At 48.3% G+C, this 72,089-nt stretch overlaps 1 protein-coding gene, 1 long non-coding RNA gene and 1 pseudogene across 2 annotated transcripts in view; 1 reads left to right on the top strand and 2 right to left on the bottom strand.

Moving 5' to 3' along the window:
• Positions 1–9,703: 9,703 nt before the first annotated feature.
• On the top strand, positions 9,704–27,384 carry LOC146209617 (uncharacterized). The gene is made up of 3 exons (XR_014701125.1): positions 9,704–9,958; positions 25,710–25,779; positions 27,370–27,384. It is a non-coding gene; the product is annotated as an uncharacterized LOC146209617 (long non-coding RNA).
• A 105-nt stretch (positions 27,385–27,489) lies between these two features.
• Positions 27,490–58,540, bottom strand: LOC146209618 (uncharacterized; annotated as a pseudogene).
• A 13,489-nt stretch (positions 58,541–72,029) lies between these two features.
• The window catches only part of LOC146209619 (uncharacterized), a 705-nt gene continuing 645 nt past the window's right edge, over positions 72,030–72,089 (bottom strand). Inside the window, exon 1 of the mRNA XM_084587430.1 lies at positions 72,030–72,089. This exon is cut by the window's right edge and continues 645 nt beyond it. Coding sequence (XP_084443556.1) covers positions 72,030–72,089 — 60 coding nt within the window.

The following is a 72,089-nucleotide window of genomic DNA, read 5'->3' on the forward strand; positions in this document are numbered from 1 at the left end:
GTAAGGGAAGGGATAAGGTGGGAGTGAAAGGGAAAAGAGAGAAAGAGGAGCCGTATTGGAGGGCTACGTAGTAATTTCAATCACCTGGGGATCTTTATAGAGAAGAAAGCAAAGGAAGATGGAGAGAAACACGCGCGCCACAAGCCGTTGTCCACCACCAAAACGGTGGCGGGTGCAATGAAGGGCTACAACAGATAAAAAGTCTGTGGCAGGCGTATTGTATCGTCTGTTGTGTATCGTAAATTGTATCGTCTGTTGTCGGTGCGCTGTTGGTCCTTAATACGCAGCGTGCGAGTCGTCGGGCTACCTCTGCACGCTGCAGGTAGGCGGCGACGTCAAGGTTGTCCTCGTTGGTTACGTGCGGCAGCATTGCGTCGAGCGTCGTCGTGGGCTCCCTGCCGTACACAAGCTTAAACGGGGTCGCTCTGGTCGTCTCCTTGACTGCCGTGTTATACGCGAAGATCACGTACGGCAAGATGGCGTCCCAGGTCTTGTGTTCAGCGTCGACGTACATAGCGATCATGTCCGCGATCGTTTTGTTCAGGCGCTCCGTAAGGCCATTGGTCTGGGGATGGTACGCAGTTGTTCGTCGATGGCTTGTGTGACTGTATTCCAGGATGGCTTTCGTCAACTCTGCCGTAAACGCCGTTCCCCTGTCCGTGATGAGCACTTCTGCGTGCCGTGTCGCAAGAGAATTTGTTCGACAAAAAATTTGGCGACTTCTGCCGCGGAACCATTTGGTAGTGCTCTTGCTTCGGCGTAACGGGTAAGGTAGTCAGTGGCCAAGATGATCCACTTGTTACCCATGGACGAAGATGGAAAGGGGCCGAGGAGATCCATCCCAATTTGTTGAAAGGGCAGGATTGGGGGCGGAATCGGGTTTAGTAGTCCTGTTGGTCTGATCGGCGGCGTCTTGCGTCGTTGGCACTCACGACACGTCTTCACGTAGTGGAAAACTTCGGCAGGCAGTCGCGGCCAGAAATACTTCTCCTGAATTCGACGCAACGTGCGCGCAAATCCGAGGTGGCCTGCTGTGGGCTCGTCGTGCAACGCCTGCAGAATTTCTTTCCGAAGGGTTTTAGGCACTACGAGAAGCTGCGCGGTCTTGTTGGGTGCAAAGTTCTTCACGAGGAGGCCATTGCTTAACGTGAAGGATGATAAATGTCGCCTGAACACACCAGGAGGGGAAGCGGTCTTTCCTTCCAAGTATTCGGCTAGCGCTTTCAGCTCAGGGTCTGATCGCTGTTGTTCTGCGAAACTGCTGGCGCTTACCGGTCCCAAAAAGGCGTCATCGTCATCGTCCTTCGGGGGAGAATCGACGGGAGCGCGGGATAAGCAGTCTGCGTCGGAATGCTTCCGGCCCGACTTATAGACTACATTCATGTCAAATTCTTGAAGTCGTAGGCTCCATCTGGCAAGGCGGCCGGAAGGATCTTTCAAATTAGCCAGCCAGCAGAGCGCGTGATGGTTGCTTACCACCTTGAATGGTCGGCCGTATAGGTATGGACGAAACTTAGAAGTAGCCCAGATGATCGCAAGGCACTCCTTCTCGGTCGTCGAGTAATTTACTTCGGCTTTTGTGAGAGACCTGCTAGCGTAGGCGATTACTTTTTCCTGTCCGGCAGTCTTCTGGACGAGAATGGCTCCTAGGCCTACACTGCTCGCGTCGCTGTGAATTTCGGTTTCGGCGTTTTCATCAAAGTGGCCAAGTACAGGAGGGCATTGCAGGCGGCGCTTAAGTTCGTCGAAGGCTTCTCCTTGCGGCGCTTCCCATTTAAAAGGTACGTCAGCCTTTGTAAGCTGCGTCAACGGTTCGGCGATCCGCGAAAAGTTGCTGACAAATCGTCGATAATAGGCGCACAGCCCAAGGAATCGGCGCACGGCTTTCTTGTCGGCAGGCGGTGGGAATTGTGCGATTGCAGCTCTTTTCTCCGGGTCTGGGCGAATACCGTCCTTGCTAACGATGTGACCTAGGAATCGGAGTTCTTCGTAGGCGAAATGACACTTCTCTGCTTTTAGCGTTAGCCCCGATGACTTGATGGCTTCCAGCACTGTCTGTAGTCGTTTTAGGTGGTCTTCAAAGTTTGACGAGAAGACAACAACGTCGTCCAAGTATACCAAACAAATTTGCCACTTCAAGCCTGCCAGGACTGTGTCCATTACTCGTTGAAACGTGGCTGGTGCGGAGCATAGGCCAAATGGCATCACCTTAAATTCATAAAGGCAGTCCGGTCTGATGAATGCGGTCTTCTCGCGATCTCTTTGGTCGACCTCAATTTGCCAATATCCGCTCTTCAGGTCCATCGATGAGAAGTACCTTGCATTGCAGAGCCGGTCGAGAGTGTCGTCGATGCGGGGAAGCGGGTAGACATCCTTCTTCGTTATGCTATTCAAGCGGCGGTAATCAACGCAGAAGCGAAGTGTACTGTCTTTCTTCTTGACCAAAACGACTGGTGCCGCCCAGGGGCTGTTCGATGGCTGGATTACGTCATCACGCAGCATTTCCTCAACTTGATCGCGAATGGCCTGGCGTTCTCGCGGCGATACACGATAAGGGCTTTGGCGCAGAGGTCGGGCGTGTTCGTCCGTTATTATGCGATGCTTGGCCAGTGGTGTTTGTCGTACCTTCGATGACGATGAGAAGCACTCCCCGTAGCTTCGAAGCAGACTGAGAATCTGGTCTTTCCTGTTGTGGGTCAATGCCGGGTTGATGTCAAATGTGGGCTGACGGAATAGGTCCGGTGCGTCTTCCAGCGTTTGGTCGTGGAGGGAGAATACATAAGGCGATCGTCGTGCCCTTGTTGAGATGCCGGTATTCTTCAGTGAAGTTTGTTACCAGAACCTGAGCTTGACCTCTCCGGAATTTCGTGATGCCTCTTGCGATGCCGACACCTCGTTCTAAGAGCAATTGGATATTTCCTTCGACGATGCCTTCAGCGGTTTCGATGTTGGCGCTACCTACGCAGACTGCGATACTTGATCGGGGCGGGACGTTCAATTCTTCGTCGAGGACGTTTAGAGGGATGTGTTGCATCGACGTCGTCGTAGCAGGAATGGCTTTGTCTGCAGAGAGCTTGATGAGCTTGGATCGCAGGTCGATGATAGCCCTATGTTCATTTAGGAAGTCCATGCCTAAAATCACGTCGCGGGAGCACTGCTGCAAGACCAGAAAGCTGGTGGGGTAAGTACGCCCATTTACGGTTATTCTTGCAGTGCATCGTCCCGATGGGGTAATCAGGTTGCCACCTGCTGTGCGAATCAGCGGGCCATCCCAAGCGGTGGTAACTTTTCTTAGCTGAGAGGCTAACGGTCCACTAATGATTGAATAGTCAGCTCCGGTGTCTACTAGGGCAGTGACTCTGCGACCGTCGACATCAACTTCAAGGTCACTTGTTCGCGTCCTCGCATTGCACGTGGGCCTTAGTGTCCGATCTCGGCTCCATCGTTTCTTCAGGTCATGGCCGGGGCATACCGTTGTTACTTCGCTGGGCGGCGGTTCTGCTTGCACTCTGGTCGTGTTGTCGTCGATGTCGTCGTGTGGAGCGGCGATGAAATGGTTGCGTCGTCGTTAGTGGTCATCGGCGGCGGAGGAGGATCTTCGTATTTTCGCTTTTGAGCAACCTCACCTCCAAAGGTTGTTGCCTTTAGTTTCCCCTACGGGGGCTCGGGCACCTTCCGCGCACACTACCATCATAGTTACGTCCTGGCGACGCAAAGCGGGCTCTGTACTGCGATGGAGACCTGAATCGACGGCTTTGTGGCGCAATCTGACCGCTACGCAGATAGTTGTCGATTTCTTGCGGTCGTTCACCTGGGCGTAGTCGTGGAGCGTCGACTGCAAATCCGCGGAGACCGATTCGTCGGTACGGGTAGTGCCACAGAATGTGGCCGGCCTCACCGCAGTGGAAGCATAATGGCCGGTTGTTCGCTGTCCTCCATGCGTCGCACTTCCTGGGGCTTGTTGGTCGTTGGTAGGCTTGGCGGGCGGGAGCCAAGGGGCGGTTTTCAGGAACAGGCCGGTAGCGGCGAGGGCTCGGAAAGTCATCACGTCGGAGCGGAGGGCGACGTAATGCACCAGCGTAGTTCATCGCTGTTGCCTCTTGTGCTGGAACAGTCGCAGCCATCGCTTCAGGAACGCCCAGCGCCTGCTGGACTTCTTCACGGACGACGTCCGCGAGCGTCGCCACCTGGGGTTGTTGCGATGATGGCTGCAATCAGCGGAGCTCCTCTCGCATGATCTCCCGGATGAGGTCACGAAGGTTCTCTCCACTTGCAGATGCGCTGGGGTAGTGGCTTGAGTAGTCTGGCTGAAGTGGCCGCTCGTAGTGGCGCATCCGGGTGTACAACGTCTTCTCGATGGCAGACGCTTCAGTTTCAAATTCCGCCACTGTTTTTGGCGGATTTCGGACAAGATTTCCAAAAAGCGATTCTTTGACGCCTCGCATTAAAAGTTTGACTCTCCCACCTTCAGTCATGTTAGGGTCGGCGCGGCGAAAGAGGCGCTTCATCTCCTCAACGTACGCCAGGACAAATTCGTTAGGAAGTTGCAGTCTTGACTGAAGAAGGGCCTGGGCTTTTTCCTTTCGGACGATGCTTGAAAAGGCAGTCAGCAACGCTTCCTTGAAGGTCTCCCAATCCTTCATAGTTGCCTCATGATTTTCGAACCAAACTCGGGCATGTCCTTGAAGAACAAAGTAGACTCGCCTAAGTTTCGCGGCGTCATTCCAGCCGTTGAAATCTGCCACACGGTCGAAAAGGTCCATCCAATCTCCCGCATCTTCATCCGGTAGTCCATGGAAGCAGGGGGGCTCCCGGGGTTGGACGAAAATAACCGGCGCTGTAGGCTGGGCCATTGTCAGCGTCGATGCCTTCCGAGATCGAACGGGGTCAAGCAGCAGACCGTGTTCGGGTTGTAGGCCTTGAAGTCGGCGGTTGGCTCGGTGACCTGTAGGCTGGCCTTCCAGGGCGACAGGAACACGGCTTGGGTCTTCGCTTGAAGGATCAAAGGCAGCACCTCCACCAGATGTCACGTAGTGGTGACGAGGTCGACGGCACAATTGAAGGGTCGATGATTGCACTAAAGAAACTGTTTATTTGGGCTGACTTGCGCCCGCAAAAGAATTAAGCAACTCGGCGGCGGCGATAGAAACAAACGTGCTCGTCGATCGTCGAACAAAGAATGCCTGTCACACTCGTCAACGCTCAATTTAAAGGCTGCACAGAACAATCTAGATAACGTCGCAAACAGCTACCAGCACGGGCTGGAACATTGTGGAAAGACACCCAAGTGGCCGGAACTTTCGAGACAGATCTCGGTGCATCTTGCGCGAAATAAAACTGATAAAGGTGTGACTCGTGACATCGAGCATTAACCAACAAAGGTTACGGAACTGATACGCGGTCCAGAATAAGAGTGATAAGCCTGTATGCCGGCGGCTGTTAAAAAACAACAAATACTGTTTTGAAGGTTTCGCGGCAATATAGTAATTAAGCTAATTTTAGATCTGACGTGTTACATACAGTCATTGTCAGAAGTCCTGAAGCAAAATTTATTTTTGTCTCATCCGCAAAATGAAACCATCACAGAACCATTAGGAATGAATTGAAGTGAAAAGCTTTCGGTAAGTTTCTGGCTGCGGTAATAAATCATTTCGATGCATTTTAAATGCCTTTCTGCCTTTAGTGATGGCGAGAATGGTTCATTTTGCGGCTGAGCCGAAAGCCCTTTCACTTCTGGACTTCTGACCACTGTTGCTCTGATAACTGGCGAGGTGTGATACGCATGCAAGCACTTGGCCAAATGAGCGTCGCCAGGCGAGCTTTGTCGCCGGCGAATTACAGTTTTATTTAAGAATGTATTAAAAAATTGGCAGAGGCTTAGCTTGGTTAAGCCCAGTAGATTACGAAAACAATACTCATGGCTACGTCCAGATTCAGCTAATTTATTTATTTATTATTTATTATCAATACCTCAAATGCCCCAGGAAAGGGGTATTACATGAGGGATGGGCTGCTATTTTATATGAAAATAGATTCGATGGCTGCCTTGAATTGAGATGGATTGGAGTGGTGCACGAAGTCGACTGGTAGATTGTTCCAGTCCCGAGCAGTTTTACGAAGAACGAGCGAAGATGAGCTGTAGTCTGCGCTGGTGGAGGGTAGACAACTTTGGGATGGCTGGTGCGGTTTGAGAAGCGATGAGCTGGTAATATCACTGAAACATTAAGTGGCGTGTGATAAAATTTATGAAAAAGGCAAAGCCTAAAGATGCAACGCCTCAAATTGAGATTAGTAAGGTGAGCCTTAGATTTAAGAGCAGTTACGCTGGATTGATAAGAATAGTCTGAAAAGATAAATCTTGCTGCGCGATTTTGAACTGATTCGAGGATATTACAAAGGTTAGCTTGATGAGGGTCCCAGATTGAGCATGCATATTCTAGCTTAAATCGAACGAACGTGAGGTAAGTTAGTGCTTTAATCGAGGCAGGGGCGAGGCGCAAATTTCGACGGAGGTAACCAAGAGTGCGATTGGCTTCGTTAGCAATGTTCGTTACATGTGCAGACCAATTAAGTGTGTTCGAAATTGTGATTCCAAGGTATTTGTATGATTGGACAGATGAAATTTCGGAGCCACAGATGACATACCTGGAGGGTTGATAGTGCTGTCGTCGATGAGAACAGAGTAATGACGTTTTATTAGTGTTTAAAGACATTAATCATTTGTCGCACCAGGCTTCAACGCGTTTAAAGTCATCTTGAAGAATGCGAGAATCGGAACTGTTATGGATGGGACGGTAGATGACGCAATCGTCTGCAAATAGGCGGATGTTAGAAACAATGCTACTAGGCATATCATTAATGTGGATTAGGAAGAGCAAGGGTCCAAGTACAGTGCCTTGGGGAACGCCGGAGAGGACTGGGGAGCAAGTCGATGAGAGTTTGTTAGCGTACACAAATTGCTTCCGGTTAGTCAGAAAATTACGTATCCATTCCAATACAAGAGGGTTAATGCGTAGTCGTGAAAGTTTAAGTAAAAGTCGCTGATGGGGAACTTTGTAAAATGCTTTTTCAAAATCTGAAAAAAGAGCCTCTACAGGCACGTTTAAATCCAGGTTAGAACTTATGTCATTGATGAATAAAGCTAGTTGAGTTTCACATGACAGTCCTTTACGAAAACCATGTTGATTAGGATGAAAAAAGGCTATAGAAATTAGAAATTTTACCATGTGAGAGTAAAGCACATGCTCCATTAGTTTTGAAGAGACGCTTGTTAGTGAAATAGGACGATAACTAGAACATGAAGATGAAGGACCTTTTTTCGGAACTTGAACAACCTTGCCTATTTTCCAGTCTTCCGGCACCACTCCTGATGACAACGATTGCTGAAAAATATGACATAAAATGACGCTGACAACAGTTTTGGTGTGTTTTAGTACTTTTGAGTTGATGCCATCGACACCTGATGAAGATGTAAGTTTTAGTGAGTCAATAATTTTCGCGATACCGAAAGGATTGAAAATGACATCAGGCATGACTGCGTGATCATAGCTAAGGAAATCTGGTAAAGTGTTGGCGGGTTCTTGCGTAAATACAGATGTGAATGCGTGGTTAAGTTCTTCAGCTATTTTATGGTCAGGGATTGGACGGTTCTGCTGATCGCATAGTTGTAACGGTTGCGAGTGTTTGGGGCAAATCGTATTCCAAAACTTTTTACGGTTATTTTTTATCATTGTTGGCAAGACTGATGAATAAAAAGAGCGTTTAGTTTTGCTGGCAAGTGATTCAAACTCCTTTTCCGCTGCGTAATACTTTTGCCATGAACATTGGTTGTTAGTTTTTTTAGCTGAGCGGAATAGCCTTTTCGTTTTGTTATTAAGAGGTTTCAACGTGATGTTCAACCATGGTGATGACTGTTTTTCTCTTATAGTAGTAGTTGGTATGCGCGTTAGTATCAACTCATGCATTTTGTTCTTAAAAAGTAACCAGTTAGTTTCTACGGAGCGTTTTGAAAAATCGTGGAGAAGCCAGATGCAAAATTCTTCGAGTGCTGCATTAATTATGAAATAATTCCCTCTGTCGTATAGTGTTATTGTTTTCGTTATTTTAGACGTGTGCGGCAGATGACAATGAAAGGAACCGTGCAAAATTGAATGGTCACTAAGCCCTGGCAAATATGTGAGCGGAGAGAGCATATCGGGCTCGGAAGCTAAAATTAGGTCGAGTGTGTTTGAGGATTTGCTACCGCGACGCGTCGGCTCTGTGACTGTTTGCGTTAGTCCAAACGTTAGGAAACTGTTTACGAAGTCACTTTCGCTGTTGTTTTGTGATAGAACTGAGGCAAGATTTGACCAAGTTATCGCAGGGAAATTGAAGTCTCCGAAAAGCAGGATAGGCGATAGACGGTATGCGCTGGTTACTGATAAAAGGACCTCGTGGAACTCGGCAACAAAAGAAATATCAGTATCAGGAGGGCGATAGCAGACGCCAATTACTATAGGTGGATAAGAGGCGTTACTAATAACAAATGTAATTTCTAAGGGGGAGGATGTCCTAAATTCAGTGCACTGAAGGCTGCGGTGGGCGGCTATCAGTACACCACCACCACGTTTATTATTTCGATCACGCCGGAAAATATTGAAGTCTGAAGAAAGCGAGAGTACTTCGGAGTCTGCGATTGATGAATTGAGCCACGTCTCGGTAAGAATGACCAGGTTAGATTCTGCTGTGTGAATTATATTACGGAGTGCATCAAGCTTTGGCAAAAGGCTTCGAATATTAGTATATAAAAAAGAAATGTATGAAAGGTTAGGACGCGAATGATTTCCTTCTACGAGTTTAAAGGGTGGGGGATAACATGCTCAATGCTGTGGTCAAATATGTAGGTTTTGTTTCCGATGATTAGTTTGTTGTGTCCATGTTTATATTTCTCTTTCTGTGATTTACCGAATTCCAGGAGAAGCTTTCTAGCGGTAAGCTTGTGCGGACAGTAATCTTCAGAAATGCTGTAACCTGTATCTTTTAGTTTTTTGGCACATGAAAGTAGCTTTTCTTTTACCTTAAAGTGGGCGAGTTTAACGATGATTGGTCGGTCACGGTCCGCCCTGAACTTTCCCAGCCTGTGAGCTCTTTCAATATCAACAGGAACGAGGGTAGTATCTAATAGCGTACTACAATGGTGTATTGCGAGGTCTTCCGATTGCGCCCATGTTTCGCGTTCGACATCTTTATGGCCAAAAAACAAAAGGTTTGATCTGCGTGATCTGTCGTCCGAATCATCCAGTCTGTTTTCAATGCTGGCAATTTGCACAGCATTTTGTTCGGAGATTTCTCGTAAGTGATTCATCTGTTCTTTAACTGCTATCATTGATGAACAGTCAGCTTGTCCGGATCGAATTTCGTTTAGTGCTTCAAGTATTTCGGTGGAAGATTGGGTATCACCGGAACGAGTGTTGGGTTTAGCTCAACGTCGCCAGCGAGGCTCAGTAACTGCTTGATAACATAGTCAATCTGGATGCAGCACAGTGGGCTCGGCAACACCAGTGAGCCAGCATAGCGCGTGCGTCGCGCGAATAAAGTATATTTTGCATTTGCCTGCAAGACGAACAAGCGTCGCAGGTGAGTTGCAGTGGTCATAGCTGAAGGCGGTGTTGGGTGGCGTCTTGTTTATAAAGCGGTCAGGTGGCAAGGAGGTTGATTGTTGGCGATTGACTATCGTCGATGAGAATGCATGTGGCGATAATCGCGGGGCATAATCCTGCGGCGGCGCTGGCAGGCAGTGGGGCAGCGGTGCTGTTGACGTGCGCGTGGTCGGTGGGATGCTGTGGGGCAGGACGGGCTCAGGGCCGCGATGTGCTGGCGGCCAGGCTGGCATCCGTGTGACCACCCGGGCATCACTCGTGGACCAGCTGCCGCATCGCAGGAGGCAGACGGAAACCTGCAAGACGAACAAGCGTCGCAGGTAAGTTGAAGAGGCCATAGCTGTGGTGCGGTCGAGCCTAATGTTCAGCTGGTGGTGGTGCTTATGGATATGCTTGTTATGGTTAGACTGTGGTTATACAATGATTCACTCTGGATACGATATGGCGTTTCAAATTCCCCGACTCTTCTTTCGTAGTCCTCACGACGCTCTTCAGTAACGTCTCCATCGGTTTGGGTCAGGCCAGGCTTGGCAAGAGACTTTTCCCGTCTCTTCTTTAAACATTGTTCTCGCTGTTCTGGTGTTTTCTCGGCGCGTCTCTTCCTTTCGGGTTCATTTTCCTTAATCCGCGATGGACGTTCCTCCTCAAGCCGCTCCTGTCGTTGTTCCTGGGTTTCCTGGGAACATCGCAGTCGTTTCGTCAAGTTCCAACGTTCATCACTGCTGAATCTACACCTGGCTTCTGCATCACTCTCCATGGCATTGAGCGAATCAGTAACATCCGCCACATCTTCCACTGTTTCCACTGAAGAGGTTGCACGTCCACGCAAAGCTGCATACTGAGCACGCCTCTTCGAAAGTCTTCTCTCGCGCTGTTCCTCCGTCTCTGTAGCTCACTGCTGTCTGTAACGCTCATTGCGACGAGCTTCCCTAGCGGTAGGTAGCATTGTCCAAGCAGTTGTTAAACCGCCGGCGGAGGCACCGCGACTACTCGCAGACGGCGCGTGATAGTCGGCCAGCACTTCGGCGTTACGTCACAACACCTGTTGCGCTCCTGGCGGACAGCGCAGGAGTTAGGCCGCCGGTGGTGGCACCGCCACTACTCGCAGACGGCGCGAGATGGTCGCCCTGCTCTTCGGTGTGACGTCACAACACCTGCTTCGCTCCTGGCAAACAGCGCGGGAGTTAGGCCGCCGGCGGTGGCACCGCCACTACTCGCAGACGGCGCGCGATGGTCGCCCAGCTCTTCGCAGTGACGTCACACAGAGGTCACGCGAAAGGTCTCAAAAATGTGTGAAAGAATCGGCCCACCTTGGATTCGAGGCTTTGAAGAACTTCGCAAGCAACCAACGTTTTTAGATTATCTAAAAACGTAGCAAGCAACGAGGGACATTAGGCCTAGTTAGGCCTAGGCAAACAAAGGCACCCCCGGCCGTTTAGAAGCTCAACGAAAATGATGGAAACCGTGGAGGGAACGAGCATAGACCCTGCTGAGCTGAAAAAACCTGGTCAGTGGTCTATTACTAAAGAAAAGAAGAAAGGCGGTGCCACTTGAGAGCGAGGAACGCAGCGTCACCGATGATCAAGGGAGAGAGCGAGCCGCGTCCAAGCTCGCCGGAAAGAGATTGGCAGCAAAGTCGCTTGAAAGGCAATCGATCAAGATAACCGACGGAGCTGACAAAATAATTCTCCGCCCACGGGGAGGAGTCAGCCGCCTACGTAAGTACGGCAACATTAAACTTGCGGAGTTGATCGCTCGCACCGCGAATACAAACATGAGACAGGCCGCGGAAGACACCTTCTCGGTCAACACAAAACAGCAGTCTATCCGTATCGCAACAGACAGCGAAGAACGGAAAATAAAATACGTCACACTACGCGTCCTCGAATTCGAGGGCCAGAAAATTGAAATCACGGCGTACGTCGCTATGCCCGAAGACTGCGGCAAGGGGGTGGTACACGACATTCCCCTTCGCATCACCGAGGAAAAAATAGTGCAACGGCTACGCACGATCAAAGGCAACCCCCCCCCCCCCACCCCCCACCCCCCTTCCTCCGTGCTAGGAGCCAGGCGCCTGGGCAGGAGCTCAACCACCCTGCTCATACTGTTTGAAAAACCAGAGGTTCCGAGGTGGGCGAAACTCTCACTTACATGGCAAAGATGTGCATTATATAGAAAGAAATACGAGGTTTGCAACGCATGCGGGCGCCTAGGGCACCGCGAAGATGCCTACCCAGATCCCAATAACGCTAAGTGCAGAGGATGCGGAGAAGAGCGCCCAGATCAGGGACACACCTGCGAAATAAAATGTCAGCTGTGCGGTAAAGACCATCCGCTTGGCGACAAGAAGTGCAGAGAGCTCTACAGGACTCCCTACCAGACCAAAAAACGTCAATAGGAGCAGAAAATCGACGAACAGCAGCAGCAGCAGCAGCAGCACAACGAGCAGCAGCAATATTCCAACACCACACCTGAGAGCGGCCGCAGAGGATGCTCGAAATTCAGAAGACCACCTTGACCAACGCGGATATTCTCAAGACAGGGACGGAGGCTTCCGTGCCCAGAGCGGGGACTTTCCGCAGTTGGAGGACGCCAACCGACGTCACCGTTCAAGCTCCCGCTGCAGCAGGGAGCGGTCCGGATCCAAGTCCAGGTCGGGGCCCAAATCCAGAGCCACGGCCAACTCCAGGGACCCAAGGAACCCGTCGGCCACCCAAAAGCGAAGCCCGAGCGGGGACAGTAAAACCGTGAGTTTCAGCAGTGGGGTTCCCCAGGCTAAAGATTAGGAAAACAAAGAAAAAGATAAAGAAATAGAAAAGTTAAAGGAGGTCGAGGAACTGGGGGAGATTATTAAAAAATTCACCCAGGACCCCCACCAATCCAAATCACAGCCAAATTCCGGGGCTCCCCTGCCTCCACAGCCCCCCCCCCCCCCCCCCGCAAAACAAGTAGCCAAACCTTCACCTCCTCCTGCGACGCCAAATGTGCTAACACCACCCGCGGCGTCAGACGCGGAGGAAGACGCAATGATCACCGAACAGTGCAGACCACCTCCCCCGCAGAAACGGAGAGACGGAGAAACAGATCTGCTGGCGGCAATAGAGCGTAGACTAGACGCCAAATACAGGGCGAGACTCAAGAGGCTCGAGACAGGCATGACCAGCATCATAGGCACCCTAAACCAAATTCAGGACACTAAACAAACAAACGCGACCTTGCTGCTATGGCAGAAAGGCAAACAGTGAGAGAAGGGATACTGGACCAATTCTAACAAGGGCAAAACGCAACCAAAGATTAATTCGAAGGTATGGCAGTGGAACTGCCGAAGATCCCCGCGCAAGCGAGCGTTAGTGCAACATCTCGAGCAAATAGTTAAACCTCTCGCCGTAGCCCTACAGGAAACGCTAAGGAGTAATTAGATCATCAGGATATCAAGCGTTTGCTAGTGACCGGAGAGAAAAATCCCGGGTCACTACATTCGTCAAAAGGAACGTAGCGGTGATCGAACTTGAAATTAGTTCGCGTGACATTGAGGCGGTTTTCATTGAAATCACGGGCAGGAAGAAAGAACCCAGTATTTTCGTCCTAAACATATATAGCTCTCCTCAGCAGCGCAAAGTTAGGTTCAAAACATTATTTCGCAAAGCAATGAAGGCAGCCGGAGCGAACCCCCTGCTAATTGTAGGAAACTTCAACGCTTTCCACTAAGAGTGGGGATATAATAGGCAAGATCCGAAGGGCCGGCAGTTATGGGAAGATTTTCACGAATTAAACCTCGCCCTGCAGACAGACTCTGGCTGCCCGACCAGGGTGGGAAACAGTAAGAGCAAAACACAACCCCAGACTTAACATTCGCCAAAAACATAGAGGAGCTCAGGTGGAAGAACACAGAGCTCAACTTTGTAAGCGATCATTACGTCCTCGAAATAACGCTTAAACGGGGAGTCAAAGTAAGACGAGTAATGGTCATCAGCGCAATCGAATGGGAGAAATTCAGACAAATTAGGGAATCCGCAAACATGGACGAAAATATTGAAAATATCGACGATTGGGCAGAAACCCTCATGCACCACGTTACATCCGCTACCATTACCCCAGAGGGGGACGATGCACCGAGAACAGTCGACAGGAAACTCCTACAAATGTGGGAAGCAAAAAAAGGTATGGAAAGGCGCCTCCGGTGTCAGAGATGGACCCGAAACCGAAGACGAAAAATAGCCAGGCACAATGACATTGAGGATTATGCAATTAAACTCTGCGAGCGAAACTGGTGTAACAGGTGCGATGAAATGGAGGGCAACATGAGCCTTTCAAAGACGTGGAGCCTGCTACGATATCTTCTTGATCCCGACAGTTCGAAAACACAATCGAACACAGCAATAGCAAAGGCAAGACACGCGTTTGAGGGCACTGATGCGCAACTAATAGCTAAACTTGTAGACACATATGCCGGCGATACAACATCCCTCCCTCTTAAGCAATACGCGGGCCCTCCGAACAAGGCCCTCGACGCGCCCATCTCAGAAGCGGAAGGTAATGCCAAAATCCTGAGATTAAAGACGCGATCAGGTCCCGGCTCCGATGGAATAACAAATAAAATGCTAAGAAACCTAGACGACGCTTCCATAACGGCACTCACCAACTATATGCAAGAAGTATGGAGTAGCGGTCGTCTTCCCCAGCAGTGGAAAACTGCAAACGTTGTACTAATTCCAAAACCTGGAAAGCCCCCGAAATTGGAAAACCTCAGGCCTATTTCTCTAACCTCATGCATTTTAAACCGTATGGAACGCGTAATCCAAACAAGGCTAACTAATTTCATGGAGAAAGACGACCTGTGGCCGCATGAGATGGTCGGGTTCCGACCGGGCCTGTGCACACAGGACGTATTTGCTCAGATTAAAACCTGACATAATTGACTAGAAATCCAGAGACGCGAAGGTAATTCTAGCACTAGATCTAACAAAAGCATTTGACAACCTAAAACACCAGGCAATTCTCGCGGGACTGCAGGAATTAGGAGTCGTCGAGAGGGCATATAATTACGTAATGGATTGCCGGACAAACAGGACGTTGAAACTAAAGTTTCAGGACCTAGAATCCCCCACTGTCTACCTGGGAAGTAAAGGAACGCCGCAAGGCTTGGTGCTCTCCCCCTTCCTTTTTAACGTGGTGATGAAAGGCCTTCCTGCCGCTCTTAAAGTCATAAAAGACCTGAAGTTCAGCATTTACGCGGACGACGTTAATCTCTGGATGAACAATGGCAGCGACTACAGCATAGAGGAACGCCTACAGACGGCGGCGGACACCACTGTGTCCTACGCGGCCGAAAGGGGTCTTTCGTGCTCTCCGCAAAAATCCGAACTTTTCATATATAATCCAAAATCAATGAGGTGCAGGGGCGACTTTAACGTAGAAATTAATGTCGACGGCAAAACCGTACCAAAAGTCCAGCAAATCAGAATCGCCGGACTTTTTTTTCAAGAGGACGGGTATAACGACGGAACGATAAAAAAATACTACCTACGCGACGCAAGTAACAGGGATATTTAGGAGGATTGCATTCAAAAGCAGAGGCCTCAAAGAAAGAAGCCTCTTGAGACTGATGCAGGCGTACATAATAAGCCGAATATGCTATGCCACACCGTTCCTCAAAATCAGGACCAATAAAAAATATGATACGCACTCATCAGGCGTTGAGTCAAGAGGGCGCTGGGTCTGCCCATCTCCTCTTCTACGCAACGCCTGATAGAAATGCGAGGGCATAATAGCTGGACGGAACTTGCTGAAGCGGTGAGAATCGCCCAAAATTAGAGATTAAGTAGGTCGAGCACGGGTCGAACCATCTTAGAATGGGTGGGTCGAAAAATAGATAGGGGCACAGCCGACAAGATTTCCCTCCCGTCACAATGCCGCGAGAACATCATTGTCCGTCCTCCCCCTGCAACATGCACCCAGAATACCACAAGGAGAAACGGACGAGAGCAGAAGCACTGGATAAAAGATCAAAAGAATTCAGAGTAAAAGAAGTTGCCTACGTAGACGCTGCAAGTCGCCGCGGTAGTCGATGGTAGCGGCGCACCAGTCGTCTCCGCCACCATCCGAAGCAGAAACATAGACACGCCTGAAGAGGTCGCAATAGCGCTCGCTTGCGTCGGAACGAAGGCTAGATTGATTTTTAGCGACAGTAAAACTGCTCTCTGGAATATCAGAAAAGGCAGGGTTTCACAAGAAGCTGCCCGAATTCTAACAGCTGCAGGTTGAGCAATCGCAAAATCACCCTAATTTGGGTCCCAGCGCACACGTCCGTCCCGGCAACGAGGCAATGATTTAGCCCGAGATTTTTACTTCCGGGCAAACGCAGAGCCGCCCGACTGCCAGGCGGTGTACGAACGTTTGCAAACCTATAAAAAAATCGAAAATTATAGATTAGGAAGACGTCCGATGCCGCCACCGGATCCTAGCTTAAATAATAAACAGGCCATAGCCTGAAGGCGATTACAAGCAGAAAATTTTCCGAACCATATCTGGTTGTTTCACACCCAGATAGTTTAGAAAAAAATGATAAATGTAAAGGCTGCGAAACGAGGGGGACCCTCGACCATATACTTTGGGAATGCCCTAAGGCTCCGGGCGCTAGGGACAACATTAAAAGTAGAGAAGCCTGGGTAACCCTGCTGCGAAGCGACGTCCCCGCTAACCAGCAAAAAGCCGTGCGCCTGGCGACTGAGGCCGTGAATAACCAATGCATATTCACCAGTCCATAGTCGCGGAGGTTCCAGCCCCCGTTCCTCAGGCCTGCGTGCCAGGAGCGGGGAGTAGGGAGTTGGGGTCCTCCTAAATCGGTGGAAATAAAAGTTTTAATCAATCAATCAGTCACGCGAAAGGTCAATGGTGGCACCGCCACGGTACGGCAAAGGCTTCAAAGTGCAAGTAGTATTGCTTTCGCAATAAAAGGTGACGGCTTGATCTGTTCATCGCACGGTAGTAACAGACCTGTCGCCGACAAAACTACACCGATTCTGGGATCTTATTGAAGGGTGATAAGCTGCAACGCAAAAAGTGAGCGGCCTCATAGGTGAGCGCGATCACACAACGAACCCAATTATCAAGTGCGCTGTACAAGATCGAGGTTGGTGTCACGCGCTTCATGGCCTGCAGATCTCTAGACGCCTGCTTGACGCGGGGAAGAATTAAGCCAATCATCGCAGACTGCTTTCTTACGCGCATTTGATAATGACGTTCGTAGAAGAACAACCCTAACAAGCGTTATGATCACGTTTTTATAAACTAAGTGTTGTTTATATGTGCGCCGGTCGAATTTTGACCATCTGGGGTTCCCTGACGTGCGCTGGCATCGCACAGCACACGGACGCCACTTTATTTTCGCCTCCATCGAAACGCAGCCGCCGCGGTCGGGTTCGAACCTGGGAACTCCAGCACAGTAGTCGGGCGTCGTACCACTACATCACCCCAGCGGGTCAACTCTAAATTGCCCCCTGAAGTGACCTTTACCTAAATAAGAGTGGATGTCCATGATTTCGTCTTCACACAAATGTATACGTCACCTTCTTTTCCCCAAAATCTGGCTTAACTAGAGAGGCAGCCCTTCGTTGTGCGTTATCACCTGGAACAACCTTGAGGGTAAAAAACTGGATATGAAGTAATTTCGAACACCTGGAGATCTTTATTGTGGGCTCTGATCGCACAGCACACGGACGCCTCTTTATTTCGCCTCCATCGAAAAGCAGCCGGCGACCGCGGCGGCTTCGTTTCTATGGAAGCGAAGCTAAGAGGCGTCCGTGTGCTGTGCGATGTCAGCGCACGTTAAAGATCCCCATTATACATTTGTTTATAAGCTCCCCATATTGCACATTGGTTTATAAGCAGGGAAACAATAATAAATAACAAATAATTGGTTCAGAGGAAGGGAAAGGCGCAGTATCTGTCTCATTTGTTTCTGTGGACACCTGAACCGCGTGGTAAGGAAAGGGAGGACGGTGGGAGTTGGAGTGTAAAGAAAGAGAAGCCATAGTGGAGGGCTACGATGTTCCAGCACCTGTGGATTGGTTGGTTGGTTCACAGGAAGGGAAAGGCGCAGTATCTGTCACACTTGCTCTGTGGACACCTGAACCGCGCCGTAAGGGAAGGGAGGAAGGTGGGAGTGAAAGTGGAAAGAGAGAAAGGGGAGCCGTAGTGGAGGGCTACGGAGAAATTTCGACCACCTGGGGATCTTTAACATGCGCTGACATCGCACAGCACACGGACGCCATTTCGTTTCGCCTCCATCGAAGCGCAGCCGCCGCGGTCGGGTTCGAACCCGGGAACTCTGGCACAGTAGTCGGGCGTCCTACCACTGCGCCACCCCGGCGGGGCAAAGCACTTGGGGATCTTTAACATGCGCTGACATCGCCCAGCACACTGACGCCTCTTCATTTCGCCTCCATCAAAACACAGCCCGGCTGTGCTTCCCTGGGAATTCTTATAAACCAATACCTATACAATACACAAGAAAAAAATCTTAAAACATAATCATCCGGTTAGGTGTAGATTTCCACAGTTCAGTGGCATCCACTCAAAAGTGTAGGGGCCCTTTCCTTCTCAAAACCTAATTTACGGCATTACCGTGTCCCCGCCGGGGTGGTACAGTGATAAGACGCCCGACAACTGTGCCGGAGTACACGGGTTCAATCCCGACCTCGGTGGCTGCGTTTCGATGGAGGCGAAACGAAGAGGCGTCCATGTGCTGTGCGATGTCAGCGCACGTTAAAGATCCCCAGGTGGTCGAAATTACTCCGTAGCCCTCCACTACGGCTCCTCTTTCTCTCTATCCACTTTCACTCCCACCTTCCTCCCTTCCCTTATGGCGCAGTTCAGGTGCCCACAGAAAGAAGTGATACTGCGCCTTTCCTTTCCTGTGAACCAGTTATTATTATATTATCGCCGTGTTTGCCCAACACCTTCTCCAGTGTAAAAGTCGAGAAGGTGTTGGTTTGCCCCACCACTGTGGTGCAGTGGTAAGGCGCAAGACTATTATGCCGGAGTACCCGGGTTCGATCGCTACCTCGGGCGGCTGCGTTTCTATGGAGGCGAAACTGCGTCGTGTGTTTTGTGGTGTCAGCACACGTTAAAGATCCCCAAGGGGGGGGGGGGGGGTGTCTAAATTAATCCATAGCCCTCCACTACGGATCCTTTTCTATCTTTCCACTTTCAATCTCACCTTCCTTCATTCTCTTACGGCGCGGTTCAGGTGTCCATGGGGCAAGTGTGACATATTGTGTGTGTTTCACTTTCTGTGAACCAATTATATTATAATAATAATTATTATTAATATTGTTATATTATTATTATTATTATTATTATTATTATTATTATTATTATTATTATTATTATTATTATTATTATTATTATTATTATTATTATTATTATTATTATTATTATTATTATTATTATTATTATTATTATTATTATTGCCTCTCCGCGGTGGTGATGGTGTTAAGATACCTGACCACTGTGCCAGAGTACCCGGGTTCGATCCCGACCGCCAGCGGCTGCGATTCGACGGAGGCGAAACGGAGAGGCATCCATGTGCTGTGCGGTGTCAGTAGTAGCTGTGGCTTGCTACTGGCTCAGTAGCTGAGCCACCTCCACCGAAGCAGAGGCGGGTGAATGACGGCCGCCAACCGAAAAAATTCGGTGGCTGGCTACGCCCAGCCGCAAGCGGCGCTGACCTACCGCCCCAGCCCCGTACGTTAAAGATCCCCAGGTGGTTGAGATTACTTCGTATCCATCCACTATGGCTGCTGTTTTTCTATTTCCACTTACACTCCCACCTTTCTCCTTTTCTTTACGGCCCGCTTCAGGTATCCAAAAAACAAGTGTGGCAGATACTGTTCCTTTTCTTTCCTCTGAACCATGTATTGTTACTATTATCATTTTTATTATTAATAGCCGTCATCGTCATGGAGATTTTCACCTTGAACAACCTTGACGATCTAGGACAGATACTGCGGCTTTCCTTTCTTATAAACCAATGTACACTATTGTACCACTGAAAAAGAATGTTTTGGCGTTAGTATGGGCCGCTGGACAATAGGCACCCTACAATACCCCGATACCTTGCTCGGGGGTTGTCATCGTTCTGTCTCCTCAATGGGGTGCTTTATAAGAATTCTACTTCCATTGCCAAAACTTACCTGCTAGCCATAGCGGCCTACCTAATGCACCAAATCCTCCCGGCCACCCACAACATCCAACTTCCGGTCATAATGCCTTTACACGTACCGTAACCCGATTCCGGCGTAACTGTTAGTGGCCACATCTTGCTCCGAGCATCCAGCGTTCGTACTGACTTTTAGACAAAGTCGACGGCGAAAATATCCGGCGCTCAAGCCGTCCGGTATGTAGCAATATATTGAGCCCATCCCTAACATCGTTCAAAAAAGTAAGCGCGGACCTTTTAAGCCCATTTCGTTTATCCTCGAACGGCCACAAGTGGCCCGTAGTCGCCAAAGCCTACTTCACATGCTACGCTAAAACGGAGGCCCTTGCCCAAGGTACTGCAGGTGAAGTTGCTCACATAAACGACGTTGTGCTTACACATGGTGCGCTGTGGACCATTGTTACTGACCGAGGCAAGGTGTTTACAACTCGGCAGCTGCGTGACACTTTAACTCTCAGCCATACCAATAATCGCACAACAGCAGTGTATCAACTTAAATAAATGATCTAAAGAAACGGCTCAACAAAACACTGGCGGACATGACCTCAAAGTACGTCGACGTTGAGCATAAGATGAGGGACGAGATTTTGCCGCATGTCCCATTCGCCTACAATAGGGCGATGCAGGAAACCACAAAGTTTACACAGTCTCGTCTCTTCTATGACAATGAGGCGCGCACGATTTTGGACGCGATGCCCTCATGCGGGGATGAAGCGGTGGCACCCGACACCGCCCATTTCGCGGAACAAACCGAGTAAGGCAATGAGCTAGTCTGCTTGCACATAAAGGTGCAGCGTGCCACCTACTCTTCACAATATAACTTTCGGCACTGGAAAGCCCACTTCGGACCAGGCGATCAAGTGTGGGTATAGACCCTAGTGCGCGACTAAACCTTGTGCAAAAATCTCCTACATCGTTACTCCAGACCGAATAAAGTCTTGCTCCGCTGTAACAGCATCAACTACGAAGTTCCTCCCGATAGAAGTGTGACCGTCAGGCTTCGTCGTCAGCGGTTTGAAGTTGTGCGCGTGGTGCTCTTAAAACCGTACTTTTAGCGTGACTGAGCGCTTTGTCAACGGTGGAGCAATTGCTGGCCGAATAAGCAAGGCTAATCCCACCTGTAGCAAAAAACAACTCAAGTCAACTTGCTGTGTAAACGTTGCGTTTCGCAACCTTGACGTTTCCCGCAAGCGAGGACTTCACTTGTTGTGCAGCTCCCCTCACCCCTAATTTCGTTTTTTTTTCTTCTTACCTAGTCATCGAGACGATGTTTTCCTGTCGCGGGGGAATGAAGTCACGTCCCCAGCACCGTGCGGCTGCCGCGCTTGCAGACAACCACGAAGCGGCCGTTGGCTCGAGAGGCGCGCTGGGGGCTGAAATCTGATGCAAATGCTAGAAGCCGACTTGATTCTCATGTCTAGCCCACGCGTACTTTCACGGATCCTTCGGATATGAGTTGCTACAGTATACAAGAAAAAAAGTGTGAAAACATGATCTGACCTTGTAAGGTGTAGGCGTCCACATGTCCGTGGCGTCCATTTAAAATCATAATTAAAGCTCCTGCCTTTTCTCAAAAGCTGATTTAAATAGATATTATCAAAATCAAGAACGCTGATTGGCAAGCGGGTGTAAAGAGGCTGTCGCTGCAACACTATCACTAAGTTCAAGCCGTGCTTAAACCCCCCAATGTTTCCTAAGCACAATCAGATCGTATATAGTAGAACATACTCCTCAAGAAATGAATTTATTTATTTATTTAGTTATTTATTTGAAATACTGTTAGCCGTTGGGCCGTTACAGTAACGAGACGTAGTACGAGTTTCATTGGAAGCATTTACAAATAATACAAATTTCATTATACATTTGAGTCTATTCTTTGATTCTTTGATTTCAGACTTCTTTGATTCTTTGATTTCAGACTTTCAACGTAAGTGCAGGTAAATCACAGAAACAAGGGACCAGAAAGTGAAAGCATCGATAAATCAGAAAAATAGAAAAATGAATGTGATAGAACATTTCCGTTGTAGATTTGCATTCGCATATCGTTACCAGGGCAATGCTTTACAACACATTTTTCAGTATACAGTAGAAATAGCTTTTTCAAATGTTGGCAAAGTAGCGCGGCCTGTCAAAGAGATGCTGGTAAATTATTCCAATCTGCTATCATCCTCGGGAAGTAAGAGTTGTTATTACGTTATAGCGCAGAATCGCGGATTGGTAGTAATATTCATGACTTGCTCTTAGGCTCTTAACTTGTTTGGTGGCTAAGTAACGCGAACTGTTGAAACTCAGGGAGTTTATTGAAAGCTCAGACAAAAATTGCAATGCAGTAAACCGCCGACGCTCATCTTGAGCTGGCATATTTATAAGGCGCAGCATATCTGTGACAGAATCGGTACGTGTTTCCACGGGGTCTCATATACTGTTCGCATATTCTGATGTTGGCCGCACATAATTTAAATCGACAGTTTGGCACCTTGCGATGCCAGCTTTTATCTTCAACGCAGAAACTAGTTTCTTTTCAGCAACTGAACACATTATCACAACACAATTTTTCTACCTAGTCTAAATCTTGAGAAACGAGGGCTCCAAGATATTTAAGTGCAGAGGCTGTGTTAAATACGGTAGAGCCGAGTCCATTCCTGTGGTCATGGACAAGTTCGGTCTTCTTTGTTACTCCTAAAACAAGTGCTTTTTTTCCTTATTCACTTTCATTTTCCAACCTTCCCACCCCTTTTCAACTGCTTTGACAGCATATTTCAGTATTTTCTTATTATCTACATTGCTCCCTACATCATAGAGCAGGCAGTCTTTGGCGAGGTCTTACTGTAAGATCTTTAATAATTTCGGAAGCGTCATTGATATATATTAAGAACAATAATTGACCTAAGATGCAGCCCTGAGGAACTCCATAGGTTAAGTTTAATAATTCCTATTGCTGCTATTTATTTCGATCTGTGTGATCTACACTGCTATCCGTATGCTGCTATCCATTGCACTAGCACGTTGTTAATTCCGATTAATGCTTGTTCTTTAAATCATTGTTATAGACTGCCGAAAGCCTTGGAAAGGGCCAGGCACAATGCATCAGTTTGCTTCCTATTGTCCAGTACCTTGGTTAAATGATTATCTGTTTCAACTAGCTGTATTACAGTGAAACGGTTCCTAAAACCCAGGCTGGTTTAAAAAAAAAATCTTTTGATGCTTCAAGCAGTGTATCGATTGCCTTCGATATTATATGCGCCCAAAGTTTGCAGCAAACCCAAGTTGAACAAATTGGAGTGTAATTTTCAATGGCTCTCCGGTCTCCAGTTTTGTGCACAGGGACTATTTTAGCTATGAGCCAATCATTAGGAACACGTTGCTGCTTACGTGAGGTTTTAAATATAATGATCAAATAATTACTGACCCCTTCCGCGTACCTGTGCGAAAATTCGCTATGTTGTCCGGCCCGATAGACGTTTTTCCTTGATATTTAATACAAGCGATAACGCCCCTTCAAAGATTATTTAAATTTCGGAGATTGCTCTCGCTTGTGTCTGAAGCGACAAATCCGACGATAGAGAGGTTGCTAATGGGGCAGCAAACATCGAATGAAAAAAAACTTATTGTAGGCGTTCGCTTTCCCTGAAGCGTCCGTAGTCACCTGATTCTGAATTGAACACTACGCTGAATATAGCTATTCCTTAATTGGAATGTCGTATAGTCTGTACGTTAGCCTTCGTCCACTTACCATATTTTAAGCTTTGTTATAATTGCTGTATAAGTCTTGATATGACCACGCATTTATTATTTTTTTCATTTGTTGCGTACGTTTATATCCCCATTTTGAGCTCCTCCTTTACGTATACGTCCTGCTTGAATCATTGGAATCATCATATTTCTTGCCTGTATTTATGTATTGTTTAGCCCAGCGCTCAATCTGCGCGAAATATATTGCTCCATTCAACAACTGTAATGCTTCTGCAAGCGAATGCAGGTACATGAATGCATAAATAAACTGAATATAACCTTTAGTGCACGATTGTGGCCGCAGTGGATTGTCAGGGATCATCGTAAAAACTTGATTAAGGACAGATAAAAACATTTAGACGCCTTATGAATTTTCCTATAAAGGCTACAAGATCAGGGAGTCTCGAAAAGATAGTAACTTATCGATAGTGCACTCAGTATCTGCTAACGTTAAAGCCCTACCTATTGCAGATCTTATTTTAACCTGGAGTAAAGGCAAAGAACCCTGCTTTCGGCTTTATACCAGTAGCATAAAAAGTGGCGGCAGAGATGCATAATACCTTACATTTTAACCTAATCTTACCTGTGGGCGAACAAAAACAAGGCAGCACCGTTCTAATATGCATGCATTTAAAAACAGTACGTCCGTCCTCATTAATAAATGTCTACAGAGTCGGTTTCTTACTGTACGAGGCACGGCTTGAGCTAGAGCGGACATGTGCTGCCCGCATCATTCTGAGTACGACTACTGCTGCTGGAATTTCACACTGCATATTTTTTCAGAGTGATAGCTAGGAGACCGTCCTATTCAAGCTCACGTGAGCTATATTAACTGTTTTCTGCCTCTTTCTCCACCTCTTTTAAAGTAATGCCTGGATGAACAGAGTCCTATTTCTGTACTTCGAGCCTCTCTTTGCCTTGAAACGTTTTCCTGCCTAATGTAAAACAAGCATCCAGGGTTAGCAAAACTGGAAAGCTGTACTTACAAAAACTGTGAAGAATTCATTTCCCATAAGCGAACCATTTAGTTTCCAAAGAACTCGCATGTGTTGGAAGTTCGGGCGCATGCATAGCTCTGATAACCCAACGATAGTGCTGCCCAACGAAGCTCGTTCAACGAGCAATAATGTACGTTAGGTGGACAAACGGCTGAAGAAACATTATGCTCGCTAGGACGGGCATAGAACTTTCCGCTGATACGAGTGTAGAAAAATATATTTAGCAGAAGCAGTAATATGCAGAGGATTTCAATATTGTCATGACGTACTCTCGCAGGTACTCTTTGCCTTAATTGGACAACATGACATCCTGCTCCTTTATGGTTTGGAAACACGCGGAAGGGAGTAAACAAAGACTATATGCCTGAGTTGATGGGGGGGGAGGGCATGCTGCTCAGGTGGCAGAAGTCAGATAATATAGCCCAGTTTTATGAAAGGCGTAAAAGCCCGCCTGCATGGCATGGGGCCAGTGTGCGGATCAGAATCGAAAAATCCTGAAAGTGTGTATTGCACTCTCACCCTTCCATCTCAGTGGCGAAGGCCACGTTGGCGAGTTGCCGGCACTGGGGTTGCTGAGCCGATTAGACGTCGTGAAGTAGTGTATTGACACCGAAAGACGCCGGCAAGTTGCATTGTGCAAACGTGGTTAACAAATATGCTGGACATTATTTCCGTAATGGCAGATATTGCCCAAACATTGCCCATTTCTACCGAGTGAAATGGACAATTGAAACTGTCCTATTTCTGCGCTACACTTTCGATTAGTGCATGCCACCCAGGCTTCTGTGTTGTATTTCGAAAAATTGTTTTTTGCCGTCACTTTAAACGCCAGCACTTATCAGGCTTTTTAAGGAAACCACTGGCCCAATAGTGAGAACATGCGGCAATGTTCGGCATTGTCTGCCACCACTACACTGCCCCCGTACTCGAGTATCGAGCCTATGACTTTTGCTGTTTGAGAATGTAGACGACACTGTCTGGAAACACCATCATCAACAACAGCGTCCCACTCGTGATGCTTTTGCAATGAACAGCACATCAGCCAGCTGCGAAAACTTTGCTGCCTTCCTCTCATTCTTTTATATTTCTAATTCGTTTCCTTTCACCGGACCTACACAGGTGCAGTGCAGCAGACTTGACAACGCTCGACAATCGCAAATTCGAACGCTCTTTCACGGAAGGAAGCGAGGTAAGCAGAGCTTTCTGTCTCGTGCAAATATCAACATATGGTAACTAAGATGTCCACAATGTAGAAAATGTTTTGCATATACTTCATTCTGTTGTGGCGGAACTGAAAGCCTATAAACGTGCCGTAGCGGGTTTCAGATTTATATAATAAACTGCTTCGCTGCGAAGATCTGGAATGCAAGATTTGCGGTTAACGCATGAATAGGAGAAGACGATCACTGAGCCCCATATTTTGTTTCCCTGACATGTACTTCACTGAAACCTTGCTACTCTACTTTTGAGCAGTTAACAGGGTAAAAATGTCTAAAATGAACAATAAACTCACGAACATGTGCTTAAGCCTGGGCAGTAAGGTAGTATAGTAATGCATCAAGAGGACCTCCAAATCTATACAATAGGATTGTAAATATTACCGATGTAGTTACCTTTAGCTGTGACGATATTAATATTCAAGATCTCAGTAGTAATAAGAACATTAAAAACCAAGCGTATGGTAGTATTTATATATATATACATTGTGGAAGAAGGCCAGGTAAAGGCAGCTGTGGCAAGGCAAGGGATGCCATGCCTGGCGTTTATTCCAATGGACAACCGTGGCGCGTCATCATCCCCCGATGGCGTCGCGGGATAATGACGATGGTATGTAGATCCTTGGAAGGCTCACACAATTTTCCTGGGGGATCGGAAGCAGCCAGCCTGGCCGCTTCTAAGAAACTGCTACATTGCAGCGAACAAAGGGCTTCATACGAGACACATGAACTATCTCAGTACCACTGTGACGTCGATCGGCTGGGGGATGAATAGGCATAATGCAACCAGCGAACAAAACGGTACACAAGAAGGAGTACACAGGACAGCACTGGACTAACAACTGAAGTTTATTGGAGAGTTGTAAACCCAGGAAGCCAAACGACACATGAATATCAGCGCGTTTACACCCACGTGATGAGACCCCCTTACAAGCTCAACCAACAGCCCCCCCCCCCCCCCCCAACCAAAATGCATCGATACAGGGAAACTTCTTTTTACTTTCTCCGCCTACACGCGTACACTGTTTTTTATCAACCTATATTATTTATCGCAAGGAATAGAGATGGAGCGCTAACGCACTTATCACTGCCCTGCAACCTGATGTGAAAGGCTTCCAGTATTTCCCTTTCCTCTTTGCTCTTTCCTTTTCCTAGTATGGAAATCTTATCTAAAGCCGGCACGCAGTCTTTACATTGTCTACAGTGACACGGAAGCTTATTTGGGTCTGACAAACGTTTCAAGGAATTATTGTGTACGCGTGCCCAGTCATTCACACATCTACCGGTCGGGCCGGTGTAAACCCGGCCGCAAGAAAGGAGTATCTGGTACACGACACGTGTGGAACACCCGACAAACTTGTTCAGATGCGCCTAATTGACGCAAGCTATCCGGCTGACAATCGGCGTGCAGTTGCCGAGTCCGTGCTGCAAAAAAATAAAAACAGAAAATGGGGGGGTTTGGAAAATGCTAGGCTTGAAAAGAAGAAAGTCGAGGTAGTGCCTTATTTGCATTACTGTTATTTTTTGCGTTACTGCATTTACTGTTACTCTTGGGGGCGTAGAATCCAACGACCTAGTCGGCCTGTCAAGTTTTTCAGCGAAGACAACCAGCAAAGAGCATGATGATCGGTCACGACTGTGACGTGGCAACGATATAGATAAGGACAAAATTTCTGAACCGCTTAGACAACGGCAAGATATTCTTGCTTGGTAATGGTATAATTTTGCTCAGCTGGAGTCATTGTCCGGCTGGCGAAAGCAATCACTTTCTCACGAGAAGTTGCGTCGCACTGTAAAAGTATAGCGCCGAGACCGCGACCACTGGCATCAGTGTGCAGGATGGTTGGAGCGGTGTCGCTGAAGTAGTCAAGAACAGGATCCGATGTCAGGGCTTGCTTGAGGTTCTTGGATGCAGTTTCGCGCTGCGCAGTCCCCACAAAAGCGCTACGCGCTTTAAGGCGTTCATGAAGGGGAGCAGCTATAGTTGCCAAATGTGTAATAAAACGGCGGAAATAGGATGCCAGGCCGAGAAAACTGCGCAAATCTGCAGTCCGTTGTGGACGAGCAAAATTCACGACCGCAATGTTTTTTTCAGGGTCTGGATGAATGCCGTCATGACTAACTAGATGTCCCAATATTTTAATTTCATTCTGTGCATCATGCCAACATGCCAACATGCAGGCGCGTAAGATGGACGTTAAAAGATGACGAAAAGATAACAATGTCATCCAAATAGCAATGACAGGTTCTTCATTTTAATCGATCATTGTTTCAGATGTCACTGGTGCATTACAAAGGCCGAAGGGCATAACATTAAATTCGTAAAGTCCGTCGGGAGTTGCGAAAGCGGTTTTTTCTTTGTTGTCCTCGTGCATAGGTTGTCCTCGTGCAATACCCTAAGCGGAGGTCCTAGGTCAAGAAATATTCAGCGCCTTAGAGAGAGCAGGGGCGTCATCAATTCGAGGCATCGGGTATACATCTTTGCGGGTAATTTTGTTGAATGCCCGGTAGTCAACTCAAAAGCGTATTGACCCGTCTTTTTTTTTTAACTTATACTACTGGAGAGGACCATGAGCTTGTTGAGGGACGAATAATATTGCGACGAAGCATGCCATTTACGTTTTCTTCGATAACTTTTTTCTCAGAGAGAAACCCGATAAGCCGTCGGCGAATGATAGACTTATCTACAGTAAAGATGCGGCGGTGTGAAACACTAGTCCGTCCCAGTAGTGGGGAAGTGTCATCAAACATGGCGTGGGGTGTCGAAGCAATGTTAGTAGTTCTTGGCGTTGGTTAGGCATCAGGTTCGCATTAATAGTCTTTTAGAGAACAGGAAGAGAGACGTCTGTCGAAACACGCTGTTAAGGCAGAGAGGCGGTGAGCACCAGCGGAGAAAAAAGTTGGACATCCACCCTGCAAGGCAGAGAAGTTTCTTATGGGAGCACGAGGAATTCACGTGAAGTGTTAGTGGCCGCTACTGTCGCTGAGCCGTTGCGAAACCGAACAAAGCTTGCTGGGAAGGCGATGCCGCGTGCAAAGTGACGATGATGTTGTGTGATGAGTACGTCCCCATTAGTGATGTAGTCAGAAACAACGGTAAGTACTTTTTCGCACTGAGGGGGCGAAACAGTATCAGCTGCAGCAATGAGGGGAAAATGTCGCTGAGAAATGTCAGATTAAAAATCACTGTCTCTCATTGTATGACACGGTCGCCACAGGAAATTAATGCTGAAGCATTTGACAAAAAATCCCATCCAAAAATCAGCAAGTGCGCACACACAGCAAACTGCACATAGTGGCGGACGCTGTCGATAACAACTCGCACAGTGCACTTTGCTGAAGGGCGCAGAGGAACGTCATTGGCTCCACTTAAGGCCCATCATAAGGTATCGTCACTTTTCGTAAGCGGTAGCCCAAATCAACGTAAATAACAAAAATTGCAACCCCTGTATCAATCAAAGCTTCTACCAGTAATCCTTCAGCGAAAACAGAAATTTATTTATTTATTTACTTATTTATTAGTACCTCAAAGGCCCATGAGAGGCATTAAAATAAGGGGTGAGCTTACATCAAGTTATAATTTCAATGAATTATTTGAAGCGCGCGTTGTCGAGATGAATCACAGCTTCGGCAGCCAAACAGTTCCAATCTTTTGCTGTTAGAACAAAAAATGACGCGATGAGGTTACGTAGATGCACGAGGGGGTTGGACAGCTTGTTGATGGTTGATCCGGGCTGAGTGGTGATGCGCAGGGGTAATAACGGCATTGCGCAGGGGTGAGTGATAAAATCTGTGGAAAAGACAGTCTGGTGGTTTTACGGCGGGATTCTAAGTTTGCAAGGTTAGCTTTGTCTTTTAGTGATGAAACACTTGTGTGATATGAATATTCTGAAAAGTCAAATCTTTCCGCTCTGTTTTGGATAGATTCGAGTGTTTTTGTAAGGATAGATTAGTGTGTGTGTGTTTGGGGGGGGGGGGGGGGGGGGGGGGGGGCTCCCAAATCGAGCAAGCATATTCTAGTTTGGGGCGGATTAAGGTTACATAAGCGGACAATTTTACGTGAGTGGGAGCAAGTCGTAGTGTTCGCCTAAGATAACCTAGAACGCGGTCAGCTTCGTTCGTGATGTTATTTATATGAGATGTCAAGGTAAGATCTCGAGTAAAGGAAATGCCCAGGTATTTATATGTAGTTGCATGCAATATTTGGTCACCACATAAAGTATAGTTTTCGGTGTGATATGATGCACGACGATGAAATGAGCGGTTGCTTGGCGGGCTAGTTGGTTCATATCTAACTAACTTACATATCTAGCGCTCTTTTCACTCTGTCTGTCGTCGTCACTTCTTGTGGTTCGCGCTGCAATACAAGTTAGAGATGAAATGAGACTAGAGTGGTTTTGTTTACGTTTAGCTTCATTAGCCAATTAGTGCACCATGCTTCAACAAGTTCCAAATCACACTGAAGTTTAAATGAGTCCATGCTGTTTGTTATTTTTCTGTAAATGACGCAGTCTTCGGCGAACAAACGAATCGTAGAAGATAGGTTATTAGGAAGATCATTAATGTATATTAAAAATAATAAGGGTCCTAAAACAGTACCTTGCGGTACGCCAGAAGTGGCTGGGGACAAGGAAGATGTGCGGTTATTGGCCCATACGAACTGTTGGCGATTAGTCAAAACCTTTTGCAGCCGTTCAAGCACTAGTGGGTTTAAGTTTAGTCGTGAGAGCTTATGGAGTAGTCTTCGTGGCAACTTTGTCAAAAGCCTTTTCAAAATATAAAAAAACAGACCATCCACTGATGTGTTAGTGTCCAAGCTAGAGCTGATGTCGTTAGTGAATGATGCTAGTTGGATAGAGCAGGATAGGTTTTTTAAAAATCCGTGCTGACTGGGATGAAAGAAATTGACAGATTGCAGGAATTTCATTATGTGTGAGTGAATTACATGCTGTAGTAGCTTGGAGGGAACACTGGTTAAAGAAAAAGGGCGGTAATTTGTAGGGGACTATGATGAGCCTTTTTATATGCACTGGAATAATTTTTCCCACTTTCCAATTATGAGGTATGGCATTGTGCTCGAGTTATTGCTGGAAAATGTGGGAAAGAATGCTGGCGACAGTATCTTTAGTATTGCGAAGTACTTTAGCATTGATGTTATCGACTCCGGCTGATGAGGACAGTTTTAGAGATCGATTAGCAATTTTATTCCGTTAGGCTCCAATTGTATGTCTGGCGTGGATGGGTAATCAAAATGTTGATAGTGAGGCATGCAATCATCGGGTTCATTTGTAAAGTTGCCGAAAAAGCATGATTGAATGATTCGCTCACAAGATTTTGTGATTAGGTGAACCTAGGTCGCCATACTCATAATGAGTTGAGTGGCTTAGGACTTATCGCTTTCCAAAACTGTTTAGGGTTACTGTGAAGCATTGACGGTAAAGTGGTTGCGTGATTTTGTTTAGCTTTAGCGGCATGATAAGGGAAGGAAAGCGTAGCAGGGGGGGGGGGGGGGGGGGCAGAAAGTTAGATGGGCGAATGAGGTTAAAAAGTTCGCAGGGGTCAAGTGGATGCAGCTAGCACAGAACCGGGTTAATTGGAGATATATGGGAGAGGCCTTCGCCCTGCAGTGGGTATAGTTAAGCTGATGATGATGATGGCATGATAAGTAATTTTTTTTCCGCATAATGGTACTGTTTTCATGCCTAGGAACTGTTGGTGTGTTTTGCATAACGGAAGAGCCTTTTTTTTATTCAGCAGTTTTTTTTAATGTTTGGTTGAACCATGGGATGACGATCGTATGATGACTGCTTTTGTAGGAATGTGTAGGTGGATACGTTCCTCCATTTTGTGTTTAAACAATGACCAGTTCGTTTCAACAGTGTGATGCGAGAAATTAGCAAGTAAAGAATGACTAAATTCCGTTAGTTTTTCTGTTTATGGTATCGAAGTCGCCTTTATCATAGAGCGTTATTGTTTTCGTTACTTTTTGAGCGTGCGATGTCAGGGTATAATAATTGCCGTGAATTACAAAGTGGTCGCTTAGGCCTGATAGATGCGTGAGGGGTGAAATATTATCAGGATGGAAGGTAAGCACGAGGTCGAGGACATTAGACGAGTGGCTATTTTGTCTGGTAGAAATGGTAACGAGTTGCAATAAACCAAATGTGAGACACGTGTTAAGGAAATCGCTGTCGACATTCTGCTCAAATAATGTCATCCCGAGATTGTTCCACGTTATTGAAAGAAAGTTAGTCACCGATTATGAGTAAGGGTGTGTTTGGGTGCGATTCGGTTATGGAATGGAGCGTGTTGTGGAATTACGTTACAAATGAAGCGTCCGCATCTGGGGGGCAGTAACCACAGCTGATTATTATAGATGGGATGGTAGCTTTGGAATAACCGAATTTTAGCTCCAAACTTGAGCTAATATTTATTGGGCAGCAGAGCAGGCTTTCATGAGTGGCGATGAAAACGCTTCCGCCTCGCCTCTCTGCACGACCATGTCGAAAAATGTGATAGTTGGGGAAAGAAGCGTATAGCTCAGCATTAGCGACAGAGGGATTCAACCATGTTTCAGTTAGGAATACTATTTTGCTATCTCTTGTGTAGATGAGGTTCTGTAAGGGATGCAGTATTGTTAAAATGCTACGGGTATTAGTGTAGAAGAAAGCGACGGATTTAGTTTGAGACTTATGCTTGGTGTAGTGTCTAGGTATGGTGAATGTGGGATAGGGGTGATAGAACACGTATGTGCAATTATCTACGGTGAGCTTTTCGTAGCGCAGCTTAGATTTTTTGGGTTGAGTTTTCGAAAATTTGAGGAGGTGTTTGCGGGCCAAACGTGTTCTGGATGAGAAGATTTCTGATATCGAGTATGGAGAACCTTTAAGTTTTTTGGCATTCGACATGATAGTTTTTGTTTTTAAATGAGAAAACTTTCTATAATTGGCCTATTTTTGTTTGCCTGGCAGCGTGCGAGCCTATGTGCCTGCTCAATATCGAAGGGTTGGATAAAAACGCAAAATGTTCTTGGCAAAGCTTAATGACATTCTTTTCAGAGTCATCCCACGACTCCCGGGCGCTATATTTAACGTTAAAAAATATAAAGTTGAAACGGCGAGACTGGTCCTCAGCACTATCCAATCTGGCTGTTAGGACGGCTATCTGTTTCACATGGTCGTCAACAAGCGTCCTTAGAATACCAACTTCTGCCTTGATAGCGACTAAAGAGGCGCAGTTTTCTTCAATTTTAGCCATACGTTTGTTTATTGCAGCGAAGTTTATGTCATACTGAGCCAGTTTTGTGTTTATAGCTTTCATCTCGCCAATAAGGGTGGTTTGACCGGTTCTGATTTCTTCTAAGGCAGTCAGTATTTCTGACGACGCTTCTGTGGACGCAGAACGGGTGTTAGGTCCAGGGTTTTCTTCAATGTCACCAGACACGGTAAGAAGACATAGAAAAGTATGGGTACTGTCATAGGCGACAGCTAAACAACATCGTGGGCTCGGCAGCGCTAACAAACCGCGGTAACCTGTCTTGGGAGCAAGTACGAAAACATTGTTCGTTACACGCACAAGAAGCACAGGATGCATATGAGCAGGTGTCATTCTGCGCGCGCTGCCGAGCCCACTCGAGCCGAGCCAATCATATTGTGCTTGCGATCAGGAGGACTTTTAAAGTACGTTCGCATGTACAGTTCGACCTCCGGCAACTGCGTCACTTAGTTTTCCGAATGGCGGACAGGGAGAGTTGTTGCGGGACGGAAAAGGGAAACTGAACGACCGTATGGGGGATGGGGAGCGGCGTCGAGATACATGGGCTCCACTAGGCTCAGACGAGGATACTGGAGGCAGAGAGGAACGACAAGGTGGGCTGGGAATAGACCGGCGTTAATAATATGAAGTTGGATGCAGCTCAGTTTCGAAAGCGTCGTACCCGCGGCGCTCGTTGTGAAGGCGGCGGCGACAGAAGCGGCGTATATTTCCTCGAATGCCACAGTAGTAGGAGACTGGTCGAGAGGGGCGCCAAGGTGCTTAATTGGGTGATGCAGTTTGAGCCGTCGTCATTGCTTTGATATGATTGTAGGGCGGTGCCAGTCGGGGCGGGAGAACAAAAGGAGGGGGAGGCGATGCTGCGACGTGCGCGTACGTCGGCGCTAGGCGGGGTGCACGAGGGTCGAATGCCGTAGGTTGGGAGATCGTTGCCAGCTCTTCTTTAATGATGCTGCGGAGACCAGCGTCATTAGAAGTTAAGGAAGAATGATCGCACCCGTGTCGACAGAGAGGCTTGAGGACTTGGAGCTCCTCGCGGATGATGGCTCGAATCAGTGCCCGAAGATCGAGGTCAGCATAGGTCGAGCCATATGCTGGGCTGCAATCGGTAGGACTGCAGCTGGTCGAGGCGTTGGCAGGTCATAATATTGACATCAACATTTGAAGGATTCTGGGCAACTAGGGTGTTATAAGCCTCAGAATTGATACATTTCAAGACGTGGTGTACGCGCAAGGTTCCGGCATGGTAAGACTAATACGCCTGCAAAATGCCAGTATGGCCGCTATGTAAGACGCATAATGACACATGCCATTCATAGAAGACGAAGATTTGAACGGGCGATTCGGAGAAGACGACGAAACAACAACGGTGCTCCGCTTTCGTGCTGACCTCACTAGTTGTAGGTGTTCTTCGGTGCCAAAGTGCTAGAGCGCCTTCTGTGTAACGTTACGTTGCACATCTGGTGGAGGAATTGCCGGGTATCAATCCAGTCCTGCATAATCAACCTGTCACTACGGAGCTTACTCCCGCACATCAACTCCTCGGCCGCCGCCTACGTGGAGAGCCCCCTGAATTCGGACCCCTTCCGGCCGCTACCAGGATGACGCACCCTCAGACGGCCGTAGAACCTGCTGCAATGACATCTGAGAGCAGGCTTCCCACCCACATTCTGTGTCATCAGCCTCGAACACCCCCTCTTTTCATGAAGACGTGTTCGAGGACGCTGAGGACTGGCTTGAGACCTACGAGCGAGTCGCTCGTTACAACGGGTGAACTGATGAGCGTAAGCTCCACAATGTGTACTTCGCTCTTGAAGAGTCTGCACGGACATGGTTTGAAAACCATGAGGCTGCCTTCCCATCCTGGGCAGCCTTCTGTCGTGATTTGAAAGCGACGTTTCCTAGCGCCGACCGCCGGGAGCGAGCAGAAGCTGCGCTACACTCGCGCATTCAGCGCGAGAACGAGAGCGTTCGTATGTTCTTTGAGGGCATGACACGCCTTTTCAAGCGTGCAGACCCACAAATTCCCGAAGATAAGAAGCTGCGTCACCTGATGCGGGGCGTTAAACAAGAACTTTTCGCGGAACTGGTGCGCAGTCCACCACGCACTGTGGCGGAGTTTCTCAGCGAGGCAGCGACCATGGAGACAACGCTGCAACACCGAGCCCGTCAGTACAACCGTGACGTGAACATCTTTAGGTCCGACGCACCCCCTGTGCATGTCGGCAGTGACATGGACGCACTACGCAATCTCATCCGTTTTGTCGTGCGGGAGGAACTGCAAGTGCTCCGGATGCCTTGCAAAACAGCATCTTTTCCTTCATTGGCTGAAGTCGTCCGGGACGAGGTGCGTATGGCAGCTCAGCAAGTTGCTGACGTTCCCCAGCAGCGCGTTCGACGCGAGGCCCACCTACGCGTCCGTCCTAAGTAAGGCTCCCCCGCCGGACCATAGTATCAACGCCGCAGCTCCAGCAGTGGAGCAGCAGGGTCCTCGCATGGAGGGCCTCGCATGGAGCCGCATGCAGCCTCGCTACTCCCCTCCGCCAATCTACCAGCCACCCCGTAAAAGTCAAGTATGGCGGCCCTGGGACCGTCGGCCCCTGTGCTGTCATTGCGGGGAAGCCACTCACCTTTACCGGGCGTGCCCGTACCGCCGCGTCAACATGCGGGGTTTCGCCTCGGAGGACCTCTACCCTCGGAATTCCGAACGGCCTACTGAGATTGCAAGCGACCTTGCAGCGCGACAGTATCCCGTTACGTCTGGTTACCAAGAGCGTCGGTCTACGTCCCCGACGAGCTACCGTTCGACAAGTCCCCACTCTTCCCGACCCCGCTCCTCTTCAAGCCCTAGCCGGGAAAACTAATACCAGCGGCCTTCGGAGGCAGGGTCGCTGATGTCGGGAAATGTGAAGATCCTCCGGCATTGTCAGGCCGACCCGACGAGATTTTGCTTGTGTCAGGTAGCGACAGCATCTGGCATACTACCTCCGATTTATGTGTAACGATTGATAGAGTGGATGTCACCGCGTTACTCGACACTGATGCCGATTATTCAGTAATGAGCCGTGCTCTCGCCCTAGAATTGAAGAAAGTTTTGACACATCGGTCCGGCCCGAAAATTCGCACGGCGGGAAGTCACTTGATTGAACCTGCAGGCAAGTGCACAGCGCGGGTCGGCATCTGTGGTTTTGTGTATGTCGGAGAATTTATCTTGCTTCCTGTGTGTTCGAAAGACTTGATCCTTGGTCTAGACTTCCTGCAGACCAACGGCGCTGTCATTGATCTGAAAGAAGCGCGTGTATCCTTTTCGACGAAACGAGCCGTGGCGCGTGTTGAAAACGAAGATCCAGGTCTGAACGTTTTGCGTATAGTCGACGATGACGTGAAGGTTCCGGCACGTTCTAGTGTGTTGGTTCTTGTAAATCATGACTTATTCCACGATTACGAGGGCATCGCGGATAGGCACCTTCCGCTACTACTCGAGAAGGAATTAGCCGTTGCTCGAGGACTCGTACAACTCCAGAACAGTTGTGCTACTGTCCTCCTGACAAATTTTGCTAAGGAGATGCGGCATCTCGCCAAGGACACGGCTGTTGCCGTCCTTCACGATGTTACTGCCTTGCCTCATTTATGCACCGCCGGAGCGAACCCTAAAGAAGAGGCCGCACCTTGTCATGCTCTCCAAACCGTTAAAATTACCCCCGACTTCAGGTCCGATCAGAGGAATCTTCTCTCGGCTCTTCTGAGCGATTTCGCAGACTGCTTCGCCAGGTCGGTCGTACTCCTGTCGCCAAGCACCGCATCATCACCGATGAGACCACGTTACCGGTATGCCAGCGCCCGTACTGGGTTTCTCCTAAGGAACGTGACGCCATTAAACGCAAGTGGATGAAATGCTTGCGGACGACGTGATCCAGCCTTCGACGAGCCCACGGTCGTCGCCAGTGGTCCTTGTCAAAAAGAAAGATGGCACCTTGAGATTCTGTGTCGATTACCGAAAGTTAAATAACGTGACTAAAAAGGACGTCTATCTGCTGCCCAGGATTGATGACTCATCGGGACATTGGAGGCGGGAGGCGAGCTTGTTCTTCGCAATCTCAGTGCGAACTGCCGGTTCCGCGAATAATTGGCGGAACTGTTGCTGGAATGTGGTCCAATTAGAGGTGTGGGGTTTGCGAATAATAAATCAGATTCTGGCGACCTTAATGAGGTAAAAACATTCAGAAATTTAAGAGCGTCGTCCCACCGGTTGTAGGCACTGCAGCATTCATAGGTGTCGAGCTAGTCATCGACGTCTTCATCGCGACGACCAGCGAATAGCGGCGGGTGGCGTTTCGTGTTTGCGCAGTCGGAGGGCGTGATGCAGCCGAGGTAGAAGGTCCTGCCGGTTCGTGGGTACTCTCGGTAGACATAACGATGATGGCAGGTGGTAAACAGTAACCGGAACGTAGCTCCAGAGAAAGGCAGGGCACAAAGCAGCAACGGGTTCACGTCTCACCTCCACCACTTGTGGAAGAAGGCCAGGTAAAGGCGGCAAGGCAAGGGATGCCGTGCCTGGTTTATTCCGATGGACAACCGAGTCGCTTGACACCGGTGGTGCCGCGGAATGATGACGATGTTATGTACACGTGCAAGCATATATATTGTGAGCCTTCCGTGGATGTTCTTTAATTTGTTCATTCCATGATCTTCCTCTTTCATTTCTACATACCATCATCATCGTCCCGCGGCGCCGGCTCCGGCGCGCGCCTGGGCTTTGTCATTGGATTAAAACGCCAGACTCGGCATCCCTTGCTTTGCCGTCTCGACCTTGTCGTCTCGACCTGACTTTCTTCCACAAGTGGTGGAGGTAGGACTTGATCCCCTTGCTGTTTTGTGCCCTGCCTCTCGCTGGAGCTACGTTCCGGTCGCTGTTTACCGCCTACCACCATCGTTATGACTACCGAGACTACCCACGAATCGGCGGCACCCTCTACCTCGGCTGCACCACCCCCTCCGACTGCGCCCACACGACAACGCGACCCGCCGCTGTTCGCTGGTCGTCGCAATGAAGACGTCGATGACTGGCTGGACACCTATGAACGCTGCAGTAACTACAACCGGTGGGACGATGCTCTAAAATTTCTGAATGTTTCTTTCTATCTCATTGAGGTCGCCAGAACCTGGTTTATTAACCGCGAACCCTACACCACTAACTGGACCACGTTCAAGCAGCAGTTCCGCCAATATTTTGCGGACCCAGCAGTTCGGACTGAGGTCGCGAAGAATAAGCTCGCCTCTCGCCTCCAAGGTCCCGATGAGTCGTACGCGTCTTACATAGAGGCCATACTTGCACTTTGCCGGCGTATTAGTCCCACCATGCCGGAACCTGAACGCGTACACCATATCTTGAAAGGAATTAATTCAGTGGCATATTGCCGCGAAACCTTCAAAACAGTATTTGTTGTTTTTTTAACAGCCCCCGGCATACAGGCTTATCACTCTGATTCTGGACCGCGTATCAGTTCCGTAATCTTTGTTTGTTAATGCTCGTGTCGCGAGTCACACCTTTATCAGTTTCGTTGTAGCGCAAGATGCACCGAGATCTGTCTCGAAGGTTCCGGCCACTCGGGGGTCTTTCCACAATGTTCCAGCCCGTGCTGGTAGCTGTTTGCGATGTTATCTAGATTGTTCTGTGCAGCCTTTAAATTGAGCGTTGACGAGTGTGACGGGTATTCCTTTGTTCGACGATCGACGAGCACGTTTGTTTCTATCGCCGCCGCCGAGTTACTTAGTTCTTTTGCGGGCGCAAGTCAGCCCAAATAAACAGTTTCTTTAGTGCAATCATCGACCCTTCAATTGTGTCGTCGACCTCGTCACCACTACGTGACATCTGGTGGAGGTGCTGCCTTTGATCCTTCAAGCGAAGACCCAAGCCGTGTTCCTGTCGCCCTAGAAGACCAGCCTACAGGTCACCGAGCCAGCCGCCGACTTCAAGGCTTACAACCCGAACACAGTCTGCTGCCTGACCCCATTCGATCTCGGAAGGCATCGACGCTGACAATGGCCCAGCCTACAGCACCGGTTGTTTTCGTCCAACCCCGTGAGCCCCCCTGCTTCCATGGACTGCCGGATGAAGATGCGGGAGATTGGATGGACCTTTTCGACCGTGTGGCAGATTTCAAAGGTTGGAATGACGGTGTGAAACTCAGGCAGGTCTACTTTGTTCTTCAAGGACATGCCAGAATTTGGTTTGAAAATCACGAGACTTCTTTCAAGGATTGGGAGATTTTCAAAGCACAGTTCTTGATGGCCTTTACAAGTTCTGTCCGAAAAGAAAGAGCTCATGCCCTCTTCCAATCAAGACTCCAACTTCCTAACGAGCCTGTCCTGGCATACGTTGAGATGAAGCGTCTCTTTCGCCGCGCCGACCCTAACATTACCGAAGAAGAGAGACTCAAAATTTTAATGCGAGGCGTGAACGAATCGCTTTTCGCAAGTCTTGTCCGAAATCCGCCAAAAACAGTGGCGGAATTTGAAGCGGAGGCGTCTAATATCGAGAAGACGTTGGCCACCCGGATGCGCCACTACGAGCGACCGCTTCAGCCAGACTACTCAAGCCACTACCCCAGCGCATCGGCAAGTGGAGAGAACCTTCGTGACCTCATCCGTGAGATCGTGCGAGAGGAGCTCCGCCGAATGCAGCCATCATTGCAACAACCCCAGGTGGCGACGCTCGCGGACGTCGTCCATGAAGAAGTCCAGCAGGCGCTGGGCGTTCCTGAAGCGACGGCTGCTACTGTTCCAGCACAAGAGGCAACAGCGATGAACTACGCTGGTGCATTACGTCGCCCTCCGCCCCGACGTGATGACTTTCCGAACCCTCGCCGCAACCATCCTGTTCCCGAAAGCCGCCCCTTGGCCCCCGCCCGCCAAGCCTACCAACGACCCCCAAGCCCCAGAAAGTGCGACGCCTGGAGGACAGCAAACAACCGACCACTCTGCTTCCATTGTGGTGAGGCAGGACACATCCTCCGTCACTGCCCGTACCGACGAATCGGTCTCCGCGGATTTGCAGTCGACGCTCCACGACCACGCCCAGGTGAACGACCGCAAGAAATCGACAACTATCTGCGTAGCGGTGAGATTGCGCCACCAAGCCGTCGATTCAGGTCTCCATCGCCGTACAGGGCCCGCTTTGCGTCGCCAGGCCGTAACTATGATGAGAGTATGCGCGGAAGGTCCCCAAGCCCGCGCAGGGGAAACTAACTTGCAGCAACCTTTGGAGGTGAGGTTGTTCAACAGCGAAAAGACGAAGATCCTCCGCCGCCGACGACGACCACTAACGACGACGCAGCTATTTCATTGCCGCTCCACCCGACGACATCGACGACAACACGACCAGAGTGCAAGCCGACACCGCCGCCCAGAAAATAATAACGGTATGCCCCGGCCATGATCTGAAGAAACGACGGAGCCGAGATCGCACACCAAAGCCGACAATACAACTTAAGACGACGCCACGCAGAGTACAACCCAGGAGACCAAGTGTGGATTTGGACACCAATTTGCCGTCGCGGATTAAGTGAAAAGTTGTTGCGTCGATACTTTGGGCCATACAAAATCCTTCGCCGCGTCGGACCACTGGACAATGAAGTCATTCCCGACGGAACGTCAGCATCACAACGGCGACGCGCACGCCCAGAAATTGTACATGTTGTACGACTCAAGCCATATTACGCGCGTTAAAGAATCTGTGGTGTTTAAACTTTGCAGTGTTTATGTTTAAGTTTCTTTGTTCTGAAACATCGAGGCGATGTTTTTTTTTTAAGGGGGGAGTAATGCCGCGAAACCTTCAAAACAGTATTTGTTGTTTTTTTAACAGCCGCCGGCATACAGGCTTATCACTCTGATTCTGGACCAGCGTATCAGTTCCGTAATCTTTGTTTGTTAATGCTCGATGTCGCGAGTCACACCTTTATCAGTTTCGTTGTAGCGCAAGATGCACCGAGATCTGTCTCGAAGGTTCCGGCCACTCGGGGGTCTTTCCACAATGTTCCAGCCCGTGCTGGTAGCTGTTTGCGACGTTATCTAGATTGTTCTGTGCAGCCTTTAAATTGAGCGTTGACGAGTGTGACGGGCATTCTTTGTTCGACGATCGACGAGCACGTTTGTTTCTATCGCCGCCGCCGAGTTGCTTAGTTCTTTTGCGGGCGCAAGTCAGCCCAAATAAACAGTTTCTTTAGTACAATCATCGACCCTTCGATTGTGTCGTCGACCTCGTCACCACTACGTGACAATATAACACCCTGATTGCCCAGAATCCTTCTACTGTTGACGCCATTACTGCGACCTGCCAACGTATCGACCAGCTGCAGTCCTCCCGATTGCAGCCCGGCATTGATACTGGCCCGGCCTCTGCTGACCTAGATCTGCGGGCACTCATTCGAGCCATCATCCGGGAGGAGCTCCAAGCCCTCAAGCCTGTCTGTCAACACGGGCGCGATCATTCTTCGGTACCTTCTAATGACGCTGGTCTCCGCAACATCATTAAAGATGAGCTGGCAACAATCACTCGGCCTATGGTGTCCAACCCTCTTGCACCCCGCCCAGCATCGACTTACGCACACGTCGTAGCATCACCCCCTCCTTTTGTTCCGCCGCCCCAACTGGCACCGCCCTACAACCACATCAACGCCGTGACGACGGCTCAGCCTACGCCACCATATTACGCACCTTGGCGCCCCTCTCGCCCAGTGTGCTACTACTGTGGAATCCGAGGGCATAGATCCCGCTTCTGTCGTCGACGCATCCAAAACGAGCGGCGTGGTTACGACGCCTTCGAAAGTGACGTATCCTCATATTATCAGCGGCGACCTATTCCCAGCCCACCTCGTCGATCCTCTCCACCGCCGGTATCCTCGTCTGAACCAAATGGCGCCCATGTATCTCGACGCCGGTCCCTTTCCCCATACCGCCGCTCAGTTTCCCTTCTCCGCCCCGCAGCCACCCTCCCTGTCCGCCATCCGGAAAACTAAGTGTTGCAGTTTCCGGAGGTCAAACTGCACTCTGCGAACTTACTAAAAGTCCTCCTGATCGCCCGTATAACGTGATTGCTGTTCGCTGAAGGTTTACCGGTCGAACCTTTGATTGATACAGGGGCTGCAATTTCTGTCATTCACGCTGATTTGTGCTACCGTTTGCGAAAAGTGACAACACCATATGATGGGCCTGAACTCCGTGGAGCCAGTGACGTCCATTTGCGCCCTTCAGCGAAGTGCACCGTACGAGTTGTTATCGACGGCATCCGCCATCATGTGCAGTTTGCTGTGCTCTCACCTTGTGCGCATCTGATGATTTTTGGATGGGATTTTTTGTCAACCGCTTCAGCGTTAATTTTTTGTGATGAGCGTGTTATCCACATGACAGACAGCAATTTTTCATCTGACTTTCCTGAACGACATCACCCTCTCGTTGCCGCCGCTGATACTGTTTTGCCTCCTCAGTGCGAAAAACTGCTTACTGTTGTTTCTGACCACATAACTGACGGGGACGTACTCATAGCACCATCATATAGTCATCTTGCACGCGGCATCGCCTTCCCGTCAAGTCTTGTCCGGTTCCACAACGGCTCAGCGACAGTAGTGGTCACTAACACTTCACGCGAATCCCTCGTGCTCCCAAAAGGAACTTCTCTGCATTGCATGGTGGATGTTCAACCTTTTTCCCTGATGGTCCTCACCGCCCCTCCGCCTCAGCAATGTGTTTCGTCAGACGTCTCTATTTCTGTTCTCGCAAAGACTATTAATCCTAAACTCACGCCGAACCAACGCCAAGAACTGCTGACATTGCTTCGACGCCACCAAGCCATTTTTGATGCTACTTCCACACCACTGGGACAGACTAGTGGTGCGCACCATCGCATCATTACTGAAGGTAACTCGATTGTTCGCCGACGGCCTTATCGGGTTTCCCTCTCTGAACGAAAAGTAATTGAAGAAAATGTAAATGACATGCTCCATCGCAATATAATTCGTCCCTCAACAAGCCCATGGTCCTCCCCAGTAGTGCTAGTTAAAAAAAAGGACGGCTCGGTACGCTTTTGTGTTGATTACCGCGCCCTCAACAAAATTACCCGCAAAGATGTATATCCGATGCCACGTATTGATGTCGCCCTTGACTCTCTCCAAGGCTCCGAATATTTCTCGACCTTGGACCTCCGCTCAAGTTATTGGCAAATACCTATGCACGAGGACGACAAAGAAAAAACCGCTTTCGCAACACCCGATGGCCTTTACGAATTTAATGTTATGCTTTTCGGACTTTGTAACGCACCAGCGACATTTGAAAGAATGATCGATACTGTGCTTCGTGGCCTAAAATGGAGAACCTGTTTGTGTTACTTGGACGACAGTGTTGTCTTTTCGGAAACATTTAATGACCATCTGACGCGCCTGAATGAAGTCCTCACCTGTCTCGCTTCGGCAGGCCTTCAGCTCAACACCAAGAAATGCAACTTTGCAGAGAAGGAAATTAGAATATTGGGACATCTGGTCAGCCATGACGGCATTCGCCCAGATCCTGAAAAAATAATCGCGGTCTTGAACTTTGCTTGTTCACAACGGATTACAGATTTGCGCAGTTTCCTCGGCCTCGCGTCCTACTTCCGGCGTTTTATAAGGCATTTTGCAACTATAGCTGCACCACTTCATGAGCTACTTAAAGCACGCAGCCCTTTCGTGTGGACTGAGCAGTGCGAAACTGCTTTTAATGACCTCAAGCACGCCCTCACATCAGATCCTGTTCTTGCCCACTTTAGTGACAGCGCTCCAACTATCCTGCACACCGATGCCAGTGGTCACGGTCTTGGCGCTGTACTTCTGCAGCGTGATGCAACATCGCGTGAGAAAGTGATTGCCTTTGCCAGTCGGGCTCTCACTCCAGCTGAGAAAAACTACACCATTACCGAGCAAGAGTGTCTTGCCGTCGTCTGGGCTGTCCAAAAATTTCGCCCTTATCTATACGGTCGGCACTTTACAGTTGTGACCGACCACCATGCTCTTTGCTGGTTGTCTTCACTCAAACATTTGACAGGCCGACTTGGCCGCTGGATTCTACGCCTGCAATAATACCATTTCGACGTCACTTATAAATCTGGTCGCCAACACCAAGACGCCGACGCTCTCTCTCGCTGCCCACTTACGGAATCAGCCTGCTGTTTTTCTTCGCAACGCATTTCTACCTCTGACCACTGCCGACCATCTCTTCCCCCGACGCATATCACAACAGTTTCTTTTGACTATTCTGAACACAAACACGCACTCCGCTCGCAGCAATTAACTGACGCCTACTGCCGTCCTATCATCGACCGCCTTATCGGCGCTTCGGACCCGCCCAATGCTAGGCTTCGCCGACAGCTTCGCAATTTCAAGCTCGAAGATGGCATCCTACTCCGTTACGTGTATTGCCCTGATGGAACTCGCTGGATCCCAGTCGTGCCGCGTGTGCTTCGCCCACGTATACTGGCGGCTCTCCACGATGACGCTGCTGCAGGCCACCTTGGTTTTGACAAAACCTGCGACCGCGTGAGAAAACGATTCTTTTGGCCTGGCTTATCTTCCACCGTTGCCAAATACGTCGCATCCTGCCCTCTGTGCCAAGGTCGCAAACAACTGACTTCATCGCCCGCTGGCCTTCTACAACCTCTTCCTTGTCCCGCCACGCCATTCGACGTAGTCGGCATCGACTTATATGGTCCCCTACCTCTCTCCGATGGGGGTAACCATTGGATTATAACAGCTGTCGACCACCTCACACGCTACGCTGAGACAGCACCTGTACCGACTGGTTCCGCTGAAGAAGTAGCAAATTTCTTTTTGCGATCAATTGTATTGCGTCATGGCGCTCCTCGGGTGCTCCTAAGTGACCGCGGTACAGCCTTCTTATCGAAAGTCGTTGCCGAAGTTCTTCACGCGTCATCCACCCTTCATAAGACAACCTCAAGCTACCATCCCCAGACTAACGGTCTGACTGAGCGATTTCATCGTACCTTGTCAGACATGATATCCATGTACATCACACCAGATCATCGAAATTGGGACACTATTCTACCATTCGTCACATTCGCTTATAACACAGCAGTACAACGGACTACCGGTTATTCTCCATTTTTCCTCGTTTATGGCCGTCCTCCTACTACCATTCTCGACGCTTCCTTCTTCTCTACGCCCGACTACTCCACATCAGTACCTACCCATTTTTTATCTCGTGTGGCCAAATGCCGTCATCTTGCCCGCCTCAACACGGCAGCGTGCCAGGAAGACCGCAAGACTCGCTATGATTCTACACATCGAGTGGTCTCTTTTCGTCCTGGCGACGAAGTACTGCTTTATACACCATTGCGCACCCCTGGCTTTAGTGACAAATTCCACCACCGCTACGTAGGTCCCTATGAGGTCATAAGCCAAACTTGCCCAGTGAATTACAAAGTGACGCCTGTTGATGCCCCAGCTGATCGACGCCACCGTGGAACTGAATTGTTCATGTGTCTCGCTTGAAACCGTTTGTGCGCCGCGATGCATCGCTTAGTTAGGAGCGGCCAGGCTGGCCGCTTCCTACCCCCCGGGCAGATTGTGTGAGCCTTCCGTGGATGTTCTTTAATTTGTTCATTCCATGATCTTCCTCTTTCATTTGTACATACCATCATCATCGTCCCGCGGCGCCGGCTCCGGCGCGCGCCTGGGCTTTGTCATCGGATTAAAACGCCAGACTCGGCATCCCTTGCTTTGCCGTCTCGACCTGACTTTCTTCCACAATATATATATATATATATATATATATATATATATATATATATATATATATATATATATATATATATATATATACTGTGGAAAAAGAAAAGAAAAAGTGTCCTCAGGGAAAAGGCTATACAGATTTAAGCCCACCAGTGACTCGACGGGGAGCACGGTCAAGGTATTGACTGTTATCACCATAAATGCGAGAAGCATTATAAATAAAGTCGAATCGCTCGAAAACATTATTCTTGAAAACGAACCGGATGTAATTGCGATTACCGAAACGTGGCTTTCACCAGACATTAACAATTGGGAAATAGCTCCACCAAACTATGAAGTCATCCGTAAAGATCGTGCTTCCCATGGTGGTGGTGTGGCTTTTGTAAAAAAATGCATTCCATTTGTCGCCCTACCTGAAGTAGCTGACGCGGAAGCAGTTTTTTGCAAGGTTATTTGCAGCAATACTAACATTGTTGTCGGCATCTTCTACAGAAGCCCTTTTTGTGGTCAAGAATGGTTCGCAGTACACGATTTCCTCCAGCAGTATGGTTGCAATTCTCGAATCATACTCATGGGTGATTTTAACCTACCAGATATTGATTGGACTACCATGCAGCACTCTCCCCTTATTTTAGACGCGGTAATTAATTTGATGATGACTTAATCTTCATGAAATAGTTCTCGCTCCTACACGTGTACAGGGATCAGCAAAAAACGTTCTTGACTTGATTCTTAGCAGTGATCACATCCCTATACATTGTGTTGTAACTCACATCATCGAAGGTATCTCAGACGACAGTATACCAGTCTGTCGGCTACCCCTCGAATGTAGCGTAAAGTACCACTCCTTAACCACTACCATAAACAACTTTGCTAGGGCAGATGACGCCGGGATTCTAACTCATCTCGCACATGAGTTCGACAGTTTTTCCGAAAGTACATTAGACACATCTACAGAAATAGATACAGTTTGGCTCGCCTTCAAAAACATAACAAATAACTGTATGAAAAACTTCGTTGCGCTAAAGGTTAAAAGAGTCTCAAAAAACAATTCGTGGATCACAAGGGGCGTTATCCACATGCAGCGTCAAGTAAAGCGAATGCGCAAATCAAGATTAAAGGTGTAAGTGAACTGAAAAAGCCGAAAAGGAAAGCCTGTTGAAACGCTCAGGAAAGCTACGAAACAAGCGAAGGACCATTATTTCAACGTGACCTTCCCGAACTTTTTGAAAAATAATCCTCAAAGGTTTTGGAACCATTTTCTTCAGCATGAAAAAACACCATCCGGACTGTCACCAGAAAAAAAAAGACTAAAACTGCTAACACGCACAACAACTTTTTCTTGTCAGTATTCACTAAAGATAACGGAATCTGCCCAGAACCTTACGCATTGCCCAGTAACTGCTTTGGACCTTTCAGTACTACAGATGACGGTATTTTTAACCTTCTTCTCAGACTAGATCCTAAAAAAGCGACCGGCCCTGATAATATTCCCAACGAGGTTTAAAAAGGTACGCGGAGTGGTGTAGCAAATACCTTGGAGTTATTTTTCGCAAATCTGTTTCGTCGTCAAGATTGCCAAAAGAGTGGAAAATACCGAAAATAATAGCTATCCACAAATCAGGGGACATAGCTTCACCCGCAAACTATAGACCAATATCCCTTACAAGTAAATCATGTAAACTTCTTGAGCATATCATTTCGAAGCAGGTAAACCCTTTTCTCGAGAGCAATAGCATGTTAACGCCTCATTAGCATGCATTCCGTGGCGGGCTCTCAACCGTTACGCAACTAAACTTCTACATGACCTAGCACTTAGCATTGATAATTGTAGCCAGACAGACATTGTGATTCTCGATTTTTCGAAAGCTTTCGATTCAATATCACACATTAAGTTAATAGGAAGACTAAAAGCCTTTATCGGAGAAGCAGAATTACTATCATGGTTAACATACTTTTTGTCACATCGCTTCCAGTACGTAGTTTACGAGCATGTCCCATCCAAAACAGTACCCGTTACGTCGGGAGTGCCGCAGGGATCAGTTCCTGGGTCTCTGTTATTCCTAATTTTTATCAATAGCATAACTAACAACATTAAATGTAGCATTAAACTTTTTGCAGATGACTGTATCATTTTCAAAACAATCAACACCCACGAAGATCACCTGTTACTAAACAGTTCCCTCACACAAATAACCGAATGGTGTAGAACATGGCAAATGACAATTAACACTAAAAAATCTGTCTACATGACCGTAAAAAGAAAAACGCTCCCGTCGCGCTTTTCGTACACAATAAACGGAGCGCCATTAACAGAAGTTAGGTACCATAAATATTTAGGTATTACACTGTCATCTGACCTAAGGTGGGACTCTCACATCTCTAACATCACATCGGTTGCTTTGCGAAAACGTTTCTTTATACGAAGACGCCTAAGATTTACATCAGTAGCCTCTAAACTCCTATGATACACAACTTTCGTAACGCCAATTCTAGAATACGCGAATACTGTCTGGTTCCCTTATTCGGCAACAAACATAAAAAAACTAGAAGCCGTTCTGCGCAAGGCATTACGAGTTATATGTAACAAATACAAGCGCACCGATTCTCTGTCTTTGCTTGCAGATTCATGCGGCCTTCCTACCTTATAATCGAGAGCGAAACAAGCGCGCCTGAAGTTTCTGTTTCAGTTATTTACAAAATAGGCCGGGAAAAATACGTAACCTTTTCAGAATCGCGACCATGTCAGCACAAACACTCGTACACACTAACAGAGTACATCTGTCACAATGACACTTTCAAGCATTCCTTCTTTCCTCTTGCTATCAGTGAATGGAATCGCTTAAGATCATCGCATTACTAGCGTGCAATCTCTATCTTCATTCATATCAGATGTAGATCATTTAACAAATACATGATAGCGTTGCAAGAGCCGTACCTGCTGCCTGTTCATAAGAATACGGTCACGTGTACAATTTTGTGATTTACGTGATGTGCACTGCATTGTGAAGTAGTTTTTTTTATTGCTGATCCTTTTGCTTTGTACGTGATTTTAGCCCATGTAATGTTTCCTCTTTTCGCGTACGTGTACTTTTATGTCCTGTTGTGCTGCCCGTGAAGGATATGTACATATGTGCTGCTCGAAATGTACCAAAATCCCCCTGCTATGTTGTTGAAAGAAGACCGGCAGTATTGTAAATAAATAAAATAAAATAAATAAATTACGAAGTAGTTTCCGTTGTCCTGTTTTGTAGCTGTGACTGGATGAAAAGGCAGTACCAAGCAATGTAATACAGTCTTGAAAAAGGTCGGGCTCCGACCGAAACGTCGACAACAAATAAATATGTCACACAACAAATAAATAACAAAATATATTGTTACGAGGTTTATTTAGACAGATCTTAGGATGTGCTAAAGATTAGCACACCAGAGCGGGCAGAACCAGCTTTCTCTTCTTCTGCTTATCCCGCCAAGCCTCCTCTTCTTCCAATACGCCAGTCTCGGCCCCGCGACCGCACCCAGAGTCGCCACCAGCCTCCTCGAGATCAATCCTTCCCCCCACTCGGCAGTGACAGCCGTTCCAGCCGGAGCCGTTCCGTCTCCGCCTCACGAAGCCCTCGGGCCAGACCCCGACCTGAACAGGCCAAGACAGTGAAGCAGGTCGCCTGGAAACCCCTCACAGAACTCACCGCCACGTCTCCCGACTCGCAGGTAAGGGAGCTGGCAGACATGGTAAAGAAACTACAACTTCAACTAGCTCAAGCGAATGCGAAAATTCAAACATTAGAATCTGCGCAAATGAACGCTAGGTTGCAACCGCAGCAGGTGGCTCGCGCTCCTACCTCTGACGCAGTCAGTGATCCAAGCATGGATACCAACGAACCTAAGCGCCCAAAACGTAAAGCGTCTCCCCCCTCTTCATTAGCAGACATCGACGCCAATTTTGAGGCCTTCGCTGCGCGTATGTCCAAATTTGAGGACACCCTACTGCAACTCACTCCCATGATCGACCGGCTCGCAGAGAGCTACGCTACAATGGCAGCAAATATTCAAGCCCTTACGGCCCGCCTCGATGCCATCACCAGCCCACTACAGCCCACCACCCCTCCGAAATCTGCAACCCCTCCAAATCCCGCTACCTATCCACCATCCGTTATTGTCGCCACGTCGGAAAGTGCAGCCTCGAGCACCCGTGCAGGAGGTATTTTAAAATCACCTATGGTGCTTTCGCAGCGCCCCGAACCATACGCCAAACGCGATGGCTAATTTCCCCATCATAGTCTGGCAATGGAACTGCAGGGGCTTCAAGGCAAAGCGGCGGGCCTTGGAGCACTCCCTGCAGGCTCAGCCGCGTACCCCTCACATAATAGCACTCCAAGAAACATACACAGACACTAAACTTGTCAGTTACGCCGCATACAACCAGCAAGAAACCCACAGCCAAAGACCGAACACCGCGATACTGGTCCATAGAAATCTAACCGCTAATCAACTGGATTTGAACTACGCTGAAGTCCCGCACACCTTCATACAGGTACTCCCGAATACCCGATCACAAGCCCCTATTCATATCCTAAATGTCTACAGCCCTCCCAGCGACAAGACCACACGAGTAGCCACCCTTATCCGCAAGGCCTGCATGGTCGCAAGCACAGGAATGCTCCTCATACTTGGTGACTTTAACGCGCCGCACGAGCAGTGGGGCTATCCCCACAGAACATGCGGCCGTAAAGGAGCTAAAGTATGGGAAACCGCCCAGACTATGGGACTTACACTACTCACCGACCCCGACAGGCCCACCCGCATAGGTAACAGTATCACACGGGACAGCTGTCCTGACCTCACTTTTGCTCGAAACATCACAGATGCGCGATGGGAAAATCTCGGCATGAACATAGGCAGCGACCATTACGTTCTCAGCACGACATTCACAGCCACACACAGCAAAGCCCCTCGCCGCACAGTCAAGCACACCAACTGGGACGCGTTCAGATACGTACGTACTAAACGTGCACCGATCCCCATCGAGGACCTGGACACCTGGACAGCCTCACTACTCCAGGATGCCGAAAATGCCACCTCCACGACTACACAAGAGGAGGATGGCCCCAACCCTGATGCCAAACTCATCCACATGTGGGAAGCACAGCGTAGCCTTCACGCTCGCTGGCTCCGACGCAAACATAACCGCCCTCTCAGACTTCGCCTCGCACGCCTTGAGCGAGAAATCGAAACTTACGCCACTAAGCTTAGCCGGGAACAATGGAATCAAACATGCGACCGCCTAAACGAACAGCTAGGCTGTAAAAACTCATGGTATCTGCTTAAACATCTCCTTGATCCGACCCACACTAAGGCCACATCCTACAAGAACCTCGCCCGAGTAATACACGCTTTTCAGGGCACAAATGAGGAACTGCTCGACACTCTGACAGACAAGTACATTAACACCTCGACCGACATCCCCATCCCCGCGGCATACACGGGACTTCCAAACACCGACATGGACAGGGACATCACAACAGCCGAAGTTCATGCAGCCCTCAATCACATCAAGACCACCGCCGCCGCAGGTAACGATCATATAACTAACAAAATGCTCCGTAACCTCGATGACCAGTCCATCGAAGCACTCACGGAACTTTTCAACACCCATTGGCATGATGGTCGCCTTCCGGATACCCGGAAGCATGCCAAAGTGATCTTCATACCTAAACCGGGCAAAAAATTTGAGCTGGGCAATCTCCGACCTATTTCCCTTACATCTTGTCTCGGTAAGGTGATGGAACACGTTATCCTTAACAGGCTTAAAAACCACGCAGACAAAGAAGATCTCCTTCCGCCCACTATGATTGGGTTCAGAGCCGGACTCTCTACTCAAGACATCATGTGGCAAATACAACATGACATACTCGACCCAGGTCCCATCCGGGCCACACGGACGATTCTCGGCCTCGATATTAGCAAGGCGTTTGACAACGTATCACACGCCTCCATTTTGACAAATCTCGCTCAGATGAATGTAGGCACCCGTACCTACAATTACATCGCGAACTTCCTACACAACCGCACCGCAGAACTCCACATTGGCGAACTCATCAGTGACAAGATTACCCTGGGCACCAGAGGAACCCCACAAGGTGCAGTCCTCTCCCCTTTCCTCTTTAATGTCACCATGAGGGGCCTTCCCCCAATTTTAAACGCCATACCTCACGTAAAACACTCCCTATACGCCGACGATATCACCCTCTGGACCAACTCTGGTTCAGACGGGGACATCCAGAGTTCCCTCCAGACAGCCATTGACACTGTCCACACCTATGTACAGGCGAACGGCCACACATGCTCCCCAACAAAATCGGAGCTGCTTGTCATCCGCGACAGGAGAGTGCGCAGACCGGCTCCCGCAGCGCTTGAGCTCATCACGCTCCACATCGACACATACCCTATACCTTCCGTTCAGACCATTCGTGTCCTGGGCATGCTAATACAGAACAATACACAGAACTCCGAAGCAATACAACACCTCCGCGCCACAGCTCACCAAATAATCGGCCTTATTCGCCGCATCTCCACACGTCGTAGAGGCATGATGGAGGATGACCTCTGCCGGCTAACACAGGCATTCCTCGTTAGCAGGATAGTATACTCCTATCCCTACTATCACCTTCGCCGAAAAGATGAGGAGGCAGTTAACAGCATCATCCGCTCGGTGTACAAAGCTGCCCTAGGGTTGCCACAATATGCTAGCACACGACACCTCCTCCAACTGGGGATTTACAACACTCTTTCAGAACTTATAGAGGCACACAAGACAGCCCAAATTCATCGCCTCTCCAGGACAAATCACGGCCGTCTCATCCTTGACCGGTTAAACGTCAACCCAATACGCGATCCCCATCCCACAGCCCCCCTCCCGACATGTGTACACAGCCACCTCGTTGTCAAACCACTACCAAAAAACATGCTCCCTGGCCGACACGACGCGCGCCGTCAACGCAAAGCCAGGGCACTCGATGAAACCTACCATACCGATGAACACGCAACATACGTGGACGCGGCAAGGCAAGATGCAACAACATATGTGGCCTGTGCTACCACGCCGCAATCTACACTGATCTCCGCCGCCACGGTGCGTGCCCCCTTCCCCACCGCAGCGGAAGAAACAGCTATAGCGCTCGCCATCGCTGACCCGCGTACGCGTACAGTCCTTAGTGACTCAAAAAGAGCAATTCTAAATTTCTCGGCAGGCTACATCTGCCTTCCTGCTGCACGCATCCTGCGCGGCTGCACTCCCGACCAAAAAATTAACCTAGTCTGGGTACCCGCCCACGCGGGCAACTCTGGAAACGATGGGGCCGACCAACTTGCCCGAGGATTAACAATCCGGGCGGTCGGTCTCACGCATCTAGACGCACTCGCTGAAGCCCCCCAGACTTTCGCCGAAATTACCAATTTACACAAAGAGACGCGACGCCTTTTCCCGCCTCCCCACCCCGACCTCGACCGAGCACAAGCCGCCCTGCTGCGCAGATTACAGACCCACTCATTTCTTAGTCACTCCAGGCTATCACTAATTACTAACGGGGAATACGACCCCGCATGTCCAAATTGTAACAACGGAGAAACCGCCACTCAGGCGCACATCCTCTGGGGATGCGTAAATAACCCGCCCCCAAGGGCCCTCCTGCCAGCTCCCTCTGCGGAAAGCTGGCACCGACTCCTTACCAAGCCAGATAGGAACACACAACTTTCACTCATTTCGTGGGCCCAGGATGTCGCCCCCACCTGGGGGCCACACAGGACCCATCTGCCCTAATTCACAACATCTGGGGCAAATAAAGTTCTCTCTCTCTCTCTCTCTCTCTCTCTCTCTCTCTCCAATACAGGACCGCGGGAAGTGCATGACACTGCCCCCTTCGTAGACGATGCCCACCGGGCGAGTCACGGTTCGTCACGTCGATAGAAAGGCTTCATGCGGGCCACGTAGACTACTTGAGTCTTCTGAGAGCGACGACCTTGGGCGGTCAGGCGAGAGACTACAAAGTTGACCTGCGCTGAGGCGTTCCAATACAACGAAAGGACCAGTATAGTGGTGCAACAGTTTCTGGGACAAGCCGCGCTTACGCAGTGGTGTCCAAAGCCACATCAAATCACCAGGGGTATAATTAACATCTTGATTACGCTTGTCGTAGCATTGCTTGTAGCGTTCCTGGGAGGCAAGTGTGCGAAGTCTAGAGAGTCGACGAGCTTCTTCAGCCAAAGAGAGAGTATGCGCGAGTGAACTTTCAGCAGGGGGGGAGAAAGGTAAAAACGTGTCCAGAGTAGTTCGTGGAGGTCGTGAGTAAAGAAAAAACGGACTGCAGCCTGTCGTTTTGTGCCTAGCAGTGTTAAAGGCGTACGTTATAAACGGAAGGACTTCATTCTAGTTTTTGTGGCGGGAGTCGACATACATTGCGAGCATATTGGTAAGCGTACGATTGGTGCGTTCGGTAAGACCGTTTGTTTGTGGGTGGTAAGGAGTTGAATGACGAAAATGGGATGAGCAGAGGTGAAGAAGTTCCTCTACAGCTTCTGCCGTAAACTGTCGCCCACGGTCGCTTATTAACACACGAGGAGGCCCATGTCGAAGAATGATAGACCGTAGGAGGAAAGCCGAGACATCAGAAGCAATAGCTGACGGTATGGCAGCAGTTTCACAGCACCACGTAAGGTAATCTACGCACACGATGACCCAGCGGTTTCCGTTGGAGGATCGGGGAAATGGTCCTAGAAGGTCAATTCCCGCCTGTTCGAATGGGGTTCGTGGGGGCGTTATAGGCTGAAGATGGCCTGGCGGAGAGCAGGTTGGGTGATTGAAACGCTGGAATGGGAGGCAGCTGGCCACATAACGTTGAGTATTTTGACGCATCTTCGGCCAATAAAAACGTTCCTTAGTCCTGTGCAATGTCCTGGTGAAACCCAAGTGTCCAGCTGAAGCATCTTCGTGCATTACCCGAAGAACCCGACACCTAAGACTTGTAGGAACTACCAGAAGAAACCGCGCACCTACTGACGAGTAGTTAGTTCTTCCTGTATAGTAGACCATCACGAATGCAGAATGAGGGCGGAGGGTTCCGGGAACTTGCTGCATCAAAAAGCGGTGCCAACTACTTGTCGTTGCGCTGCGCAATCTTGAATTCACCAACATCGGGGAAGCTTGAAGAGATGGCAGCTCTATATTCGTTCAAGATCTCATTGTCGCAATCAGTAGTACCAAGCGGCAACCGTGACAGGCAGTCAGCATCGCCGTGCTTACGACCACTCTTAAAAGACAAAGTAAAATTGAATTCTTGCAGTCGCAAAGTACACCGCGCAAGGCGTCCACAGGGGTCACGAAGGTTTACAAGCCAACGTAAGGAATGATGGTCCGTCACAATTTTAAATGCACATCCATAAAGATATCACCTAAACCGTTGCACACCGAAAACAACAGCTAAGCATTCCTGTTCAGTTACTGTGTAATTACGCTCAGCCTTGCTCAAAGAACGGCTTGCATATGCAACGACATGTTCATTGTCATTGCGGCGCTGTACGAGCACAGCACCAACTCCAACTGCGCTGGCGTTAGTGTGAAGTTCTGTTGGAGCTGATGGGCAGAAGTGGCGTAGTACAGGCGCAGGTGGTAAAATAAATTTTAACTGGCGAAAGGCGGAGTCACAATCCGCAGTCCACTGTAAAGGTACATAATTTTGCAGAAGACAAGTAAGGGAATATGCTAGGTCAGCAAACTCCGGAACAAAATGCCGGAAATAGGAGCAAAGCCCCAAAAACCTCCTCAGCTGTTTTAACGATTTCGGCGGTTTAAAACAAGTGGCAGCTTCGATCTTTTTCGGATCAGGCCTGATTCCATCCTTGTCTACGAGATGTCCAAGTACCACAGTCTGGCGTTCTCCAAAACGACATTTCTTGGAATTGAGTATCAAACCAGCTTTCTCAATACACTCCAAGACAATCTCTAATCGACTGTTGTGTTCACGAAAAGTAGTCCCGAATATCACTACATCGTCCAAATAACACATACAAATGTGCCACTTCAGACCGCGCAAAACTGTATCCATGAATCTTTCGAACGTGGCTGGAGCGTTACATAATCCAAACGGCATCACATTAAATTCATACAGCCCATCTGGGGTGATGAATGCCGTCTTTTCTTTATCTTCCGGGTGCATGTGGATCTGCCAATAGCCTGATCGCAGATCAAATGAGGAAAAATAGGAGGCAGAATGTAAACAATCAATGGCGTCATCAATACGTGGCAGGGGATACATGTCCTTCTTGGTAACAGTATTCAGCCGTCGATAATCAACAAAAAATCGCCATGTGCCGTCTTTCTTTTTGACTAGTATCACAGGGGCAGCCCACGGACTAGACGATTCCTGAATGATGCCCTTATGCAGCATATCACGAACTTGTTCTTCGATTGTTTGTCGCTCTGATGGGAATACACGATAAGGCTTCTGACGGATTGGATCAGCAGTCCCAGTATTTATTCGGTGCTGAGTACGGGAAATAGGAATCCGTGGTGGTAAGTCCCGAGAGAAATCGAAAGCCGCAGTATGTTTCGGCAGAACTTCTACTAAGCTGTAACGGTCAATTGTTGGCAGGGACTTGTTAATCATGGCAAGAAATTGTGTCTTATCTACTTCTGAGCATGCGGTAGGCTGCGAATTGCCTGTGCTGAGCACTGCCACTGATTTAAAAGCATCTTCGTCAAAGTTGGCAAGCTTTAGACCACGTGGCAATACAACAGGTTCCTTAGAGCAGTTATTCGTCCACAAAGAAGAATGGCCATTCATGACTGAGATGACGCAGCGGGGAATAAGAATACTTTTCTTCGCGCAGTTGAGGATGAGCGGTTCAACCACAGCGTAGAACTCATCACTGACACAGCTTGAACTAACAACTTGTATAAACTCTGCTGACATTGCTGGAATAACTATGTCGTCCGAAACCGAAAGCATGCTGGGATTGGTCCGCGAATGTTCGCACAAAGCAGATTCAATTCGAGTGCTCACAGAAATGTCTCCGTTGCGAAAGTCGAGAATGGCCCCAAATTGTTCTCGAAAATCGAGTCCAAGAATTACGTCATGCGTTGACCGACCAAGTACCTCGAATTCAGTTCGGAATGTGTGGCCGGCGATAACAAGATTCACGGAACAGACTCCAAGTGGGTTAAGCGGTTCGCCACCAACACCACACAATGTCGCCGCACTATCCCAAACAAACATAATTTTACGACCAAGGCAGTTTTTAAAAGCTTGGCTTATAATAGAAATGGTTGCATCTGTGCCCAACAACGCCATAGTGCGTACACCGTCCACAAACACTTCAATTCGGTTCTTTAACATCGGAACGGGCAGAGGCATAGGTAAGCTAGAATCATTTGCGACCTCACCTCCATCGGCCGCACTCACTAGTTTCCCGGAGGTGGCGATCGTCGTCGGGGAGAAGGGGAACGTCGTAGGCGCCGAGATTGTGGTGTCAGGCTACGGTCAGAGGCCGGGGATTCGTTTCGGTTCAGCGCCACTCTGCGTTCTTGTCGGCTAGCTGTCGTTATGTACTCATTCCGGCCAGGTGTTCTTCTGTATGAATCATCATTGTCTGCAGGAAACCTTGCACGTGAGTTCACCCACTATCGGCGATACTGCTGATACGGACGGCGATTGCGGCAAAAACGCGAAATGTGGCCGATCATTCCACAGGCATAGCACACTGGCGGCTCACGTTCATTCGATGAATGAGGCTCATCGTCACTTGGATTAAACGCATTGTGGTCTGGATGTAGTCGACGAGGAGGTCGAGAGTGCTCGCTGTTGTAGGCGTAGATGGTGAGAGGTTGCATGTTTGGGCGATGAGCTGCAGAGCATCGAATGTCCGAACGAGTTGTAACAGAAGAATAACCGACAGAAGATGGGCTATTGTCTGCCGAAGAAGTGCCACTGTGGACGGGTCTGACGTGGCCCTCAACATCTTGGTTCCTCCGAAGCTCCTCGCGCACGATCTGTCGGATTGTATCTGTCATGCTCATCGCTTCAGACGCATCCACACTGGCGACAGTCGTGACATTAGGCAACCGACCAAACGTCGGAATGATACGGCGTCGCTTCAAACCTTCAAACGTGCGGTAGTGTCGAGTTACATCAGCGGAAGTATTCAAATCCTCCTTGAAGATGAGAAAGTTGTACACATCTTGCTCTATTCCTTTGAGGAGGTGGCCCACTTTGTCTTCCTCTGTCATTTGAGCATTAACTATTCTGCATAGCTTGAGGACTTCTATATAAGTTGTGCATGTCTTCCCCGATACTTGCGCTCGCTGAGCCAGAGTCTGTTCGGCACTCTTTTTTCGAGCATCGGCATCATCGAATCCCGCTCTCATTTCTTCAATGAAGCGATCCCAGGTGGTAAGGGATGCTTAATGATTGTCAAACCATGTTAGTGCAGTTTCTTCAAGAAAAAATACCGCATTCGCCAGCTTGGTATTCGCATCCCAGCGGTTGTATTTGCTCACCCGATTGTAGTGGGTGAGCCAGTCATCCACGTCTTCCCCAGGCTTGCCACAAAAGTGTTGGGGTTCCCGATACGGCTGTGGGGTGGTAGGCTGTGCTGCTGGCATGGGCGGCGTTGAAACATCTGCTTGCGCCATCTCCGTCCGTAGGGGGGGTAGCCCAGCGCAATTCTTCTGCTTCGGCGGTGTAGGAGAGGACCCATGGTGAACTTTAGCCCGCAAATCCACCACACTTGTTACGAGGTTTATTTAGACAGATCTTAGGATGCGCTATAGATTAGCACGCCAGAGCGTGCAGACGCAGCTTCCTCTTCTTCTGCTTATTCCGCCAAGCTTCCTCTTCTTCCAATACAGGACCGCGGGAAGTGCGCGACAATATATATATCACTGGTGACAATAAGATTCATACTGATTCCAGTTTTATTAGCAGTCGCCATTTCGGCAGTAGTCCTGCCTTCTTGAGAAAGGCAGCCAAAACGTCGACTGCAAATAAAACTGGAATCAGTATGAAGCTTTCTTTCACTTGTGATATATAACCTCTAGAAACCAAGTACGTACCTATATATTGTTATGGTAAAATAAGAAAGGGGGTGTTTATTTACAGTGTTGTTGTAGCGGGAGAAGGTGAAGGCTACTAGCCCCCAGAAACAAACGCTTCTTCCTCTTCTTCTGACACCATCACAATCCTTCATCGTCGTCAGTAGCGTGACACTTCCCCCCTACTCAGCCGAAGCCCCCTGGGCGTGTTCGTCAGTTGGGCGAGGCTGACACAGCTTCAAGCGAGCAACATGACATAGTTCAGTTTTGACAGACCGACGACCCGATGCTGTCAGGCGTGATATTGCATAACTGATGCGATTGACAACCACATATGGGCCGTCATAGTGGGCCAAGAGATTTTTATATAGGCCGCGGCGCCGAACTGGACGCCACAGCCAGACTAAATCGCCTATAGAGTACGGGACACGCCGGTGACTGACATCGTATCGTACTTTAGAACATTCTTGTGAAGCACCAGACCGTAAGCGGGCTATTATCCGAGCTTCTTCGGCGAAACAGAGGGTCTCAGCCAGGCAGCGATTTTCACGGTGTGAGGAGGGCAGGATAGTATCCAGGGAGTAACGGGGCGGTCTGGCATATAGCAAGAAGAATGGACTGTATCCAATCGTCTTATGCGTAGCGGTATTAAACGCATACGTGATGAAGGGTAGTATGGTGTCCCAGTTCTTATGCCCTGCATCCACATACGTGGCTAGCATGTTTATCAGCGTTCTGTTGACGCGCTCAGTCAAGCCATTTGTCTAGGGATGGTATGGCGTTGAATGTCGGGACGTTACGACACATAAACGCGTGAGCTCTTCAACAACATCAGCAGTGAATTGTAGGATGACTGAGTGCAGCAGGAAAAGCGACACCTGATGCGCCGTAGCAGATGGAAGAGCGGCGGTTCCACAGTAACGCGTGAGATAGTCCACGCAGATTACAATCCAGCGATTTCCATCCAAAGGCTTCGGAAACGGACCTATGAGGAAATGCCTGCTTGATCAAACGGAGCTGTCGGGGTCTTCACAGGGTGCAGCAAGCCAGATGGAGTTGCAGTGGGACGTTTGTGGCGTTGTCATCGTTTGTAACTATGGACGGAAACGCTGCACAGCGAAAACTACAGCCAGGCATTTCTGTTCGGTGACTGTGTAGCGACAGTATATATATATATATATATATATATATATATATATATATATATATATATGAGAAAGATCGGTCTCCAATCGAAACGTCGAGTGAAATGAAAAATAAAAAATGTTTCCTTTAATGAAGCGTATACTTCGCTATATACTCTTTTAGCAGTCTAGTACGTTATGTTCTCGCAACCTATATATATATATATATACATATATATATATATTTGTCTTGTGAAAGAAGGCCCGGTCGAGACGGCAAAGTCGTGACGTCAAGGCAAGGTATGCCGTGTCAGCGTTTTTAATCTGATGGTGAACCCAGGCACGTGCTGGAGCCGGCGCCGCGGGACGATGGCGATGGTATGCACAAAAGAAAGAAGAAAATTATGGTATGTACAAATGAAAGAAGATCCGTGGAGGGCTCACACAATCTGCCCGGGGGGTCGGAAGCGGCCAGCCTGGCCGCTCATAATCAACCGATGCACCGCGGCGCACAAACGGCTTCAAGCGAGAGACATGAACAATTTCAGTTCCACGGTGGCGTCGATCGACTGTGGGATCAACAGATGTGACTTGGTAGTTCACAGGGGAAGTTTGGTTGATGACTTTGTAGGGACATAGATAGCGGCGCTGAAATTTATCACTAAGGCCAGGCGTGCGCAGTGGTGTGTAAAGCAGGACTTCGTTACCAGGAGGAGGACCTTGATACTCGTAACAATTTACATTTGTTAACATGTAGTGTCATTTTCTACGCATTGCACCAGGAATAGATATTGTTAATATCAGTTTGTATTGGGCGTACGTCATCAGTTATTATTTCAGGGAAAAGGACACAATCGTCGGCAAATAGATGAATTGATGAGGTAACGGAATCGGGCAGGTCATTAATGAGTATTAAGAAGAGTAAGGGCCCAAGCACGGTACCTTGTGGAACAGCAGAAAGGACGGGGTGCCAGCTTGAGCTAGTGCCATTAACTGCTACGAGCTGCTGATGTTCTTTTAGAGAGCATTCAAGTTAATTCAGTAAATTAGCATGAAGACCTATTGTGCGCAGTCTTAGTGGTAGAAGCCGGTGGCAAACCTTATTAAACGCCTTAGCGAAATCTAAAAAGATGCAATGTGCAGTTGAATGACGATCAAGAATTGTATGAAGCCTGTGGGTAAAAAGGACTAGTTGTGATTCGCACGAGAACCATGTTGTGCATGATGAAAAAACGAGTTTGATTATAAAACGTTTACTATGTGTGAAAAAAGGATATGTTCGAGAATCTTACTGGGGATACTAGTAATTGTAATAGGGTGATAGTTATTAGGTGAATGTTTGTTTCCAGATATATGTACTGGAATCACTTTCCTTATTTTTCAGTCTGCCGGCATTGTACTAATCTCAAATGATTGCAGGAATACTTTAGACAGAATAATCAAGGAGTATAATCTTGGGCTTTTTAAAAATTTTGAGTTTATGCAGTCATTTCCGGCAGCTGAAAAAGGTTTCAGGCCATCAATAATTTTGGCGATTCCATCGGGCTTAATAGTGACAGCGTAAATTGGTGGATAATTATAGGCACGACAAAAAGGTATGTTGTTAGACAGGGAGTTAATGAAGAAAGTGGCGAAAACATTTTTAACATTGATGAGCATTCACTGTCAGGAATAGGTTCGTCATCGGAGCTTGTTAGAGTGATTTTAGACCTGTCTGTCGGATTAACAACTTTCCAAAATTTTCTAGGATTTGCTAGCAGCATATCCGGTAAAGTCTTTGTGAGAAACATTTTTTCTTTGCATTTATAACGGTTGAAATATAAGCATCATATAAGCACACACACACACACATATATATATATATATATATATATATATATATATATATATATATATATATATATATATATATATATATATATATATATATATATATATATATATATATATATATATATATATATATATATATATATATAGGGAGTGGGTTGAAGCTCGAATGAGTCCGGTAGAGCATAAACGTAAAGGAGATGACACATGGTGGAAAAATAGTAAAGCTTTAATTCGACGTTTCGGTCAGGGTCCGGCCTTTGTCAAGGAATGTAGAAAGAAGCTGTCGGTTGTCATTTCTTATATACATGCACAGTCGAAAAACACGTGACCAGCCACTATCAACAAACATCAAGATATCAAAACAATATTCCACACGCGTGATGTTATGGAGGTGCAAGGTATATAGACAGAATGACACGTGTTGCGCTTAGGTCCTGCATCTTAATATGTTGCACAAAGAAAGTAAGATATATCACTTAAAAGATTGTTGTCACTATCCACGCACAAAACACAAAATATCACAAGGTTAGAATGAGTGGAGTACACGTCGCACTTAATCCTGCAATATTCAGGAGAGGGACGTGGGGATTCATCTACTGAAATATCATTCTCATTGGTAGGCGGCAGCAGCAGATAACACGTCAATAGAATTTAACAGTGAAATATAACTCGATTTAGCGCGATATGAAAAAAAGTAAAGAGTCACTCAAATCGCGGAATGGTGACAAAACTCAATTGTCTGCTCAATGCTACCAAGACAAAGAGAAGCAGTTAAAGAAGTTATTTGTTCATACTAGTGTTGATTACACAAGGAATCCTGTACAAGGTTATTGAATAAGATGTAATGACCATGCTACGGAAGGAAGCAATATTCCCGTGAGAAACTGACAAACAGGAAAAGTATCAGTGCAAGTTAAGCATGACATCCTGTGAAGGGCTTTGGGCTGTGACCGTAAGAACGCAAGCGAAGAGGCAAACAGTGCAAAATGGAGCCACTGTCAAACAAACGTAATATCTTTGAAGATGCTGCCAAAGGTGCTACCATTTAGTTAAAACGCTACAACCAGAGAGAAGTTAGCTTGCCAATGTTTTGATTAAGACCACAAGAAACCGTGTTAAACTTGTGTAATAAAAATGATTCGCGAACTTCGCGTTCATGATGTGTTCTGAAACCTGATTTCAGTGAAGTTACTTGCATTTTTTCAAAGGGGTGCTTAGTAATGTTTCCATATACTTAGAGATAGGGAGGTTAGGCAGTGTATTGCAATGAGCTTTATGATTATTAAATCGGTATCTGAAGGGTGTTTCGGTTTGTCAAATGTACTGAATATTTCAGATAGAACATTTAAGCATATAAATTACGTTTTCCGTATCGCATGAGAACTTTCCCCGAATTTTTACACTAAAGTTCGATGCAGTGCTGAAGTTTTCACAGATGCAGTCATTTGTGCGCAAACTTTGCACCGTGACTTGTTGCAAGGATGGCAGCCAATTGGTGCAGTGGGGCTAGCTTTAGACGAAGTTAAAATATTAACGAGATTCCTGTTACGGCGATAGGCAACACGGGGGGCTTGCTGATAAATTTCCTTTAGGCGCTCACTTTGCATGAGAAGACTATGATGTTTCTTTTATATGCCTGCAACGTTGGGGACCGAAGCTGGAGGCGTTACACAAGATTGATTTGTAATTGGCCGGTTGGTTTCTTTTCCGCTTTGAGGAGAGCTTTATGACCAAGAAAGCTTGCTCGTTCCGCTGCATCATTTATTAGTCGCTCTGGATATTTGCGTTCAATTAGAGTGTTACGAAGGTTGGCAAAGTGAAATTCAAAGTCGCGATCGTCTGAACATATCCGTTTAAAGCGGACGGCTTGTCCATATGGGATGCTAGTCTTCCAGTATTTAAGATGGCTGCTGTCGAAGTACAAGTACTGAGGTCTTTCACTGGGTTTTCGGTATAGATCAGTGATTACTTTGCCATTCGTTATTGACACCGTCACGTCTAGAAAAGCATTAGTGGTTCGAGAATAAGAATGAGAAAGGTTTATGGCCTCATGCACTTTATTAAAACTAGAGATGAATGATATATATATATATATATATATATATATATATATATATATATATATATATATATATATATATATATATATCATCATCATCATCAGCCTGACTATACCCACTGCAGGGCGAAGGCCACTCCCATAATTCTCCACTTAACCCGGTTCTGTGCTAGCTGCATCCACTTGACCCCCGCGAACTTCTTAACCTCATCCACCCACCTAACTTTCTGCCGCCCCCTGCTACGCTTTCCTTCCCTTGGAATCCAGTTTGTTACCCTCAGCGACCATCGGTTATCCTCTCTTCGCACTATATGTCCTGCCGATGCCCATTTTTTCTTCTTAATTTCCACTAGAATGTCGGTAACTTGAGTTATTTCTCTGACCCACTCTGCAGGCTTCCTATCTCTTAATTTTACCCCTACCATTTTTCGTTCCATAGCCCTCTGAGTTGTCCTCAACTTAAGCAGAACTCTCTTGGTTAGCCTCCACGTTTCAGCCCCATAGGTGAGTACAGGTAAGATGCAACTGTTGTATACTTTCCTCTTGAGCGATACCGGTAAGCTTCTAGTCATAATCTGCGAGTGCTTGCTAAATGCGCTCCATCCTAATCTTATTCTTCTTGTTATTTCCTTTTCGTGGTCAGGATCTGCGGTTATTACCTGTCCTAAGTAGACATAATCGCCTACTACTTCCAGTATTTCGCTACCTAATGTAAACTGCTGTTCCTTCCCGAGGCTGTTGAACATTACATTAGTCTTCTGCATACTGATTTTCAAGCCTACTTTTCTACTTTTCCTGTCTAGGTCATCAATCATTATTTGCAGTTCATCCCCCGAGTTGCTTAGCAAGGCAATGTCATCAGCAAATCGCTGATTACTGAGGTATTCTCTATCTACCCTTATCCCTAACTGCTCCAATTCCAAGTCTCTGAATACCTCCTCTAAGCAAGCTGTGAATAGTACTGGGGAGATTGTGTTTCCTTGCCTAACACCTTTCTTTATAAAATTTTGTTACTTTCTTTATGGAGAACTATGGTTGCTGTGCAGCCACTATATATATCTTCCAGCACTTTCACGTATGGCTCGTCTACCCCCTGATTTCGCAATGCCTGCATCACCGCCGATGTTTCAACTGGGTCAAATGCTTTTTCGTAATCAGTGAATGCTATGTATAAAGGCTGATTATATTCCGAGCATTTTTCTATCACCTGATTGATGGTATGAATATGATCGATAGTAGAGTACCGTTTCCGAAAACCTGTTTGATCCTTTGCTTGATTGCAGTCTAAGGTAGCCCTGATTCTATTAGTGATTACCTTAGTAAATACCTTATACGTAATAGACAGTAAGCTGATTGGTCTGTAATTTTTAAGGTCCTTAGAGTCGCCTTTCTTGTGAATGAGGATAATGTTTGCATTCTTCCATAGTTCGGGTACCGTCGATGACACCTGGCACTGCGTATACAGGGTGGCCAGTTTCTCTAGCACGATATCCCCCCCACCCCCGTCCTTTAGCAAATCTGTAGTTATCTGATCCTCTCCAGCTGATTTCCCCCTTTTCATAGTTTCTAATGCTTTCTTGACCTCGTCCTTCGTCATTGGTGGAACATCTGACTGTTTTTCCCTGCCGCCAATCTCGTTACGATCCTGACTACTTTGGCTGCTGTAGAGATCTGTATACAACTCGGCTACTTTCACTATCTGGTCCATATTCGTGATTACGTTGCCCGCCTTGTCCCTTATCGCATACATCTGGTTTTTGCCTAAGCCCAACTTCTTCTTTACCGCTTTAAGGCTTCCCCCGTTCTTTACAGCATGTTCAATTTTCTCCATGTTATACTTCCTTATATCAGCCACCTTGCGCTTATTGATTAGCTTTGATATCTCGGCCAATTTGATCTGGTCTGTTCGATTGGAAGCTTTCATACTCTGGCGTTTCTTAATCAAATCTTTCGTCTCTTTAGACAGCTTACCGGTATCCTCTCTAACTATCCTACCGCCTACTTCTACCGCACACTCAGTAATGATATCTCTGAAACTATTAATCATTGCTTCTAGGGTAATGTCGCCATCCTCGGTTAGAGGTGAATATCTATTCTGTAGCGAGATTCTGAATTCTGCCTTCCCCCTCACCGCTAGTTCGTTGATGGGTTTCTTTCTTACTAATCTGTTGCGTTCCTTCCTCAGATTTAGGCTAATTCGGGACCTCATCATCCTGTGGTCACTGCATCGCACTTTCCCGATTACCTCTACATCTTGCACAATGGCGGGGGTTGAACACATTATGAAGTCAATTTCATTTTTAGTCTCCCCGTTAGGACTTTCCCATGTCTATTTCCGGTTCTTCCGTTTGCTGAAGAGGGTATTCATGATTCTTATTTATTGCGCTCTGTATATAAATATATATATATATATATATATATATATATATATATATATATATATATATATATATATATATATATTGTGAGCACTGTGTGGCGCTTCATCTTCCACACGACTGAACGTGCTGCTTCATCTTCATCCTGCTCCCTCTTGTAGATACCCATCGTCATCGCGGAGTGTGTTTGGCTGCAGTGTGCGACCAAGGCTTCAGGTCTGCAATAAAGCCTGATCCCCCAAGTCCGACCTTCGGGTTACCTTACACGTGGTGGAGGTGCGCCTTGATTTCCCCGCTGCTTCGTCACCTGCATCCACCTGGAGCTTCGTTCTGGCCGCCGTTTGACCCCGACCACCATCGTCATGACTCAAGAGGGCCACTCCGCTAATTCGGCTTCTACCAACTCGACTCCAGCTCCCCTTGCCACTTGGACTGTCAGCAGCCGTCAGCGCGACCCGCAGATGTTCGCCGGTCTCCGAGGCGACGACGCTGATGACTGGCTCGACAGCTACGACCGGGTCAGTGCTTTCAACCGGTGGGACGATTCGCTTAAACTAATTAATGTGTCCTTTTATTTGACGGATGTGGCCAAAACGTGGTTCCTAAATCATGAATCGACGATTCCGGACTGGGCTACCTTTAAACAAAAGTTACGGCAGATTTTCTGCGCTCCTACTGTTCGGACGGAGTCCGCCAAGAAGAAGCTAGAAGCCCGACTTCAGCGGCCCAATGAGACCTACACCTCTTATATAGAAGATGTACTTTCACTTTGTCGGCGCATCAATGACACAATGCCAGAGGCCGAGCGGGTTCGGCACGTCCTTAAAGGTATTGGGCCACTCGCCTACAACGCCCTGGCCGTGCAGAACCCTACCACAATCGATGCCATCATATCCACTTGTCAACGCCTTGACGAACTACAGTCAATACGCCTGCAGCCTGATCCCACTTCATTTGGTTTCACTGCCAACGCTGACCTCCGTGCACTTATTCGCGAATTAATTCGTGAAGAGCTCTCGGCTCAAGGCAATTTGTGCCGCCCTGCATCTGAGCCACATCCTTCAAGTGCCGGCCTGCGTAGCATTGTCAAAGAAGAGCTGGCCTCAATGACCTATTCGCCCCCAACATCGGTCGCTCCCACCATCTGTCAGGTACCAACGTACGCCCAGGTCACGACCTTACCGCCTGCAGTTGGAGCGTCTACGCCACCGGCGCCTACCACTGCTCATGTCGCTGCATTGGCACCACCTGCCGCGGCGCCGACATACTACCCCAACTGGCGCCCAACCCGCCCTGTTTGTTATTACTGCGGGTACCGAGGCCATATTTCCCGCTTCTGTCGTCGCAGGCTCCAGAATGAACGCCGCGGCTACGACACATTTGAAGCAGACTACCCTCCTCGCTTTTCCGGCTCTAACCCCCGTTCATTCCCTGATTATCCGCAACGTTCATCACCCCCGCCAGAAAGCCCCGCTCCGCCTGCTGGTTACAGGCCTTCAAGACGCCGTTCTCCTTCGCCTTTTCGCCGCTCAACCTCGCCTCTCCGTCAAGCTTCTCTGACGACCCCCCGCCTATCGGAAAACTGACCACTGCAGTTTTAGGAGGGAAAACTGCACTCTTCGGCCATCCCAAAAATCCTCCGGAACGTCCCTGGAACATTATTTTAGTGTGGGTTGAAGGTTTATCTGTTGAGGCTTTGGTTGACACGGGCGCCGCTGTTTCTGTGATACACACTGACTTGTGCTCCCGCTTAAGAAAAGTGAAAACGCCTTATGATGGACCCGAACTCCGTGGAGCTAATGGGGCAATAATTCGGCCTTTTGCTAAGTGTACTGTGCGAGTTTTTGTTGATGGTGTCCGCCACCACGTACAATTTGCCGTGATGTCACCGTGCGCTCACCCCATTATTTTAGGCTGGGATTTTCTGTCTGCCGCATCAGCCAGCATTTCGTGTCGCGACAGGGTCATCTACATGAACGAGAGCGATCCGTCTTCTGAACCTCCCGTGCCCCGTCATCGCCTGCTTGCCGCTACTAACTCAGTGTTTCCCCCTGGATGCGAACAACTTGTCGCGCTTACTTCTACTGACATTGATAACGGAGATGTGCTAATCGTGCCTTCTGATCGCCATCTGACCCGTGGAATCGCGCTACCACCAAGTCTTGTCCGGTTTGAGCATGCCACAGCGCTTGTCGCTGCTTCGAACACTTCTCCAGAGCCCATTGTGCTGACTAAAGGGACATGTTTTCCTTGTGCCCTGGACATTCATCCGGTGTCCCTCACCACCCTTACCGACCCCTCTTCCTCACCAGCAGCTTCTTCCGATGCCTCTCTCTGTGTTCTCTTTGGCACCATCAATCCTGACCTTCCTGCGACTCACCGCCAAGCTTTGCAGGAATTACTTCGAAAACACCAAGCCTCCTTTGATGCCACTTCTCCGACCTTGGGCCGAACGTCTTCTGCACAGCACCGCATTATTACAGAAGGTACTTCTATTGTTAGGCGCCGCCCTTACCGTGTTTCCTTATCAGAACGCAAAATCATAGAAGATAATGTGAATGATATGCTCCGACGAGACATTATTCGGCCCTCAGCTAGCCCCTGGTCATCTCCGGTTGTCTTGGTCAAAAAAAAGGATGGGTCCGTGCGTTTTTGCGTTGATTACCGCGCACTTAACAAAGTCACTCGCAAAGATGTTTACCCTATGCCACGAATTGACGACTCCCTCGACTGTCTTCAGGGCGCCGAATATTTCTCCTCTTTGGATTTGCGTTCCGGTTACTGGCAGATACCGATGCACGAAGCCGACAAAGAAAAAAACGCATTCGCTACTCCCGATGGGCTTTACGAATTCAATGTCATGCCTTTTGGACTTTGTAATGCCCCCGCTACGTTTGAGCGCATGATTGACACTGTTCTTAGAGGACTTAAGTGGAAAACATGCTTGTGCTACCTGGACGACATAGTTATCTTCTCTGCGACTTTTTCTGATCATTTATGCCGCCTTGATCAAGTATTAACGTGCCTGGCATCCGCCGGTCTCCAGCTGAACACAAAAAAGTGTCATTTCGCCAAGAAAGAAATCAAGATCCTGGGCCACCTCGTCAGCCGCGATGGCATTCGACCCGACCCTGACAAGCTTGCTGCAGTTTTGAACTTTGCACGCCCTCAGCGGACTAAGGAACTACGCAGTTTCCTTGGCCTGTCTTCGTACTTTCGCCGTTTCATTCGCAATTTCGCTACCATTGCTGCACCGCTCCACCGCCTCCTTACCGACAGTACTACTTTCAATTGGTCCGAAGAATGCGAAAAAGCTTTCCAAACCCTAAAGAATGCCCTCACTTCGGACCCTGTTCTCGCTCACTTCGACGACACTGCTGCTACCATTCTCCACACCGATGCCAGCGGCCTCGGTATCGGCGCCGTACTTCTGCAACGTGACACCGCTTCTCGGGAAAAAGTAATTGCGTTTGCCAGTCGAACTCTAACACCAGCGGAACGCAACTACACTATCACAGAGCAAGAGTGCCTCGCCGTCGTTTGGGCAGTTCAGAAATTTCGCCCCTACCTCTACGGCCGCCATTTCACGATCGTTACCGATCACCACGCTCTGTGCTGGTTATCAACCCTCAAAAATTTGACTGGACGCCTGGGCCGTTGGATTCTGCGTTTGCAGGAATACCACTTTGATGTCATATTCAAATCAGGTCGCAAACATCGAGATGCCGATGCTCTTTCCCGCTGCCCGCTCCCAGAATCTCCACCTAGTGCTTCTTCGCGCCTTCCTGCGTGCACCCTCGGCGTCGCAATGTCGTCCAGAGCTCCAAACATCCCCTGTGCTACTCCTGCCGCTGCTCCAGATCGCTACGCAATTATTTCACACCAGCAAGCCGATCCCTACTGTCTTTCCCTAATCAACCTTCTCACCGGTGCTTCTCACCCTCCTACCGCTAGGATGCGCAGACAACTCCAAAATTTCAAACTTGACAACGGCGTGCTGTCCCGTTATATTTATTGCTCTGAAGGCACCCGTTGGGTCCCCGTTATTCCGAGAGCGCTTCGCACCCGTATCCTGGCGGCTTTCCACGATGATGCTACAGCCGGTCACTTAGGCTTTCATAAAACTTACCACCGCGTGAAAAGCCGTTTCTTCTGGCCAGGCCTCGCCTCAAGTGTGGCAAAATACGTCGCCTCTTGTCTGCCATGTCAGAGCCGCAAACGGCCCACTTCTCCTCCTGCTGGCCTACTACAGCCGCTACCTTGCCCAGCTACTCCTTTTGCCGTTGTTGGCATAGACTTATACGGGCCACTTCCATTGTCCGCACGAGGTAATCGCTGGATCGTCACCGCCGTCGACCACCTAACACGCTACGCTGAGACCGCTGCTCTGCCTAATGGCTCAGCACATGAGGTCGCGACCTTCTTTTTGGAATCGCTCGTACTACGCCATGGGGCCCCTCAAGTGCTTCTCAGCGATCGTGGTCGGACATTTCTGTCGACGATTGTAGCCGAAGTTATTGAGGCCTCAACCACACATCACAAATTGACCTCCAGCTATCACCCCCAGACCAATGGGTTGACTGAGCGGTTCCACCGCACGCTTTCTGACATGTTGTCTATGTACGTCGGCCAGGACCACCGAAACTGGGACGTAATACTTCCTTTTGTTACGTTCGCCTACAATACGGCTGTACAGCGGACCACAGGTTACACCCCGTTTTTCCTCGTTTACGGCCGTTCTCCTGCTACCTTTCTTGACGCCTCTTTCCTTTCTACACATGCCAGTTCCTCACCCTCTCTTCCTGACCAGTTCCTTTCCCGAGTGGCCAAATCTCGCCGGCTTGCTCGCGTCAACACGGAAGCCAGCCAGGAAGACCGCAAGTGCCGCTATGATGCAACCCATCGCCAAGTTTCGTTCCGTCCCGGCGACGAGGTGTTACTTTGGACCCCATTACGCACTCCTGGCCTTTCTGACAAGTTACAGCACCGTTACATTGGTCCTTACACAGTTCTTGCAAAAACCTCCCCGGTCAACTATCGCGTCTCCCCTGTTCACCCTCCTCCGGACAGTCGTTACCGTGGCACTGAAGTTGTCCACGTTTCACGTATGAAACCTTTTATTCGGCGCAATCCTGCGGACTAACTGCGGCCAGGCTGGCCGCTTTAACTGCGCGGGCGAAATAGTGTGAGCACTGTGTGGCGCTTCATCTTCCACACGACTGAACGTGCTGCTTCATCTTCATCCTGCTCCCTCTTGTAGATACCCATCGTCATCGCGGAGTGTGTTTGGCTGCAGTGTGCGACCAAGGCTTCAGGTCTGCAATAAAGCCTGATCCCCCAAGTCCGACCTTCGGGTTACCTTACAATATATATATATATATATATATATATATATATATATATATATATATATATATATATATATATTTATTTATTTATTTATTTATTTATTCAAATACCCTAAAGGCCCGGGCGGGCATTACATAGGGGGGGGGGGGGGGCGGAAAGTGGGACAACAGTACAAACAATGCATCCAAAATTGCGATAAGTATACAGTGGTTAACAATATAGCCAGGCGCAAAATGTTGAAAAGCTAATGCTTCAAACACTCAAATAAAGATACAGATGGCACCTAACATTCACGTTTTTCGAAGAGCAGCGCTTTAATACGAAAAAAAGAAATGCAGAGATGAAGGTTACAGCTCGAAGTGATTTTTTAGTCCGGTTACAAACGTTTCATAATCACTGGAAGATGC

Source organism: Amblyomma maculatum, chromosome 1, assembly GCF_055883805.1.
Source record: "Amblyomma maculatum isolate TAMU_Amacu chromosome 1, ASM5588380v1, whole genome shotgun sequence".
Lineage (NCBI taxonomy): Eukaryota > Metazoa > Arthropoda > Arachnida > Ixodida > Ixodidae > Amblyomma > Amblyomma maculatum.